The sequence below is a fragment of the Melopsittacus undulatus genome, chromosome 5 (assembly GCF_012275295.1).
Source record: "Melopsittacus undulatus isolate bMelUnd1 chromosome 5, bMelUnd1.mat.Z, whole genome shotgun sequence".
In the NCBI taxonomy this organism is placed as follows: Eukaryota; Metazoa; Chordata; class Aves; order Psittaciformes; family Psittaculidae; genus Melopsittacus; species Melopsittacus undulatus.
The window spans coordinates 81,112,483-81,174,834 of NC_047531.1; the positions used below are offsets into that span (position 1 = coordinate 81,112,483).

General features: G+C 38.6%; 1 protein-coding gene across 2 annotated transcripts; it reads left to right on the plus strand.

Moving 5' to 3' along the window:
• Positions 1-2,318: 2,318 nt before the first annotated feature.
• On the plus strand, positions 2,319-56,558 carry PACSIN2 (protein kinase C and casein kinase substrate in neurons 2). Of its 2 annotated transcripts, none has more exons than XM_034062981.1 (11): positions 2,319-2,461; positions 33,264-33,375; positions 42,271-42,427; positions 43,093-43,328; positions 44,035-44,190; positions 45,278-45,453; positions 47,088-47,208; positions 49,125-49,249; positions 49,969-50,085; positions 50,995-51,191; positions 54,705-56,558. In XM_034062981.1, the coding sequence occupies exons 2-11, from the start codon at positions 33,316-33,318 to the stop codon at positions 54,815-54,817; spliced, it is 1,458 nt and encodes a 485-aa protein (XP_033918872.1). In that variant the 5' UTR covers positions 2,319-2,461; positions 33,264-33,315; the 3' UTR covers positions 54,818-56,558. The 2 variants fall into 2 exon arrangements, with proteins under 2 accessions (XP_033918872.1, XP_033918873.1); XM_034062982.1 differs by having other exon boundaries at positions 49,972-50,085.
• Positions 56,559-62,352: the final 5,794 nt, after the last annotated feature.

Here is a 62,352-nt window from a genome sequence, read left to right on the forward strand (position 1 = left end):
AATGTTGTGTAAATTACTCATTTCTGGTCACCATCCATTCCTCTGGAATGCAGAACCAGATCAAGTTCATATGAAGAGGACTTTCAAAATACCACCACTGTGACATGAGACCTATATTTGTGGTACCTATATGTATATATATATTTAAATATATATAATAGTAAATATATGTATCTAAATACAGTCTGATAGTTTTTGCAACCAGACTCAGGGCCTGAGAGCAGGTCTCTTTCTCTGTTTACAGTCACTGTCCCAGTACTGGCCAAGAATATGAGCCCTGGTTTATACAGGAGGTAACATATTGGCACTGTTTATGTGCATACTAACATGATTTTCAGGGCACGAGGTGGTACCCAGTGAACTCTGTGTGGCATAGTTACGGGTTTTTTTGTGTCAGTCCATCACTGGTTGCAGGTTGAACTTCTGTCCTCTGCAGAAATGGAATTCCCTTTCATCACAGTGTGAACATAGTTCTACTAGGGAATACTATGATTTACACTGAATTCCTGTTCTGTTTCTTCCGTCTTTGAACAAGTTTGAGCATTATTTGACCATACAAAGAGATGAATGACTGTTTTGATGTTGAGGTTGAAGAAAATCTAAGTGTTCTGGCAGGGAGAATTTCCAGCTTTGACAATGCTGTAGGCAAAACGGAACTTTGATTCTTGTCCATACAGAAAGGACTGTATTTACAATTATATATGTGTATCACTTAAAATCTCCTGTAAAGAAAGCTGGGTTATGCTATGCAAAGTTTGATTTTGTATTTAATGAGAGAGCCTGTGTAGAAAACAAAAGCACATCTGTGGTCACACGTGAGAGGAGAAACAATAAATTCCAAGATTCCCTCTCTCAGATGTGAACTTTTAACTTACAACACATGAGAGAGAAGAAAAGATTAGGGAAGGGAGACATCATGTTAAAGCTTAGAAAGCTTCCCAACCTGACCAGATTCTGCAGTAATATTAATTGCAGTTAATTCACAGAATGACAGAATCACAGAATGGTTGGAGTTGGAAGGGCCCTTAAAGATCATTTAGCTCCAAACCTCTGCCCAAATCGTTTTGTTTTCCTTATCTTTTTTGCAGGACTCTCCTTTGGAAGGTGAAATTTACCCCAGTGCTGTTGTTTCATAGTCCTACTGAGCTAATCAAAATCCTCAGCGAACTTGAAACTCTCTGAGTTAATAAGTCACACACTTAGTGAAAGAGTACAGGAAAACCTGGCATCTATCCTGCTTCTATGCAGGCTTGCATAGGAAACGCGGCCAAGAGGGAAATACTCGCGGGACTGTTTAGCAGCCCTGCCCAACGACCCAGAGCTCTGGCTGTCCTCAAACCCGGCTGTCCTCTGGGACAACGCTGGAGGCAGATCGGTGATGAGAAGGGCAGATGGGAGGGCAATGCTGAAATTGGTGGGGGAGAAGTCAAAGGTTGGAGGGACGGAATACCCTGATGGCTGCTGCTTGTAAGTTGGAATAGTCCTCTAAAACAGAGTTTGAAGGACAGGCAAGGGCTGGAATAACAGTTCAGCCCCTGATAGCATTCAGTTATCGCGCACCTCCGCACACGGAGGTTTAACCAGATCAGCAGTGTTACTGTAGAGGTGGCTCTGTCCTTGGGACATCCCTGACAGCTGACGGACAAGTCCCATGTCCCGCACTGCCTCTCCCGCAGCAAGACGCGTCTTCAGCTCACGAACAGGCAGCGAAGTGTAATAACTGCAGCACCCTCTCTGCCGCATTGGGGTGTGAGAGGGCACTGCGTTACTGCCGCGGGACAGCAAGAGAGAATAAAGCCCTCACCGCTCTCGGGGCCTTAAAAACTCCCTGTCACTTTTCCGGATCTATCCACTGGGTCTAATTCCGCTTCGGGAAACAAACTGCCCCTTCACTTGTCCCCGCAGTGTAAACGGGACACAGACGCAATGTTTTAACTCACGTCGTGCCCTGCCTTTTCCTACAGCGTTACCACCAGTGGTTTCCGACCACGTACACACCTATCTACCCGTACGCAGCGGCTGCCCTCTCGGCAGGCCGGTCGGTCGCGGCGGACAAGCGGGCGGGCAGGGGGGGGTGGCGGGTGCAGCGGCCGGAGCCCCTTCGTGAGGTGCCCATTATGAAGTACCCCCCTCGGGCACAGCCGGCGCTAACAGCCGCCTCCAGCCGTTGAGGACCGGGGCCGCCTCCGCCGCCCCTCGCAGCCCTCGCCTAGGAAGCAGCGCTAATTGGCAGCCGGGGAGAGCCAACGGGCGGCGGCGGGGCGGGAGCTTGCGCTCCGCTCTGGGCTGGGCGGCCGCCAATCGGAGGGGCGGCGGAGGCGGGCGGCAGTCGGTGCGGCGGAGAGCGGGCGCTGGGCTCGGCTCGCGTTCCTCGGCACTCTCTGGCCGCCTCATCGGCCCCCTCCTTCCCTATCCCCTGCTGCTGCCGGGCACAGGACACGGGCACATCCCGGCACTTCAGGTGAGGGCGGCGCCGTCGGCCTGGGCCCTACCCTTAAAGGAGAGGCTCGAGGCGGAGGCTGAGGTTAAGGTCCCAGTCAGGCTTTGGCCGGGGAGCGTGGAATGGCGGGCGGGTCCCACCGGCGGGCGCGGAGAAGGGGATCTGCCACAGGGCTCCCCCCTGGCGGCTGGGCCCGCGCTGCCCATGGCCGGGTCAGGCCGCATGGGGCCGGTGCTGTGCGGGGAAGGCCCTGGCGGGGGCTCGGCGATGACAGTGCTGAGGGGCAGCGGGAGCGGACGGACGGACGGACGGGTGGATGTGTGCGGCCCGCGGTGGGGTCGGGGCTTCCTGCCGCCCTGGAGCCGGGAAGGTGAAGGTCTCCTTGCACGGCGGCCGGCGGGGAAGGGCAGGGCTGGGGCTCGGCGGGATGACGACACGGGCTGTGGGGAGGCTTGGTTCCTGTGGGGGGGAAGAGCGCTGCTCGCTATGCAGTGACCCACTCGGGGGTGGCGACGGCTTTGGTTGTGGGGCAGGAGGGGAGGGAGGCCTCAAATTGAGCGGTTGGGTTTTTCCTTCCCGGTTTTGAAATCCCGGCGTCCGGGATGATGGTAGGTAACGACGCTGGTTTGGTGAGAGGAGGTGTTTGTATGGGGGAGAGCGAGATTTTAAGCAGCTAACAGCCTCTCGAGAACCAGTGATGATCTAGCTAAGTCAGGCTTGTTGGTTTTGCCGTTGCCGCCTTCTCTCTTAACTTTCCCTTTTTTGGCTCACGGAAAGAATCTCCTCATCTCCCACAGTAACGTCTGTGTGATAGACAGAAGTTTCTTTATATGCATCGAGGCTACCTGGTTCCAGAAGGACTGGGTGTCTACAGTGTCTGACTGGCTTGCTGCATCCATCTTTCCCAGCTGCCCAGCTGTCTCGGGTTGGAGTGACTCAGAAGCCGATAGGCTCGGTCTTCTGAGCCTTCATCCCTGTGCCCTAGCAGTGAATGAGGCCAGAAAGGTGCGAGTGCCATATGCTGTCCTTTGTAAGTCGAACGTTCGAAAATGAAATATAATCTTGCAGTTTTAAATGCTCGGTTTTCTTGGTAGCTGTTTTTGATCAAACCCCAGATTAGTCAGGATAACAAGTACACCACTGCTCACGTTTCCTTTACCTGTTTTGGTGAGTTTGATCATTTGTATGTGATGCAGACCAGAGTAAAAACTGAGCCTTGGGATGCGCTAGACACTTATGTTGCACTGTGTGACCTTACAGCAGACTGCATAAGAGGTTGCCATAAGACTGTTTTCTCTTGCTATGGGGGAGGGAGGGATTTTTTTCCCTTCTGCTAATTCGGATTTAAGTCCAGAGTTTGTTTATCCTTCTCTAAAGACAAAACCTTTCCTCCTATTTGAAAGGGTGAAAACCATTAACAGTCATAATAGTCATAGCAAAGACTGTGTTATGTAAGTGACTGAGTTTTCATTCTGTTTTCAGTGCAACAAAAGGATCATTCTTATATGTCTGTGATAAGACCAGTAGAGAAATATTGCTTCATTGCTTTATTAGGCAGGGGGGAATACTTACATTTTGGCTTTAAGGTGAGAGGCAACCGAAGCAATTTGCCAACTGTATTTTGGATGAGCAAAACTTCTTAATTGTGTTTTTGACTATTAAGGTTATTAGCACCGAAGGCTAATGTGCTTGCTCTTTCTGAAATCACCTTTTGTCAAACTTGCAATTTGCCTTCAAAGATAACAGGGTTACATTCTGCCAATTATGACTGAATCAGCTTAAGCAGTAGTGGTATTAGTGCATGGGGCATGTCTGATTAACACAATGCAGCCTCATTTTAGAGCTCTCTGATCATACTCTAACACAGCTTAGGCACGGTAAGCAGGAGAGGAGTGCAGGTGCTACCTTGTCCTCTGTGGTGTTAATGTTGGCATGGCTGTTCACTGTTCAAGGGCTCCAGACTCCCCTTGGTGCATAGTTTACAGTTCTAGAGTTGGTTTCTTTGGCTCAGGGTCTAATAAACATTAAAAACTGCCCTGGGGGTTAAACTGCATACCACACATCAAGCAACTATATCAGTGTTAACAGGAAGACACATAGCACAATTGTAGTTAGAGATTAAATAGTTTATTCGTGTTTGATAGGCAAAACTGGTTTGGGATTATTTTTTACTGATTGTTTTTGCTTGTTTACTTTCTCTCCTTTTGAAGAGGGTGCTCTGCAAGTGGTTGCAGTAGGTAATACCAAGCTGACAAATCAGATGGCAGTTATGGTTGCTGGGCTTGATGTTAGCTGTATACATCTTAAGTGGGTGGTTTTAAGTATTCTTTAACTTTTCTTTAACTGCTGTAGGTATATGAGAGATGTTCTGTATTCCACAAGTCATCTCTGTAACAAAAACTTGATTTTACTTTATAGTGTGTATTTACTTGTATTTTTCTAATATTTTTTCTGTTTTATTCCCTTAATATTTGCAATACCATTACAGTAGCATGGCTTTCTGAGTGTGGGGTGGTATTCTGTGCAGCATTTTGATCTGTGCGTGTTTGTAGGTAGTAATTTCAGAGAATACCTAGATGTATTTCTAGTGGGTAAATGTCTGGTTTGTTTTGCTCTATCAGGGTACTTGAATGTTGGTCTCAAAATCAGGATTGTGAACCTGTTGTTTTTACCAGGTGACATGTTTGGATGATTTAGTGGTAGGCACGGGAAATTTTGTTCTCATGCTCTGTTCATCCAGCATATGGGTACCTTTTTCTTCTCTGGAGCTGAGTGAACTACTCAGTTAAAGATGTCCTTATGTCAATTCTGTGCTTCCCTGATTATGGTTAAAATGAGTCTAAAGGTTACTGTGACTTGAATTGGTAGCCTGCAAGGCAAAGATATTTACGTTTGTCACAGGAATGGCAAAGGATAAAATGCTGAGCAGTGCTGCTAGTCAAAAATTGTCTGTGCTTCTGTGAATCTGTGGGATTAAAACAGATTACCTAAAAGGTAGCTTTCTGCTTCTGAGATGATATATGGTTTCTCAATATGGGAGTAGCAGGTCCTGGAAAGAGTTGCATCTTCTCATACAATAAGCAGGAGGATTGTAGGTGCAGATTGAAGGGTTTTTTTTAATAGATCTATTTAAGCATGCATGTAAACTAATACATTGGAGTAGTGTTTTGCTGGTTCTTAGGATTCCTGCTTTATAAAAGAAGTTCTAAAGTCTAATGACTTGAGACTGAGACCTGGAAAGAAGTCTCTAATGCTTGAAGCCTAGTCTGTGAGATGAACAACCTTTTTGTAACATAGGATTTAATTCAAATTCTGTGTTAATCCATAAAACTTCAAGAAGTGTCGTTCCTTTCAACTAAACCTAATTACTGTTTTTTGGCTTGTCTTAATGTAATGATGAATTGTTCTTAGGGCATTAAAAGGAAGAAAGCGGGAAATAACAACGATGTAACTGTACTGAGATAAACTAAGTATTCAGAGTCTGTGGTTGAATAAAATGGTGTGCTTAATATGAATGTTACTTGGCTAGTTGGCTCACAGAGGATGAAACGAATACTCTGAAGTTGACAGTAAAAAGGCTGCTGTATCCTGGGTTGGTTCACAGTCTGTAATCATAGTTGAGTTCGTCACAAAACTTGAATGTCATTCCTTTGTATGCTGTCCTGCAAGGTACCTTGCTTGGGAGAAAGGAACAGCCAAAATTTCTTTTAATGGTGTTGGTCTAGTATCTGCTTTAATGTGTGCTGTGAGTGATTCTGCTGGAGCAGTTATGCATTGGTAGAGCCCTGTGAATCTTGGTGGACAGGATGTGTCAATATTTGAGAAGGTTCCCAGCCCTAATTGGTAAATAGGGATAGAGCAAGTATGGGTATTGTAGTGCAGCACTGTAATAAGCTTTGAAGCAAAACAAACAAAAAAAGTACCTGAAGGCTTTAAGTGATGAGATCTGCTTCAACATTTTAGAATATGCAAATGTTTAAAAACTCTTCTGGCTTATGCAACACATTGTAAATATTTTGATAGTGTTGGAAACCTGTATCTCACATTGTTTGGTTTTGGGCCAATGCATGTTATTAACACTTTTTGCATGTGTAGGTCTCTGCTTTAAGGTAAGAGTTAATTCCAAGGCATCTACAGACCTAAAATTTTAAACAAGCTTCTTTGCCTTTTATCATGTAATCTAGACCCCTGAATAACAAACCAGAGTACAATGTAACAGCAAAAATGGTGAAGATAAGAACAGCACGTCAAATCATGTTGTTAAACATTTGTTTCAAACAGTTTTACTGAAGCCAAAAAAGACTGTATTTTATGTAGTCTTTTCTCATAAATGTATAGATGTGACATAGGAGATGCCCTGAGAATGGGTGCCATGCAAATTTTAAGTGACGCTGTGACTCAGGAGTTCACAAGTATGTATTTTAAATATCTTCTTATGCCTGTTGTGATTTATGTATCACAGAATCGTGATGCACTTGCAAGCTCTTAGCTTTTGATTATAAAGTAGCAGGTTGTTTACTAATATTAAAGCTGGATGATGGTGGCATTCTGTAATCCTCACTGTGAAGTGTCATTTTGCAGAGGTGTGACCCTTCTTTCTGTCTTGTTATTATTGTGGCTTTGTATACGAGTATCACAAATAGGACTCATAAATCTGATGTTTATGTACGATAGTATGTTAATCTCCCCCATGTATCAGCCTGATGTACTGCCAGCTGGTGATTGAAGTAACAAAAGGTGTGTATTGACTGAGCTCTGAGAGGACCAGCAGAGTTCTGGTACATGACATCTCTAACTGCTTTCTGAGTATAGCCAGGGGTTCTGGGTTCCAGCACCGGCTTGCATGGAATCTTAATTAGCACTGTAATGGTAGATGAGCCTTAAAGTAAGAAGTCTGTTTGTTCTCAGTAGCAGATACATCACCATGCAGGCATACTTCACTATTCTTATAAGCTTATGTGTTTGTTTTTTTTTTATTAATTTTGGACTTAATAGGTCAAGTAAAGGGTGCAGGGTGAATATGCTTAATGTACCCTTCTTAAAAGAGGTAATGTGAAGTACAGATTTCAATAAATGGTCTGCCATGAGTCACAGGACTAATGGAGCATCTTTTTTAGCTTAACTTACACCTCTGATCCTCTCCATTAAAGAAGCTTTCTTTGGCAGATTGGCAGTTACCTGGATCACTGCAGAGTGGAATAGTGCTGGTTTCTTGTCAGGAGAAATGATAAATCTATGACAAACAGATGTGTATACATATATATGTATATATATATATATATACATGTATATGTGTGTGTATATATGTCATTTACGTGAAATAATACAGCTGGTCTAACTTACATTTGTGCTTATCTTGAACAGCGTGGTTAATCTCTAGGGCAAACTTAACTGAAGGTGGTTTTCCCAAGTTCTTCCTGTGTTGAGGTGATGGTTCCCTTCCAAAATGTGAGCTCTAAGTGTGAGAACTGAAACTGGGTAACCATTTCCTTTCAACAACTTATCTTTAATTTTTGTGTTAGTGGAGAGCTTCATATAAAGAATGTTGTCAATCCTGTCATTTGTGAAGTGAGATATAAATTGAGTGGCTAGCTGTTCCTCTTTTTGGCAATTACATTTCTTGGAAACTTATGCCCACAGCTGAGAGTATTGCCATGTCGTTGATTAGTTCTACTATTATGGTAGGCCACTACCAACAAATGTGCACGGCACAGCCACTAAGTCTCCTCCCCCTGGGATGGGGAGAGAATTGGAAGAGAAAAGGTGAAAAAACTTGTGGGTTGAGATAAAGACAGTTTAAGTAAAGCAGAGCTGGTTCATTTGAAAGTAGGAACAACCAGCACACATGGATCAGCCAATACATAGTGCCACTTCCCAAAGCAAACTTTCATGCTGTCTTGAGGAACAGAGTCCTAGGTGGAAACAGGTCAATTAGTGAAACAAGTTGGATAGTGTTGCTGTATCATTGATAGCTTGTGGTGGTTGACCCTGGCTGGATGCTAGGTGCCCAGCAAAGCTGCTCTGTCACTCTCCTGTCCTGAACTGGAAAGGGGAGAGAAAATGTAATGAAAGGGTTGAGATAAGGACAGAGAGAGATCACATATCAGTTACTGTCAGAGACAAAACAGGCTTGACTTGGGGAAATTAATTTATTGCCAATCAAATCGCTGTAGGATGATGAGAAAATAACACCAAATCTTGAAACATCTTCCACCCACTCCTCTCATCTTCCCAGGCTCAACCTCGCTTTCAGTTTTTCTTTATCGCCTCTCCCTAGGCAGTGCAAGGGACAGAGAATGGGCCTGCAGTAGTCTCTGCTGCTCCTTCCTCCTCACAGTCTTGCTCTGCTCCAGCATGGGGTCCCTCCCACAGTCCACCATGAACTTCTCCCACGTGAGTCCTTCCCACAGGCTATAGCTCTTCACATACTGCTCCAGCATGGGTCCCTCACAGGGTTGCAAGTCTTGCAAGCAAATGTGCTCCAGTGGAGGCTCCTCAGAAGCATGTCTTGGGGATAGCTTTAGTGAATAGGTGCTTTTTAATCTGTAGATAACGCATTAATGTTCTATAGACATCTAAAGAGGTGATAGTTAATATAAACAGTTTTTAAACTGCTGCTGCTCTTAATGTTGAAGTAGTTTGATTATCCAGTTGCTAATAATACACAGTACAAATGCAAAAGAATGATTAATAGATTTTAATCCAGAAAGTAGCTATTTGTAATGATCTCACCTTGTCAGAAAAGGACAAGCCATGGGACTTTTGTGGATGAATCCCTGTTGGAATTTGATGTAGCCACAAAGAAAACTTCCCATTTATAAAGAATGGGTGTAGGGTCCACAACAGCCCTGATAGCTATCTTTTGTTACATTTGTTACCATGAACTTCCCCTATTTTCCACTTCAGGTATAGCTAGTTCTGTAGCAACAGTGTTTTGGTTGGGTTTCTTTTATTTTTTTCTTCTAATGTGGCTTTGGGGACAGCTGTTAAATCTTGTGTGATTTCCTGTGACTTTTGCATGGCAAAGTAGTATTATTTTATCAGATTCACAAATCTGAGTCTTCTCAGTTCAAGCCAGAAATGGTCAGAGTCAGCTCGGATCTGGTATGTAGGTAGTCACTTCTTTTAGGTCTGAATCCATTTTTTTTGAGTTACAGTGTATGAAGTTCCTTTGTGTTGAATTCAACATGCTCTTTGAGTTAGGCCATTGTCACCTGTAGTGTTAAGTGCCATGCCAATTTTAGTACTGCAAAAGTGAAACATGGAACATATGTTAGTGAGATCAAAGGGCCCCACAGTAATACGGCCTTCTCCTTCACACATCAGCTTGCTGCAGAAGGAGCTGGCTGTGTTGTGTTATTTAGTGTGCTCTGGTGATCTCCAGTAGATATCAGTTAGTTCCCATGGGGTTCATGAGCTACTGAAAGATATTCTAGAATATCTGGAGTGTTAGTATTCATTAAAGTTGTTAATAATTCAAACAACTAACAAATACTATTGCAGGAGTGTCACCACTCCTTTCTTGACAACTTAATCCTCTCTACCTACCTATTATAACCACGTAAATGCTGTTCAGCCATGTGACCTGCACAGTGAGATTTCAGTGATATTAAATGGGCTTGATTTATGTTCCCAAATGCAAACATCTTATCTCTTGTGTGCATACCATCTGCACATAAATAATGAAAATATATTTTTGCTTGACTTTCAGGGTCTCAGATTTTGTCTCGTATGTATACTTGCTTATTCCTTTTGTTGGCATAACATCTTGCGATTTGTTAAAATAGCTCAGAAGCTTGTTGCTATTTCTAGTCACAGTGATGAAGCAAGTAGCTTCAAAACCAGTACGGTCTGTGTTGCTCCTAAAACAGGAAGTCAGGTTGTTTCCCTGATGCCCTGCTATTTGTTCTTGCTACGTGCTGTGTGTTGGCTCTCTTTATGTGGCTGTGCTGTGACGAGAGTTGGTTCCCTGGTCCAGCTAGAAGCTTCTTATTTTTTGGCAGAGTAATTTTCAGCTGGATAAAGCTTAGCACCTGGCTTCCTGAATGTAGTCAAAGGCATAGGTCAGGAGGAGTGACTGGGCATGTGGGAGAAGACCAGATCAACCTTTGGCAGAACAAGTTTGTACCATAATAAAGTGATCAGGCAAGGTATTGAGGTGAGCAGTACAGTGAATAATTTCTATAAAGTTAGGCTGTAAGTTAACGTTGGATATAAGTAAGTCTTTGTAGACGTGCTTTTATAATCCCATGTATGCCAAAAATGGTCAAACGTAATAAAGAAAATGCAGTATATATAAATGGAACAGTGTTGCTCATCCTACCAGCTGAAGCTGTGCTACATGAGCTGCTGAAATACAACTGAGAAAGATTTAATGCTTATTGCCTAGATTTACGATCTTTAAGCTGTTAAGGGTATTGAAGATGTGATTAAACTTATGTTTCTCAATTTTTAGCAATTTTAAATGCATGGCTGAGTGAGTTATATGTATCAAATTATCTTAAATTAATAAATTTAAAGGTAGATGTGCTGCTTTCTTGAATTAAAAGGCAGAATTGATATACTTCTTGAAGTTGAACAGGTTCCAAGTAGAAAGGAGCTAAAAGTCTTTGCTTTTTGGCTTCCAGAATACTCATGTGTAAGTAACTTTAATGTGTACTAACGTGTAGTGCTGATATATATTCTTCTGTAATGAAATAATGTATTCATAAAAAAAAGTGAATACTAAATATTTGTTTTAAATTCCTAGCAGAAGGCTTAATCTGTTAATACTTTATTGTTCAACCAGGTGCTGAAGAACTAGCTTTGAGTTCCAACTCAATATTTAATTTCCAAAATGAACTCAATCTTGTGGAAATAACCAAGTGAAACTGCTTACCTACCTTATTGTAACCTTTTGTTTGGTTGTGATTTTTATTTTGTTGGCTTCCTTATTCCGCAAAAATAATTGAACAGGATTAGTTGGATCTTCCTCTTACTTTTGTTCTGTGGTAGTGCCCAGTCTGCTGCCTTGGCTAATCTCAGCAAAGCACTGTTCCACCTGATGGTTTTTTTTGAAGGAGGTGCATAGATACACAAATTAACCAGCAGAGAACATCTTCCCAAGGAAGCAGACTGAGCAGTACTGCGGAACACTGTGTGCTTTGCTTTGCTTTTGTAAATTGTTGTCTGCACTGGGAAAGGTGAAAGATCATTCAATGGATGTCTTGAATATCTTGTCTGTTCGTTGAGGTAGGACCAGATCTGTTATTTATGTTCCTAAACACAAATTTAGGGAGATGAAAGGTCAATCTGTACAGTTTTAAAGGTGAAACCCTAAAGTAGGGTGAACCCTAAAATTGATTTGAAACTAGATTTGATCTTAAAATTGGTTTGAATTTGGCTAAGTAATCCGTTGTCCATATTAGCAGCTGCTTCTGCTTTGGCTTGTAGTATCCCTGTATCAAAGAACAATATGGGGATCTTGTGTGTATCTAATTATTTTTAGCACTTGGTTTAGATCAGGCTGTTGCATCGTTTCTGGTAGAACATAAATCCTGTGAGTTCTTTGGGTATCATGAGTGAAATCTGTTCTGTGCAATTTTAATCATTGTACGTCAGTAACAAGCAGTTCAGCAACTGATACATGCAAATAGATAAGACAAATATCATGCATTAATTCTGCATTTATTTTAGGTTATGCAAGACAATATAGAGCTTATTTGCTTTAGATTTTTATCAGTCTAATAAAATAGTCTCACTTTCTCAAAACATCCATTGGCTTAGGTTTTTCACTAGAGCTGTAGAGAAACTACAAGTGCGATTGGAGATCTGATATTTCTGCCTGTTTTTCCTCCTCTCCTTTCTTGCATCAGAGGCTAGATAGGAAGCAAATGTGCTTCTACATGTTACTAGGTATAGCAGAAATACTTTGTTTAATTAAGGGCAAACTGTGCTAAATTTAATGCATAATGCTTACCAGTGTATTTCTGAACACAATTACTAGTTTTACAGTAATAATTTTAGCAGGTTTTATGCTGTTTCCAAGAGATCTTACTGCATAGCAAGGAAATACAGAAAGAGTTGAACAGGTTTGATGTCTTCAAGTACATCAAAATATATTTTCATTGTGCACATTTAATGCAATTTTTTTTGCATGTGCAGTGCCTATTTCTCATTTCATACCTATGGATAAAATACTGCTTTTTTTTTAATGAATACTGCTGTCCCAGTATCATATCTTTTGAGGTTGTTGTGAATTATGTTAGTAGCTCAGCTGGACAGTTTATAAAGTTTCTATGAGATTTCTAATTTTCAGGGATGTGTTGGGCTCAGCTTTGGCTAGTGTATTGCATTTGGAATGCAATTTATTAGGTAGGAAAAATAATCTGAGAAGCTGTTGTACGAATTGGCTCTTTAAAGTTGAAGATGTTATAAACATGCTTTTGTAAGTATGTGCGTTGAATTTGTCAATGAAAAAAAGTCCCATGAATCAATTTTTATTGCAGCAAACAGAGAACAAAGTTCTGCAGTCTCATTTCAGAAAAAAAAAGGCTTTTATAAAAATCTTGTAAAACACTTTATAATGCAATAGCAATTGATTTGGGCAGTGTTTAGTCCTGCAAATGGGCAGAAATAAGCAATGTAAAACTTGCGGCTGTTGTTCAATTGCTTTGTCACTGTTGTGAGTACTATTAAGGCTATAGTCATTATTCACTAGTTGTCTAAAATTTCTGAGCAGGGAGCACTAGCTCATACCTGTTGAGGGTTAGTTGCTGCCTGTCCTATTTATTTATATAATAGGTAAGAGGATGTGTGTGCCTGAATTTGTTTCTCCAGGAATCTCTGCAGTGTTCTTTAAAGCATGGGTCTGTTTTCCAGAACGGATTAAATTTGAGCTACTTTCTCTAGTTATGCAGCTGTGTTGGGTCATGAGCATTATTGGGATGTGCAAAGAATAGCATATTGCACCTTGTCATTTACATCAGAGTCACTGTGTAAGTTTTAAATTTGGAATACTGCGAAAAATCTCAATCTGGCTATAGTATCTCCCCTCAAAGAGGAAGGAATGCAAGTCATGTCTTCCATCTAACTTTTCCATCACCCAGTTTCAAGTACTTAACTGCTCTGCATAGCTGTGAATACTGAAAGGGATGTGGGAAATCTTAACTACATAAGCTTAAAAAGACATTTTTAAATCTTGTTTTGGAATTGGCTAACTTTATTTAGCAAAGTTTTTCTCTTTTAAGGCGAGTAGAACGAAAAAATCACCATTTTGGGTGAAAGATGCATACAAGTAGGGATTTGGCATACCTAGTCAAATGCATAAAATGAAAATGAAACAATATAAAGGTTTATCTGAAGCTAGCCTACTGAAACTTAAATATTAAAGCAAGTGAGAAATTATCTACTCGAAAATCTGCTTTATTTGTTATTGGATTTCTTCTGATTTTGTCTAGAATTTAAAACTTGATCTAGAATTACGGTGTTAAGCTAAATGAATTCAGATGGTAAATTACATCCAGATCCTGAAATTGTTGAATAAATTATTGGAATATTACTATTAAATAGAGGACAGTAAAAGATGAGTAGAGTTTTTCAGAATTTGGATAGGGCTTCAGTGCCTTTATAGGCAAAAGTGCTGGATTTCTGGATTTCTACCTTTCTACCTATTTTACTTATGCTAGACTCTGTTGACTTACACCTTTCCAGAGACTAGAAATGGGCGGTGGTGTTGCGTTTTGTGTCTGTCAGTTGGTATCATGTAGAGTTAGTAAAACTAATTTGTGTTAGTTTTGCTAGGATTTAGTCAAAGCTGTGAGTCAGCACTAAATCCATTTGAATGGCCTTCTTTGCACTAGTTTTAGGTTGGAAAGGCTATCCTTAGTAACTTCTTTGATTAGTACAGTAGAGATACATACAAGCAAGCAGAGAGAGCTTAGAAAACCCCCTTTTCTGGTATCGCATAACACTACTTCTGTTGCAATTCAGAATTGTTCCAGTTAGTGCCAGGCATTGTTATTCGGAGCCTGAGAATGAAGAGCAACAGAAGATTCTTGTGTTAACTACTGCAGCTCTTACAAAAGGCCTTCAAAGCTGAACCACCGGTGGGTACTGTATTGTAACAAAATACTGGCAAAGCTCAGATGGTTTGATGTCATTAGAGTTCTTTAATTTGTTTAAAAATGAGAATAAACGTGTAAACATTTCTAAAAGAATAGCTGCCTTCATTTGAAAGGAGTTTTAGATGCCAGTGGTAGAAATCCCAAACTGAAATATTTGCGGTTTAGAGCTTTATCTTTCTTTGGAATGTAGTTGGGAATTGATCATTAAGGACTCTCTTCACATTCCTGTGATTTGCATTGAGAATTGTAATATTGGATTGCCTATGATTAAGCACAAGATCAGATAATTGAATATCTAATAATTGTGTGAGAATAATATGAAATAACAATGCAAATACTGAGGGGGTAATAAAAAGAACAAACCTCATGCCAATGGATGTTACAATGAAAGTATATTCATAGGATAAGAAGCAGTTCTACCAAGACATAACAAGCTCAGGACAAAAACTGTTTTGTTGAGTAGGTGTTTACCAAATGAATGTTCTTTAAAAGTGTTAGTTACTTGTTTATTTGCAATTTACATTATACAAAATGGACTATAAAGAAAAACCTGTATCATTATATGAATTGGGTATAGTTTACATTTTCTATGTTGTGTTACTGTGACATTTTTCTTCAATTATTAAAATTCATAGTTAAGGGATTAGTTAATGGCTTTGGCTGCAAGGTTCAACTGTGTAGCCTTCTACTTTAGCATAAAAAGAAAAGATGGACTACAGTTGTGTGTCTGTATGTAATGAAATGTAACTGGCTGTGGGAACGGTGCTCTTGTGACTGATTTAGTTCTTGTCCTTTGAAAGCTGAATGTTTGAAGATGTCTTGTGATGGGAACTCTACAATCATCTATGAATTCACAAGATTTTCAAGATGCAACTGGAAAGATGCTAGATGCAACTGGAAAGATGCTATGCTCCCTTTGCCAGGAAAGGTTGGATGGTTTTTTGAGGTTCCTTCTAACCTGGGCTGTTACGTAATTTCTGTGATCATTGTAAATTGACAAATACTCAGCTGAAGTATTTCTTGTGGGAATTAATTACTGTAGTGAAGTGTGGCTTTTGAACCCTCTTTGAAGACCTATTTGACATATTGAGTAGTCCAGCCTCATCAATTTGGTCTTGTTTTCGGCATCCATCTGACCCTTACTATAATTCTCATGTTGTGCCAATCTGCTAAATTATTGTAGTGACTTCCCATTAAAATCTAACATTGAAAATGTATCCATACCTTACCTTGATTTTCTGGGAAGCTGAAAGGAAGAGGATTTCTTTCCTGTTTAAAAACAACGTCTGGTAGACTGTCCTCTGTCATGGTTAAGTGACTCACTGATTGAGTCAAATGGAGTAAGGTGTTTCCAATGCTTAACTGAGCAGCCACCAGTCCATGAAGGGATCAATAAACATTAGCCACCTTTCTCTCAAACTGTTTTGTGTTGAAATTATAGGCTTTTTAAGGTAGTGTGACAAATGCAAACTAGGTAATAAAACTTTCTCTTCCTATGAAATGACTGAATATTTCATAGAATCACAGAATGGTTTGGGTTGGAAGTAACCTGAAAAGGCCATCTAGTTCCAACCTCCTGCCATGGGCAGGGACACCTTCCACCAGACCAGGTTGCTCAAAGCCACATCCAGCCTGGCCTTTGAACACTGCCTGGAATGGGACATCTACCATTTCTCAGGGCAACCTGTTCCAGTGCCTCACCATGCTCATAGTGAAGAATTTCTTCCTAATACCTTTTTATTTAATTTCTTTAAATTTAACTTCAGCAGTTGCAAGGGGAAAAGATAGGCATTTGTTTCAAGATGTTAGAATTGGACATAATTTAATTTTCAGTTTCATAAATTGCAAGGTACAAAATAATTGCATATTGTCTAAGGAATCAATTTATTGATCTCAAGCATGCTATATAGCACATTATTAATGCTTAATTATTAATAACAATCTAAAAATGTGTTAAAATACAATTAAGTATAATACCTGTTTTTTTGGGTGGCTCTGATGCATCAGATATACAGATATTTTGCCTCAGTGAAGCGTATCTTTCAGATATGGGCAGTGTACAGGTTCTTTCAATGTGAACTGAATTTCAAGTTAAGCAAATATTAGTATTCAGGCTTCTTCTGGGAGGGCAGCCTTCTCTTTGCAAAAGCAAAGAAAGAAACTTTGCTATGGGAGCTCATGTGTGTGGACCTTTCAGGTTATTGTACCAGAGGTTAATAATGCTCAGTGACAAGAAAAACCTTACAGCTAGACTCACCATCTGCTTTTTAGTGTTCTATTTCTTTAAAGTATACATACATCTGAAACACTTCTTTGCATGTTCTGAAATAACCTTAGCAAATCAAAGTATGCATCCCCCAAAGTATTTTTTGAAAAGACATTTGAAATTACTTTGTTCTTTTGAGTGCTTTGTACCCTTAAGCTCTAGGAGTCAGGACAGTTGATTTCAGACCACTGTTGTCTTAAAGAGCAAATTGGCTTGGCTGTGTCAAGGTTACTTGAGATGGTGGCTCTTAGGTATTGAGCTGCCTCTTATAAAGAAATATTACGGAGCTTATAGCTGTTATTATATTATATGTTATTATATTTGTTTATTATATATATTATTGTTAAATAATATATATTATTATATATATGATATGTTTATTATATATATGCTATTATATATGTAATTATATTATAAAGGAGGGATACCTTTAGCAGGTTTGAGAAACATCTGGCCTTCCCAAGAAAGCTTACAATGAATGACTGAGGAGTTAAACATAAGTACTGTTTATTACTAGAGCTGACATTAGCTTTCTGGGTCTAGTTGGGCTTTTGTCAGTCTAAAGCCCTCCTGGATTTGGTATTTATCAGTTTGCTCTGATTTGTGCTAGGGACTACAGGGAGAATATCTGCCTCTCCAGTGAAGCTATTGTGTTTTGAAGTCATGAAAATAAAAAAATGGTGCTCAGAAATAAGAAATGAAGATGTTTTGAAAGATTTTCTAGATGCAAGCTTACTTTTTCTAATAGTGCTTCTATCAGATGATTACATTAAGGCTTTAAGCCTTCAGACCCAGAAATGGAAAATGCTTGTATTTGTTTCACAGGTGCTCTCAGCTGAAGAGTTCTTGACTTGACCTGTGACACTAAAGAGTATGATTAAGAAAAAAGTCATTATATGTTACTTGTAAATATTACATTTTGTATATATATGCTTGTCACACTTTCTTCATTGTCTTGTCTAATCTTTTTTCTACAGTATCTTTACATTCTTTATACCTCTTTCATTCTTTCCACTACCATATGGTAACGATAGTTACATGTGAAACTTATTATTCATTGAGTAAGCACATAGCTTGCTTTTCTTCGGGAATATTTGGTCAAATAGAAATCTTATTTTTAGTGACACCTTTAAGGCATTTCTGCTTAATTGAAGCTTTCAACTTGCAGCTGTTTCAGCTGTTGAACCATTCACTGTTTTTCGTTTTTGATTCCTTTGCTGCTCAGCCTCTTAAGTGAGGAGCCATATGGAGATACAGCTTTGTAAACGTAGTCATATGTAGACAGGTGACTCATTTCAGTAACCGCAGACTATTCTAGAACTCTAGCTGAGATATTAGTATACCCAGTGACACAGAGCTCTGCCTTTGTTGTGTCATGGTGCAGTTCTGTCTGCATGTCATTATCCCCCTGTCCAGTCCCAAAGCTTTGAAATAAACATGGTGATACCATCCCAGCTGTCGGCTCAACTACAGTGCATTCAAATCTTGGAAGACAAATGTGGTATGTAATCTATTCAGACATTCAAGCTGAATTAAGCATAAGAGCACTAGCTAGTTAGTAAAATCTTGAGTTGAAGATGGACCCTGGTGGCACCTTTTATAAGACTGCTGGAAATTCCCAATGTGTTAAATGTAGCTTTAGGCTAATGGCACAAAAACTCTGTAGTACTGGTTTTCTCCATGTGCATGCATATAAGTGATACAGTTTACGCATGGAGTACATTTTGGAGGTTTCACTTAGCCGTTCTTTCTGTGTATGTGCAAGTTTGATATTTTAATTCCAGAATGGTTTTATTCCATGATACTAACCTTTTCTGTTTTGATTGCTTCATGTTACGATGCATCATGCAAAAATAGAAATTGAATTCTATTTTAATTGAAGATGGGATGTTGCAGTTGAATGTAATGACTCCAGACTTTCTGGAGTCTGATGTTATGCAGTTTTACAGTTTGATTACAATGTGTAGACTGATTTGCAGTAGATTAAATAGCTTAAGAAACTTGATCACTTTATTCTGAAGCTACTGGTGCCTTCTTTTCTCAGCTGTTATGGTTATTAGGATACCACTAGTTTGTGAGTGTAGAGGTTACTGACATGAATTTTGATTAAGTTAATTCATAAAGCAAAAAAGGTGTATAATTCTACATTTAGTAGCAATTGATTCTGGTTTTAAGAATCATTGTGGAACCATTTAAAATGCTGAAGCTACTCAGGAGCATGTATGACAGAAAAAGGGATTTGTGTATTATGTGCTTTTACTGACTGGGTTTCAACACTTTGATCCACTTTGGATCTGGACTGTATATTTTGACATTGGGGTTTTTCAGACTCTAATCTTGAGAGCACTAAAATCTGTTTTGTAATTGTTACTGAGATGCAGGTCAAAGGCTATTGTTTAATGCTCCATAGTCAGTGATAGCACAGCCTTATTACATGAAAAAATACATTGGTAATTGCAAGTGCAAGAGCTGGTAGCTACTGGGGCCTCTTGTCCCAGTTTCCTTGAACTTCAGGCCGATTTAGGTTGTAGAGTAGATGGCTGACCTACTTGTACTTCAGTCAAGCATTACTTGAAAATGGCATAAAAAGCTTTCCTTTTCCTGAAAAGCGGGAGAAGGGTAGAAAAGATCAGTCAGAATTTCTGAGGCTAGTTGGCCAAATTAAGAATTCCCTTCACATTATTGCATGTAAGGATTCTACGTTTGAGTGATTTGTGTGTTTGAGGGCTATATAAGGTCAAATAATGTGTATCCAGATCTCTGACAATCATGAGGAAGACTGGCCACTGTGTGTGTGTGGTTTTTTGGGGTGTGATGGTTTTTTTGTTTAAAACCTTTAATAAGATTAGTGAAATCTTTGGTTCTCACAATAAACTTCCACATTCTTTTTTGCCTAACCTTGATCTTACATGAGCTTTTTAAAGCAGCTCCTTGCTTTGCACACTGAAAACTTCATAGATTTTTCAGTTGTGTTAGGGTTAAAATATATTTAACTGTACTGCATGTGATTTTAAAAACACAAACCCACCACACACACACAGAGAAAGAATTTCTAGCTTAGCTTGTCAAATTATGTGTACGAGGAAGGCCATAAAATGTGATACATACTTAATACTTAAGTGGTACTTCCAGCTAGCTTAGACCAATGAGTTTAATACATGATAAGGAGTCAGTTTATTTATTAAAATAAATTTTAGGGAATATTTAATTCCAATGGGTCAGCAGCCCCTTGTGTGTAGATTACTAAGTGGTAAGTAAAGGTCTTCTGTCCTTGTTGCAGTAATTACCATTTCAGGACCAGAAAGTTTAATTGCCTAGAGGCAGTCGTGAGGATTCCTGGCTAAAGTTTACCTCAGATTCACTGAGCTGAAAATGTTTAAACAGAATTCAAGGGTTTCTTTTTTCAGTGGCCATGTTAATGAAACTAAGTATTAAGCAACCTTCTCTGCCACCTTAAGACAAGCAAACCATTTAAATGCTCCTAACTGTTCTTTAGAAGCTGGATTCAGTTTGCTTTAAAATCCGAATTAATCTTACTTAATCTGAAATATAAAATACTGTCACGTGATCTTTTGTATTGTTACAGTATAGCATTGATTTTGAAACACTTGAACAGATATTCTCTTGTTCCTAAAAGAATAACTGGTTATTTAACTTACAGGAAAGAAGGATAGTTGAAGCTAAGTGTGCCTGCTGTTGTTTTCTGTCTACATTTATGAACTGCATTCTGCAGAGGTGTATAAATCCTGTAGCAGTTGGAGAAATGACACTGCTGATGTGTAAGGCTTGCCTGACAGTGATCACAGACAAAATCCTGCTTTTAAATTGTAAGGGTATCTTCATTAGCAGGTTTTACATTGGTGGCGTTTTCTCCAGATACTCAAACTACCCTTGGATATATTTTGAGCATTGAGCATGATGATTTGCTTTGCTTTTTGTCAGCAGAGGAAGGAGAGTGAGGGGATAATGGCTGCAGAAAGAATTGGTAGTAATTGAAACTACTGTTTAGAGCAGTTTCACAGCTCTGAACCAAGCCAACCATTATTTCATTTCTGCTTTAGTAAGCTCCTAGGGTATAGTTCTGCACTAGCTTAGGTTGGTCCCTTGAATAAAAGCTATACTAGCAAAATGTTTCTAGTGTTAATGCTATTTCTTTTACTGTGCATGTGTTGACTAGCTATCCTAGAAAGCTGGTAGGTTTGAGTAGTAGGGAATCTATTCAGCTGTAGAGATTTCTACATGGAAGTGTGATGCTTCAGCACTGTTTTAAATTAAGTATAATGTGAGAACATTGTGGTCTGAGAAACTTGAGTTATTTTACTAGGTCTTGTAGTCTTTTCCTCTATGGTCTTCAGTAATGTTATCTTCCTGTATAGTAGGAATGTCTAGTTTTGTTTGTGCCTTCTTCTACTTTTTCCATTTTGTTTTTTTTCTTTACATCTCAAAAAAGTGACAGAAAAATTATCTTTACACTTGAAAATGCACAGGTTTGTCTGGGTCCACCTGTGCAATGAGCTTCCCCTGCCCCAATCAGGCTTACTAGTTTCTGCCAAGCATCATCATCTGTATCTTTCTAATAATAATACAAGGTAACACATGCTGACATTGTTAATACATAGATTACAAGTTGTAATAGTCCTTTAGTCTTTGGAAACAAATATCCATTTGAGACAGTCCCAGGGACAGGTTTAGCTGGGATGAGGTCTGTAACCTGGTTCTTCCTTGAAGTAAAGAACAGTAGCTCCCCAGTACAACCTCCAGATTCAGGAAGACACGTCAGTATTTCATTAATTAACATTACAGCCCCGTATTTCCTGAGATGGAAAATTACAGCTTTTGACTAGGAGACACTGGAGCACCACAGCTGTTTCCTAAGTGACGCATCTGCAAAACTGTGCCTACATGTTTCACTGAGGTATTTAAAAACAGTGTTCTTCACTGAACCAGCTGTATGACTAAAAATACCTCCCTTTAATATGGGGTACCTGTGGTCTTTCCTGAAGATTGTAGTAAATCTGAATGTTTGACTTCACAGCTATATGGAACCATTAGAAATGTGTGTGACTGACAACGGGGTGTTGGTTTGAGTGCTGCAGTGGGTGTGGGGGGTAATAAATGACCTTAGCTAGAGCTATAAGGTTTCCATCAGCCCACAGGAAATGAAGAAATATGCTCTGATGAGAGTATTCTGTTTGTGGAAACTAAGGTTAGGCAAAGCTGTGCAGGTACTGCAGCTATCCATGCAGTTAGGTTGCTGAACGCTGTATTTAGACAAAAATGCAGGTGAATTAAGGCATGTCTTTTAGGGTATTTTGCAAGCATTATATTGAATGACTTGCCAGAGAACTCTTGTAGTTGCTTTTTTTTCCTACCAAAAATCTACTATACCATGTCATAGATGATATGAGAGTATTTTTGGCCAGGTGAATGTGGAATTTTGCAATGTTTGAATTTAAGTGTTTGATAGTGTTTGAAATTATGGTTCTGGGCTCATGCAGTCTGCTGTTTAAACACACATCTTTCTTTCTAGAATTGATATTGTATTACTTTTTATGTATGTACTTTTGTGGGATTTTCTATTTTCAACTACACCAGCATTCATGTTGTGTGGTACTTCTGTGGACAGATAAGTGCCATGGCACTTCTTATCTTGAGAAAGTTTTGATGTCTGAGGCAATGCTTCTTCTAATATTCTATTTTGCTTCTTAATTATATGCCATTTTAGAACAGTTGTGTACATGTCAGCTTTCTATGCAGCTGCTCTGTCAGTGCAGCTGTAAATGCTGTTCCATATTTTCTCTGTTGGAGAATACATCAGTCCTACTCCTCTGCACAACACATGCTAACTAAATGCTTACTACTGAGTATAATTTGCAAATTGAAGGCATGTGGTCTTGTGTTGCCTTCCTGCTTCATTGAAACAAACCTAAAGGCATATTTATCTCAATTTTATTTATCTGGGGAGGATGCAAGAATATTGTGATTAGTTTCCTTTTAGGAGGCTTTGACTTGTGAACTAGTGGATGATGTCATGGACACTACAAAACTGAACATTAGTGAATTATATTGAAGTTTTTCTTGCACTTTAACGTATTAATTGCCGAAACAGAAATAATGGAAACCTCTGATTAAAAAAAAAAAGCCTCTTTGATCTTTCAAGTTTTTTTAATTGTTGTTTAATTTGTAATCGTTCAGGTGGGATTTTTTGTTTGCTGTGGCAAAATCTACTTGAAGCCAATTTTGGTGTGCCTTTTTTTGTGCAGTGAACAAAGTGTTAATGTGAATTTTTCCTTGATTAGGAAGACTTAAGGCTCTGAAAGAAACGAGTTTTAAAGATTATTTAGAGAACAACCACTTAATGTTATGCTAAATAGCGTAATGTGTAGGCCTTACAGCTTTACCTTACAGTCCTTTCCTGGATTTCACATTCAAGCAGTATGTCTTCAGAATGGGAAATTTCGTTATAAAAAATGAAAAGCCCCTACCCAACACAAACCAGTGTTGCAGATTTAAAACCTAAAACACAAGTGTGTTGTGACCAGTCTACTGTGAAATTGTTCTCTTACGCTTCTGGTTTTTGTATGGTTAGATTTTGTACCTAATGTCAGTGAAGAATACTATTCAAATCTACTTTGTCTTGCATTTTTCCTTATTACCCAAAGAATCTGCAGGTAGTACTCAGTACTCAACAGGACAGCACACCTCTGAAGGTTGTTTCAAAAACTAAATATTGATTGAAGCCAGGATCAGTCTGTGTGCAAAACAATGTAATAGCCTTATTCATTATAACATGACCTTGTGACATGCTTTTTTGAAAATTGAGTTTCCTTTTGGTTTTGTTGGTTTTGTTTTTGTTTTTTTTTAGCCTAATTACAGTACTTTAATTTTAAAATCTATTATTTTATAATGTTTCCTTTATGTTTCTAAGAACAGTTAATACAGAAACCAGTCTGAAACATTTGGAGAGAGAATTTTGGGGAGCAGTTATCTTCCTTCAGTGGCTACAGATTAATATACAAGAGTTTGCGGTAAAATACGTATTCTGCAATGTAAGAGTTATGGTTTGAGCCTTTTCATGTGGCTTAGTAGCTACTTTCTTTTCTTGTATCAAGGTCACCTTGACTTCAGCTTCAGATGTGTTGCTAATTTTGCCTTTTTCTTGTACAGGAGAATACTGAAAGAAGTGATGCTAATAACAGTTTCAGGAGGGAGAATTAATTTGCCAGGAAGTGCTGTTGATTCAGGAAACACACAATAGAGAGTTGTATTTTATCAAAGCTACTCTAAATTGAAGACAGTAATTTTTAGAGCATAGTATATGAACAGATGAGGAGTTTTTATCCTCCAGTTAGATAAAATGAAATAGCTGATCCTTTGGCTCCAGCTAATTTCTGTAGTGAGTTCATATTTCTCTTAATTTTAAGATCTAAAAAAATTAAGTGAGAGTTTAGAAGCCTATGTGGAATACTTTAACCTAAAACCCAAGTACTAAATAAGGGTTAATTTGAATTCTTTATGAAACAAATTGTATTGTCTAATATATAATAATTTCACAATTCCTTTTATACTGTGTATGCATTACATACACTGCTGAGGGAAATTAGGAAATTAAGCTTTTTGGCTGCTGATGCTCTAGATATATTTGCTCACAACCCCTAATGGCTGTTTTGCAGGTTAATTTAAACACATGTCATAGCTTGGCACTGGTGTTTGTTTTTTTTTAAGCAGAAAATTAAAGTTGGCTTCTAGACTTTTAAAATGGTATTGCTGCTATCCCTTGAGAACATAAGCATGTGTTTTTAAAAAGGTACATTTCAATTACTTTCTAGCAGACATGGTTGAATTCTTAACTATGGTGGTCTTCTGCTCTCTTTGTGGGTGTAAATACCTAAGCATTGTTGTTTCAGAATTCAAATGTTAGGCAAGATCGTCAAAGTTTATCTTAAATGAATATCTGAAGCTTTTGGAAATGCTGGGAATATGATATATTTAATAAAACCTTTGTTTTGGATTACATATTCTTCTTATACTTCTGAGAGAATTTGTGGCAACTGTGTGCACACACATCAGTTAACTGGTTGTTCACATTTCCTTTCTTAAAACAGCATAATGTTCAAAAATATTACAGGCTCCATTTTTGAAAAGTAGCAAATGGATGAAACCCACTTAACCTGTCCATAACTTAAAACTTGTAATGAAAGGTGAAAATGTTCCCATGTTAGAAAAAAGGTTAATACACCTCATTTCTGTCATCTTGAGTTGAAAGTCCTGTTTTGGCTTTCTGCATAGGCCTAACAATGATACAGAAGGAAGTACCTTGCAATGTATTAACTAATTTGAGATCTTATTCACTACTTGAGGATACAGTATCACATTGTGTTCAGACAGTATCTTGTATTTTAAATGAAGATCTCTGTCTCCCAAAATATGAAAGCAAGAGCAGTTTTTAGTAAAGAATGCGTACAAAAGCATGTCCTTGTTAAAACACTCAAAAGTAGTAACATGTTTCCCTTTTAATGACAGTTAAATTCATGGAGATAATCTTTAGCAACAAGCATGACTTCAGTACTACGTTGGAAAGGCAAAAGATGACTCATTGTCTCTGTGTAGCACTCCACGTAATCTCTGCAGGCATTTTTCTGTTATTTGTGTGATGCTTAATAATCCGTAATTTAAAGTTCATTGGTTGTTACAGACAACAGGGGATACAGGAGGGGAAAAAAAAACCCTAAACAGTACTTCAGACATTCTGACATGCTAAAATTTTGGCTTAATGAAATTTACGTTTTTATTATTCTTAAATGCTTGTAGTGTTGAGTCAGTAGTTTGATGTATCTCCTGCAGTACCTAGCCACCTGTGGAACTACATTTGCAAAGCTGAAGTTTTGCTCACTGGTAGTTCAGCTGGAGTTGAAAATAGTGCACACTTCGGTCACAGAAATAATACTTTTAAGGGCTCTGAACTTAATCTTCAAAGTCTGCCTAAATAAAGCTGAAGAGTCATTTGCATTTTTGTTGATATGAATCATAATTCCTCAGACTTCTTTGGAGTTGATTTTTCCTTAGACATTTAAGGCACAGGAAAAATCGTATCAGAACACGTTTGTGGGAATCAACCTCCAAGTTTAACCAGTTAACATTGTGCAGTGATGGCCATTAAAGGAACCAAACCAAACCTCACAAACTATTTAATCAAGAAAGCTGGATTTCACCAGAAGCATGCTGTCCTCATGTCCAAGCCAGGTGACTCCCCCCCTACCCCACTCCCATCATTGTTCCTCTTGCCCTGGTGGCTCATAGGCCACACACCCCACCCCCCTTTCCCTCCCAGTTCCTATCAGCTTCTGGCTGCTTCTTGTTCTTTTTTCCTGTAGCCTCCGGGTCACAGAAGTGCAAGGAATCTCTGGTTATCGTACAGTTATGAATCACTTGTATGACCTAGTAGCTTATTACTATTTAATGTCATTTTATGTTGTTTTGTAACTGAAAAATGCCCAGGTGGCAAAATACTCAAGTATTCCAACTAGCAAATATAAGAATAAATGTTGCTGCAATTCTCAGAGGAGTGTGCCTAATCGGAAATAAGCTTAGACAGTTTGTAACAGCATGTATTTCCTAGATTCCTTCCTTTTAGTGCTCAGGATGCAGGGTTCAACAAATAGATTGCTGTCAGCTTCTTTGGAAAAGTCCTTTGGCATATGTTAACTTTAACATCCAGGCTGAATGTCCCAGAAAGTAGTGATTCAGTTTCCTTTTATGGACTTTTCTCTGGTACTTGTTGTTGTAATTGTTTTCTTGGTGGAGACTAAGGGATTTTCTTAAATCTCTGAAAAAGGGTGCTATTCTCCATATTTTATAGATCGAAGAATAAGAATTAGGCCAAAGTAATTGGTTTGAGGCTCTGCCTTTGAAAGTCTAAGGTCTGACTTCTATTAATAACATGCACTAATGTCTACTGATTGCAATTAGAAGAGTTCACAGCACTGAGTAGTGGTGAATAATCATGGTTTGATGCATTTGTTCCGTGCACGTAAGGGCTAGAATTCCGTGGTGGCATGTGAATGTGTAAACCAAAGTGACCTTTTTTCCTATAGTTATTTGTTCTATTAATTTATGGACTTCTCAGTGTCAATAGCTGTGATTCTTAACAGGTTTTGGCGCATGATTTCATAATATTGCTAAAGAAGTTGTGTCACTTAATTTGTTCTATGTAAAGGGTAAACAAATTGCAACCATGAAGAAACTGGGAACTCTTATAGAGCAAGTTCTTTGGATAGAATAGATAAGGAAGCCGTGTCAAATTGCTTTATATAAACATGGAATACAAGGTACAGCATATTCATGGTAGCTACACTTTGTAACAAACCACAATAGTTTGCACTTAAAGCATAGGATATGTTTGTTTCTGTACAATGAAGTCCTGTTTCCTTCCTATTCTGTGGGGAATGAAACCTGAGACCTCATTGAGTAATAAGGGAAAATAGTGTAGCTGAAAGTTTTTATGAGCAGCTAATCCAAGTTGAGTGGTGTCCTTATGCATAAGTATTTCACTCCCTGGTTGTGAAACTTGGAATCCTGCTGAGTCAGATCCATACTGACAAGTCCTGGTGTTACAAAAATAAGTTTAAAAGGTAATGTGACCAGGTGCTTTTCTCTCCTAGAGGCTGGTAGACTGACTGAGCTTGCTTCTGTCAAGTCCTTAGAAACAACACAAGGATAATATTAATAGTTTAAGACATCGTTTGTTTTTCTAAGTGTGGATTAATTCATTTTCTTCTGTTTCTCACCTTGAAGACAGTTAAAGACAGAAATAGGTTGTACAGAGGGATTGTGCAGCCTCCATCCCTGGAGGTTTTCAAGGCCTGACTGGATAAAACTCTGAGCAACCTGGACTGACCCTGCTTGAATGATTCTGTTATTCTGTGATTAGACCAGTTTGTCACCTAGACCCACAGTACTAGTGATTGCTTTGCTTTAAAGAAGCGCATTGTACAGCAGAGAATCATTGGAAGAGGTAAGTATTATGTCACATTGGCACTGAGAACTTCTGTCAGTTCTTTCTGTCCTAGAAAGTGTGACATTCTGGAAGTAAGGAGCAAGAAATCATGTCTTCTGTTTGTCATCTGGGTTCTATGTCTTGGGAAATCTTGATCAGGCCCCCAGGTCAAAGTTGTGTGGTATTGTCTTCTGGTTTCAAGTACTGAAGTCGTGTTTCATCTGCAGGCATTCTTTGTGTTAGAATACTGGACTCTTAATCTGTTTTTTCTTATCATAAGATTCAGTAAGCAGAACTGAGACCTAATAAGTTTTAATACTGTCTTTCTGAATTATAGTGAAGTATCTAACCAAAACAAGCATCTTCCAAGGGAGGTTCAGAATCTTAAAATGTCTTTCAACAAACAACCCTCCCTGTTTCACAGTAAGTGTTCATCAAACAAGTTAAGCTGTTATTGGGGGCTGGGAAACGTGAACAGTTTTCTTTAAGTGTTTTTTCCTCCTCTTCCTGTTGGAAAATACTTTAAGAGAAGCTTTGGGATTCACTGGATTATTTTAGCATCATAAAGTCTGCATTTGTTGTGCAGATTTTTGCAAGGTGTGTGTTGTGCTAGCCTTTACCACCTGACACATGAAGAAAAAGGGAGTGAAAACAAAATCAAGCATTTCAACATGAATGAAGTAAGGATTTTTGTATGCTGCTTTCAAGGTGACAGCAGCCAAACCAACTTCTTGAGCAGAGGCAGCATATTCCATTCAGATGTATTTGTGTTGGTACCTGAAGGGCTGCTTGCTCATTATTAGTTAATATTGTTTTTAAAATCCTTATGTGTTAAGCTATCAGGATATTTATAGCATATAGCACTGCTAGTATTTTCCTCAAGAAGAAGCTTTTTTAAGAAAAACAACCCTCTTATTTATTTATTGATCAATTTTCCTGCATCCAGGATCAATGTATCCTAATTTACAAAAATTGCTTAAAAATCACTAAGTAAAGAAACTTGAGCCTTGCTTCTTTGCACTGTTTCTGTAGCTATTACAATATGTTCCACTTAGTATACACTTATTTCTTCCAGTTGGACTTCATGGTTATTTTTAGCCTATATAAGTTCTTTTAGCTGATGTGTGCTGGGACTTTCTGTGACAATAGGCAACAAGGGCTCTGAACTGGTAAAGCTTTCTCTGCTGCTTCACCTATGGTGGTCTATGTGCCTGTGGTGCCACAGGTAAAAACTTGTTTTAACACCTTTGGACTTGACGATTAATAAAATATCGAGATTTTGGGCTTCAGTGGAAATTCCGAAGTTCTTTGACACAGGGGAAAAAAAATACCCTGAGAAGTATGAGTTATGAGATTTCATTCGTGTTGGCCAAGAGCAAGCTGAAGAAAAGGCAGACCATGATCCAGAGTCGACTTCAGTGCATTGAAGATCTTTAATCTGCCTTCTAAGGAGAACAAGGCTTACACTTCTGCCTTCCCAAATTCCCAGCTTCCACAATTTGTGAATCGGTTGGTCAGTTTCAGACACATGTTAAAGAGGTGCAGAAATAAAGATACACATTTCTTACCAGTTCTGTGAAAATGGGCAGCTGTGTGGAAGAAACCTAAACTGATGCACCTGCTGAAATAAACCTTAACGCAAGCTGGGTAATAATTTGTCCTGCTTGATGAGCTGGTTTACCTGTCACTGTGTGAAGGTGGGTGGTAACTGATGGAGCACACTGCTCCTGCTTGCTCAGCCAGGTGGTTGGGGATAAGAAAAAGGCAGTGTAGGTACTCTTGAAGAGTTGGGCCTGCAGTCGTGGAGTGAGTAGATAAAGGCCAGAGCGGATGAAGCTAAACTGCTCTGGAACTATAGGAGCTAAGTGTTGGCAGTGTGCTTTCCAATGGAGTTCTTGATTCTGCTGAAACGTAGCTGACTGAAGAGCCCCCAGCTTTGTGAGATGCAGGTGATCATTTGCAGAGAGAATCAGTGCAGAACTCCTCTTTTGTAATCTTGGTCTGAATTTCCCAGATTTTATACTGACAGCCTAGTTGTTTATAGGTTTACTTTTTATAGTGAAATGGAAGACCCTGCAAATCAAAGTACAGTGTGTGTTCATAGTGAAACCTCTGCAAATTCACTTGAAGGATGGGAGAACCAAGCCCTAACAAAAAATGTGCTAAAGGACTGGCTGCTGTAATAGTTCTATTTCATGAGGGTAGCATGACTCATACCGCTTAATGTTCCTATCTCAGTATTCAGTTTATTTTTAAGCAGTGCTGTACAAATAGTGGGTTTTTTTTTGTGCCAGTTGTTGCTATGACTTCATAATATTTCCCTAAATACGCTTGCTCATACTTTCTCACAGCATAGTATTTGGCATTTAAAAACCTTAAACCCATCAGAATTTCCTGAGTGCTGATCATTTTCATGCTTTTATGGAAAAAAAGGATAGCTCTGTGTATTATGCAGTTTTAGTTGAGGCGGAATAAAGTTTAAAGAAGAAGTCCCCACAACCTGTACTCTCACTTACGAAAATGTTCCTCTGTTTCAGCTTTTCCAGTTTTTCCCATGTAGCTTCTCAGATTAAATTTCCAGCAGTAGTGCAGTGTGTGGACACTGTATTGTTGCTCCAGTTTGTTTTTGGAATTGGAGGGGCAAAAATACTTCATGTGTGGTTTGGGAAGGAGGATGGGTGACTTGTTAATGTTTTCCTCTAAGTTTACACTTCTGTATAAGGGTTTCTTCTTCCAAGGCACTGAACTCCACAGTTTGTCTGCCTGATCTCTTCCAAAGGGTAGTAAACACTTTGGTGTGCTAAAGAAAAGCAGCTATAATGGTTCCTGAGAACCTCTGCCATCTTGTTCCTCCCCTTATTCTGCACGGCATGCCTTGGTCAAACATTTGCTTCCACGGCTTGCTTGGCTTGAGAGTAATATGTGTTAGTGCTGCCTTAATGGGAAAAAGGCAAGAAAGTGCAAACAGTTTACAGAATCTAGCAAGCAATGTTTATTGATCTAACAAATTGTCTTTAAACTTGAGGTCTCCCTTTGATCAGGTAAATCACCAGAAATTATGGGTAAAGATACCATTTCATAACTTTATATTTTTGTGAAAACTTAAACCCTTAGAAAAAGCTGTTTAATGTCAAACTGTCCTTTTGAGTTCATCCAACTAGTTGGAAGTTTATTGCGCTTTTGTTTCCTCCTTGTGCTGCTTAAGGCTGTCAAAGAAAGGCTGTTGGAAAATATAAATGCTTACAAATGTGATCTCTGCTTACTTTGGTGTGGTGTTAGAATTGCAAGGGCCAAAATTTATCTGGAAAACGCATTCCATGCCAAGGTGTAATGCTGAGAAACTGACAATTGAGTGGTGTTTTAACATGCTCTTGGTTCAATAAAAGCACAGGTGGAAAAGGGTTTTTGTTGGGGTTTTTTTTTGGCAGTTACTAACAACCTAAGAGGCAGATGACTGTTACACTGACATTTTAAAACTCTCTCTCAATAGATGATAGTCTTTTCTAGTTGTTGCCAATTTGCAGAACCATTCCTGTATTTTTGACTATCGTTTCAAAATAAAAATATAACAACAGGTATTCCTGTTGTAGTTTTCAGTTCTGTGTTCCATGTTCATGCTATTTAAGCTTGCTGTGAATTGCATTATGGAAAGGAATTGGATGAAAAACGGTTCAGGAGAAACAGCTTGTCTTCTCAGCCCGAGCAGTTTTGTTCTGTTTGTGCTGTAACTGTCCAAACAACTGGTTTCAGCAGCTAGTTTTTGTTACAAACAAGCAGTGTATGCCTACGCCTACCGCACAGTTATTTTCATAGTGTCCAAGAAATGAGAATTTAGTGTTAAATTCTCTTTGGCTGTGGAAACTTTCACTGCTGTTTCTGTCAGCAGTGTGTTATAACCGCTAGGTTGGAAGGTAGGCCAGGTTTGTAGATGCTTTCTGTTCTTCTTTTTGCCATAAGGGAAGCCACATGGGGCATTAAGGAAATTCATAGGGCAAAAAAGAGGGAGCTTCGCTTTACATCCTACTGATAAAGGTATTCATCCTAGAAGGGGTGTTAAAATGTACTTAACCCTGGCAGTAGTTGTAGCAAAGTTGATAAGAGAAATCTAAACAGGAGAACTCTACAGATGAAGTATCACTAGAGATGAGGCAGAGATTTGCATGTGTGTGTTGTGGGAAGGAGCTGCTTCCTTCCTCTCTTTTTGTCTCCGCTCCACAAACCACATTTGTGGATGCTAGTGCCTGAATTTTTACCTTGGTACTGGATTTGATATTTACCTTAAATGTTAGCTTAGGGGAGCCCTATTTTTTTTCCCTGTAAACAGTATTTTACAGTCTCCTCTTTTGATGAGGATAGTTCATGTTTTTCTTCCATGCAGCTGTGTCTGTGTGAGAATGCCTGAATTGTTGAAGTAATGACTTTTAATAAAGATCAGAATTTGGACTTGATATCCCCCCTTGTTTGTCTGTTTTACTGAAAGATAAATGCTAAAATAAATATTAAATACTATGGTAACATGTCACATAATTCAGTAAAACTGCATGTGGAAGTTTGAACTTCTAGGCAAAGCAGTTGTCAACTTCAAGGAGACCTTCTGTCATGCAGCCTATAACTTTTCACTTGCACATGTGGGAGCTATATAAGCATATCATACCATCATTTACAATCCATTATCTGCTTTAAAATGCACAAGACTTGTGGCGAGAAAATGGCAAGTAGGTCGTTTACTAGCCCAGTAAGAGATCTAGTCACAGCTGGCTGGGTGAGATAACAGGCTGTCTGAGTATCATAAACTGTACTAGGACTTTGGGGAAGGAGGCTACTTACATAGCTGCAGTGCTCTTCATGTTGGTTTTGCTTTACAGTGCGGAGGAAGCTCTGTTTTGTATTTGTGGGTGCCCTTGGCTTTCAAGTGGATGTTTTGAATCTAAAATTCTTACAGAAATAAAACATCTTCCTTCTGAAAGAGGACTTTTATTTAAATCAGCAAGTTCTTTTGTCCTTGAGTATTTGCATTTGGTTAAATGATAGTACAGGATTGAAAAAGGAACAGGAATCAGTGCAGGTTATGGTATCAGTGGTGAAGGTCAGTTGATTGCCTCTTCTGGAATGCTTTGAAGTGGAATACTTACCGAGTAAGCATCATGCTGCAAATCTTATTTTTTTCTTTTGTTGTAATAAGTAATTTTATGATAAAATAAAATCAGTAGCTTGAAATGTGCCATAGGCAGATGGACCAAACATGTTCTGGACAACAACTGCGGTGGTAAGAGCCAAGAACTTGTGTTGTAGAACAGCGTTCTGCTGTGAAATGCACTTATCTGCATGTTCCATGTTGTTTTTATTTGGCATATCTAGATATCAAGAAATGGAAGGATGTCACCTAACTTCATTTCTCTTTTGATAACTGTTTATGATTACTAATGCTCATAAATATGTTTTTTTGTCTGTTTACAGATTCTGAAAGTGTTTTAAGATCTGAATACTTACAAGCTCTCCATACATAGAAATGTCTGGCTCATACGATGATTCCGTTGGAGTAGAAGTTTCTAGTGATAGCTTCTGGGAGGTAACCCAAATATTTTATCACAATATATTTATTTTACTTCTTACTATTATTATAGAAAATATGTTTTTTTGTACATTGTAAACTGTGGAAAGAGCTGCAATAGAAGACTCTTGGTTATTGTGATTTGCAGAAATAGCCCTCAGGGTAGAAACGACCTTTTAGATTTTGGCCTAGTTCTGTCAAGGGTTTTTAACTGGCCCAAACTAGAGAATCATCCATTTGGGTAGGGTATGCCATTCAGAATTGAACCTTTGTCAGTGTTTATTGTTGAAGAGGGCTGTGGGTGAGTAGTTTTTCAAATGACCAGGAGGGTTGACTAATCAATGTTAGATCTAAATTAACTGTTAAAGGCTACTATAAGCATACATAAATTACAAATACAGTGTGTGACTGTACTGCATGTCTGCATGTCTCCTATTTGTCTAGATATAACTATAAACTTTGAGAGACATTATCTTATGCTTATTCCAATGTAAGAGCATGCATGCAGAATGATAATACAAAGCACATTGTAATAGCAGTACCTTGCGGTGCTCCAATCAGAAGAAGGCTTTCAGATGTTCTGATAATTTGATTAAGCTTTAAAGAGAGCAAACTTCATAATGCAGGAAGCATTTCACAAAAAAGAAGCTTTTTGCAAGAAAAAGGAAGGTGTGACAGTGTCAGTGCTGTCAGAATTACAGGTAAGTACCAGCTCTGTCCAGATGAGCTGTATTCAGTAGGGCAGACTTCTGCCATGTGACTTTTGAGCTCTTATAGCAAACATGAAAATGGCTAGGGGGAAAGTGTCTGAATATTTCTGTTATCAGAGACCGATACAAGACATCTGGGTTTGGTGACCTAACATTGTGCTTCCTTTGAAATGAAGGCTTGCCTAGATCACTAACCTGTGTTGGTGGCGTTGAGGGCATATTGTGTTTTGATGCAGATCTCCCGTTATTTTTCGATATGTTATTTAAAAGATCTAATGCCAACAAGGTTCTTGTTTAGTAGACAACTAACATTTTTTGAGGAGACATATTTACTGTTGTATTAAATGTGTCTATCCTGTTTATAAAGTGATATGTTACTGAATTACTGAGAAATTACTGAATTCTGAGTCGTAACCCATTTTGTTGTAGGGGTATTCTAGTGTGACTGCAGAGAGGATGTAGGACCTCTGCTCTCGGGGGTGTCTGAGACTCAGCTGAATATAGTCCTGAGCAATCTGACCTATCAGACCTGCTTTGAGCAGGGGGCTGAACTAGATCATATTCAGAAGTTCTTTCTAACTTCAGCTGTTCTGCGTGATTTGTTTTATGCTGTGGCAGCTTTCTGGGTGGGCTGAATTTTAGTGTAAAACATGTCCTTTTCCATATATTCTGAATAAGTTGTTTCTGAAGACTGTAACTTTGAATTCCAGTCTTAATCTTTCATAACCGATAACTAGACTGCTTTGACCAACATGTTCTGTCTGACTTGATTAGAAAAGATGCGGTGTCTCTGGGATGCTAGTCTCAGTACTTGCTGCCTCAGGTAACAAAGTGAAGAACTCTTAATCGATTTGGAAGTTGCATTGTTACCGGAGATTTTGTCATTTTCACCATTTCACCAGATGCTTTTTAAGATGCCTGATGCAATAGGGTTTTCATTTGTTTTTAAAGACAGCGTGCAGTTTTTTGAGAGCCACTTTGCTGTGTTTTACTGCAAAGCAGTGAACGTATTTAAACCTGGCCATGGCACCGAAGAGACAATCTGGCAGAGTGAGCTTTTGAGCTTGTTCCCTAAGGCTCCAAAATAGCTCAAATTTATTTACTTTTGGAGTGTGCTGCAAACCCCATCTTTTTATTGAAAGACATTTAGGAAAGAGTGAGGTGGCTGGTGGTGGAACCATCTGAAGAACTTACTGTGGAAACTGTTTCTTGTGCACTGCGTATCTTTGAAACTAAACCGCTCATATTTCTTGAATGTTGATGTTCTGTTGAGCTGATTAGGACTGTTCTTAATAAAATGTTGAGGAACCAACTTTAAAGTTTTTGCCATTGCGGTTGACAGAAATTTCATAAAATGTTGTCTCTAGGAAATAAACCACTTGGTTTTTAATCAGGTTTCCAGTTCTAGAAGCATTTGTTTTCTTTTGGAGTTACAACTGCCTTTGCTAGGGTTCCTTGTAAGACAGTTATTAGCAGTTTGCTCACACAAATGTGAATCTATATTATATGGTTGCATAGTATTAAACTTGCTGCTCTAACCTTGTCTGGTTGCATATATTCACACTGTGCATGGAGCAGTTCAATACGGGTTACTTCATCTATGAAGTGGTTTTGGTTTTTTTGTTTTTTTTTTTAAATGAGGTTACTGTTTCAATACTGTTCATGGAAACTTCCAGCTCTGGCACTGATGTGAAGCTCGACGCTTGAAATCCAATTCAAATAGTAATTTGTTCCTTTTAAATCCCAGTATTTTATTACTGCACAGATACTGTTATCAGGTTCAGATTTGCGGTTGGGAAATAGTTGTCTTGTTGAAAAGGAATGGGAGAAGTTACTGTTTGGACTTGTGTCCTTGGTGTTGACGTACTGTAGATCCATGTCAAAAAATTTGGGTAGGATAAGGCATGAAGAGTATCTTGATCACAACAGCTGATTCAGCTGAAAAAATAGGCTTTCAGAATTACATGTAGTCCTTTAGCATGAAACAGAAATAGAAGCAGCTTTCACAATTAAACTGAGGGTTTTTTTCTGTATTTAGTTAACCCAAGCAACTACTAAAAGCTTTTTGTCTTCTAGCAGGATGATAAATCTTTTTTAGAAGGACGAGTATTTTATTTTCCTTTAACTTGTCCAAGTGTTTACTAAATAAAAGTGCTGTCACAGACAGAGAACATATTCTCATGTAGGGTTGCTTAGAGAGCAAGGAATTACAAAATAAGGTAAGACATTCTGAAAGATAATTGCCACTGTAACAGTGGAGGAGTTGTTTGGGTTGTAGTAATGACTTAAAAAATGGAAGTTTCTTTGTTCATTTTGAGTTTATTGCACTGTGTTTAACTGCCTGGTGAAAACACCTACTTAAATGAAAATAGCCATTTTGAATAGCTGCTAAACTGACAGCTGGCATTAGCTGTATGAACTTAAGCCCTTGGAGGACAGGACCTGGTGTGCATTTTGAGGTGCTGAGCACATGGATTTCATTGCATTCTGGAGTATTTGCTGAGATACCCACTAGCAAGATAAGATTTTAATCTCGTTCAGAAAGGTGAAATCAGTCCCATATGTAGTTTGGATGAGTTATGTAGATGCCATCATATGCATTCCCATTCTTCTTCCTCCCACCCCCACAAACCCAAAAGCAAGGCCCAAGCCCAAAACTCAGGATAGCAGAAGCAGCTGATCTGGGACATGCCTCCTATGGCTGCCTTATAAGCTGTCTGCTTAGATGGTCTTGGTCCTGCTCATTTGGTACTCCCAGTACCAGTACTTAATGCCTACTACTGTCAGCCAATATCTACATGAGGTGTCTGTTTGGTGGGCGGAGTGGGATTAGATGTGGGGAATTTAAGGGAGAAGCTCCCAAAACTCACTCTTGAATACCGTAAAGTTATTCCTGTATTGGGAAATTTCAGTTACATGTCAGTGAATGCTTTTTGCTAATGAAATAATGATTTATTTTGCTTTTTCATTTTAAAAATATTTGGACTCTGCAATAGTAGATACCTGTCATCTCCTATATGCTTTTTTTTTCTCCCTCCTAATACTGAGCAACAGTATTCTCCATTTACATTGCCAGGTGTTTGCTTACTGGTATGTTTGGCTTTAGATTTTGTGGATTTAAGAGCTTCCTCAGGATTTTTCTTTCAACCAGTGGTGAACGTATAGAGGGAAACATACATAGAGATAGTGCTCATAGGGACTTGGACTGTGTATGTGCTAATTATGCACCAAGATAATTCTACTTAATTAAAACCCCCACAGTATTACAAATATTAATGCTGGTTGGAGTGTTTGGAAACCTTGTTTGACATAGCTGGAAAGAAACTGGGCTCATTGTTAAATGGAATGCTGGAAGTAGTGTGGCCCCATATTGGCCATCAGTATTCATGGGTTTGTCTATGAGCCTTCAAAGCTCATTATTGTGTTTCCTGCCTATGCATACTTGCCTCCCTAAAAAAACCCCAACCCTGTTGTATGCTGTGGTTACTTTCTTTCACATGATTCCAGTTCATAAAGACTGACTAGTTATGGATAAACTAGACAAACTTGGAGAAAGAGGTGCTATCAAATATTCCTTCAGGCATTTGAAACTCCTGAAATACTTGCAGTTATAAGGATTATCATGATATGTTAGAATTAACTGACTGAAGCTTAGCAGTAGCTGAATGTTTGCCACCTTCTGGGCTGCTGATAAATTGAAATATTCTAATTTTTCCTTGGGTGTTGCAGAAAACCAGGTAAGTGTGTTTAACTCTTTATAGGCTTTTACTCTGCTCTATGCATATGCTAAAAAAAGTCTATTAGTTGAGGTAAAAGAGCCTACATAATTTAGAGACTACCCTCCTGTTGTGTTTAGGGCTGTGAAATTGTAAAATAACAAGGTTGAAAGCTCTTAAATATTCCCACTAAAGGTGATATCAGCAACAGTGCTTGGTTATGTTATTGCACTGGTGGTCACAAAGGATGCTAAATGTCTCATCACAGTGTGCTTGTGTGCTTTTATTCTGGTTATTGGATTCTCTAAATCTGAGATTTGACAAAGGATTTGAGGTGACATCACTGTCTTTGTACATGAGAGGAAATATCAAAATGAGAAGCAATGTTTTCTTGACTAAGCAAAATGGAGATCTGAAGGCATCTCTAATGTCTGTAAGAAATAAATGGGGCAAAATAGGATCAACTGACGCTTATTAATAGCAAAGCTCAGTTTTTGTTTTTTTCTCCGGTGGAAAAGAGGAAGCTGGTGATTAACTGGGGGGAGAGGGGAGGGGGTTGACACAAAACTGAATCACAATTTTCACAGAATTCCCCAATTGCATCAAAGTGACCATTACAGTGGTATTTTGAAGAAATAAACTCTTGGGGCGATTTCCTTTTGACGTGTTTCTGTCAACTAAGGATAAACAGCAACTGAATGTGGTACTGTGTAATAAAATGTCTTTCAGATGGGTCAGGTGTTGATGCTAAATGAAGGCTGGATAGTTGTCTGCTGCCTGTTTAACAGGAAATAGCCCAATGCTCAGAATGATCAGAAAGTTATTCTAACTGGCAAAACTCTTACGTTCATGTACAGTGCTAGCTGAGAAATGTGGAAATTGGAAGGCTCTATGTGAATGTGGCTCTGACTGAAACAGGGTATTCTTATTTTCATCTTTCCTGGTCAGATGCTACAAATAAAAGACTGTCATTTTTTGCTTCAGCTCACATACTTCTTGTGAAAGGGGAAGTCTTCCAAAATGATTGCAGTCTACCTCAAGAATTGGAGGAAATAGTCTTGAATAGAATAAACCAACGTATTAAGTCATGTTCTTCTTCAGAGTCCAGTGTGTCTTTAGCGTGTTTATAGGCTTTGAATTTAATTCTTTTAACTTAACTATAGTTAATCTAGTAGTTCCTTAGCTGCATAAAGACTAGAGTTCTCTTCCCTTGGCTGTGTGATCTAAATACCTTCAAGTCTGCCTCCTGCAGTGGCAGGCTGCACATTCCACCTCTCAAAAAAGTGGTTTTGTTGTTTGTTTTTTCTCCGTGCATCACCCATAACTTTAAAATGTATTATTTAAATAAATCACTACATTTATTTAACAATTTAAAATATTAAATGCAAAGTAAATAATCTATATTCTGTGTCATGAAACACAGGAAAATGCTGCATTTCCAGAGTTCTAACAAAGTTCCTCCTAGGGCATGAAAGTTGAATGTGATGCCCAACATGCTTTAAACTTCTGTTTCATAAAGCAAGTTAACATTGTTGTTTGCTTGAAAGTGTTAGTATAAAGGCATTGTTTAGAATACAGGATTGTCATTTTGTAGTACTGTAGGCCTGGTTCTTCTCTATACTGGTTCTGTAATGCCAATTCCTTCAGTCCTCTTGAGAAGGAGGTAGCATGGGTGAATTATCTGTGGTTTGCATGCAGTTCTTTTTGATCTGGTCTTATGCGTGGCCTTACGTGACAATAGTGAGTGGGCCATGATAGGCAGGCTAAATTCAGTTCTCAAAATACCTACCTGAGATTTGGCAACCTCTAGGTATTACCATGAGGTCAGAATTTGCTCAGACATCACAAAATTAAAGCTTTAAAAATACCATGAGGCAGCCAGTTCCCATTCAATATTAGCATTTTAAATGCTAATTTAATAGTGGAGATTTATGAAAGGAAATGTTCGTGCTACAGACATAAATCTCTGGGCACACAACTGGAGACACAAATTCATGCTTCAGTAGTTGTGCCAAGCTAGCATAACCTGTTTTAACAGTCTGCGTGGCTGTGAACCTACAGCTGGAGTGATTTTGAGCAGATGAATGATTGGGTTTAGAAAGTATTCTTTGAGGTACCTGATTTTCTTAATGCTTTGATTACATATGTATGTTTCTTAGTGTATGGTGCTAGTTTAAAGCTGCCTCCTTAATTACTATTTACCCTGAAAATCAGGGGTAATTTTTCATACTGTTTTGACATGGATGCATTGACTGTCTTGATTTTTTGGTGACAGCTTCTTGTGATGCTGGTAGCTTCCTACCTTCAATTATACTGTGAATTATGTTTAAAAGCAGGGGTTGTGTGTGTATGTTTATTTTTTCTTAACATGATTTCGACAAATCAGTGACTGTCAACTAACATTTTTCTTAGATGCTACCTAAATTTCTTTGATTTGTTGAAATGGGTCTAGCCCCAAACCAGAAACATGCTTCAATTTCTCTCTTCCCCCCCAGCTTTGATGAGGAGTCCCAACATATGCCTATATTTATCAGCAGTCACTTATTTTCCCAGCACTTAATACAGGCTTCTTCCCCTCTTAGGGGTATTTCCCTATATAGTTTGAGTTTTTCCTCAAGCAGATGGTTTGCCTGTACATCTGCTGACAAAATTGTGAATAAATGCAGACCTGAAGTTGGGTCTTTCCTGTGTTTAAGATGTGAACTGGATATGATTCAAATGTAAATTACAAACATGCTTGAAGTATTTGAACATTTAAGCTGCAGCCTTATTGCTAATCTTTATTTTTCAGTCAGGTGGTTGGGGCAGATAAGAATGTGATATTTAATAGGCTGTGCAAATTCTGTTAACCAAGTTCTTAGTCTTGTTTAATGTTTACAAAGTCAACCCCAGTGACCTTGAAATGAACAGAAATATTATTCTGGGAGCAGTATCAGGTTTTTCCCCTTCAGTTCCCTAGGTTGGTGATTCCATGTTGGTGTGTGTGCATACATGAAAGGGGCATTGTTAATAATGATATTTCATTATGTAGTGTACATTTTTTCTCCATATCCTTGTGCTTTGTTGCTTGTACTTTGAGCAACTTTCTCTCTCTCTCTCTCTCTTTCTCTCTTTCTCTCTTTCTCTCTTTCTCTCTGTCTCTCTCTTTCTCTCTCTTTCTCTCTTTCTCTCTCTTTCTCTCTTTCTCTCTCTTTCTCTCTTTCTCTCTTTCTCTCTTTCTCTCTTTCTCTCTCTTTCTTTCTCTCTTTCTCTCTTTCTCTCTCTTTCTCTCTTTCTCTCTTTCTCTCTTTCTCTCTCTTTCTTTCTCTCTTTCTCTCTTTCTCTCTTTCTCTCTTTCTCTCTTTCTCTCTTTCTCTCTTTCTCTCTTTCTCTCTTTCTCTCTTTCTCTCTTTCTCTCTTTCTCTCTTTCTCTCTTTCTCTCTTTCTCTCTTTCTCTCTTTCTCTCTTTCTCTCTTTCTCTCTTTCTCTCTTTCTCTCTTTCTCTCTTTCTCTCTTTCTCTCTTTCTCTCTTTCTCTCTTTCTCTCTTTCTCTCTTTCTCTCTTTCTCTCTTTCTCTCTTTCTCTCTTTCTCTCTTTCTCTCTTTCTCTCTTTCTCTCTTTCTCTCTTTCTCTCTTTCTCTCTTTCTCTTTCTCTCTTTCTCTCTTTCTCTCTTTCTCTCTTTCTCTCTTTCTCTCTTTCTCTCTTTCTCTCTTTCTCTCTTCTCTCTTTCTCTCTTTCTCTCTTTCTCTCTTTCTCTCTCTTTCTCTCTTTCTCTCTTTCTCTCTTTCTCTCTTTCTCTCTTTCTCTCTTTCTCTCTTTCTCTCTTTCTCTCTTTCTCTCTTTCTCTCTTTCTCTCTTTCTCTCTTTCTCTCTTTCTCTCTTTCTCTCTTTCTCTCTTTCTCTCTTTCTCTCTTTCTCTCTCTTTCTCTCTTTCTCTCTTTCTCTCTCTTTCTCTCTTTCTCTCTTTCTCTCTTTCTCTCTCTTTCTCTCTCTTTCTCTCTTTCTGATATCTGCTGTATATACAGTGGTTATGCTTCTTTCACACTGCATTCTTAAACAGAAACTATTATTATGCTTGACAGATGTTGCAGTACTCCTTTGCATGTCTTTGCAACTTTATTGTTCCTGAAAGATTAAACACATAAACATAAGGCATTAGGTACTTAGTAAGAAGCATGGAAGAGGGAAATGCCTTTGTGTTGAATAACTTGATTATCTAAAGCATTATCAAGCAATAATAATGCAGGACAATTGTGTTGGCAGCCCATAATTACATTGCAGGACTAATAAAACAAGTTTTCGCTTTTAAAATAAACAACTTCTTTACAGAACTTGTGGTACTGTTTCAGTTAGGTTTTAAGTTTAATTAAAGAATACCTTATGCTCTAATTGACTAATTCCTGCCAGTAGATTATCTTCTTATCTTCTCCTTGGTAACAGTGTTTGTGTTGGAGATTTATTTTCAGAGCTTTTAAGCAGGAATTGTTCAGTATTTCTCTCTTTATAGGTTGGAAATTACAAGCGGACAGTGAAACGGATTGATGATGGTCACAGACTTTGCAATGATCTTATGAATTGTATTCATGAGCGGGCGCGAATAGAGAAGGTCTATGCACAGCAGCTTACAGAATGGGCAAAAAGGTGGAAACAACTTGTGGAAAAAGGTAATGTATTCTGATTTTGAACTCTGAAACCTTTCTTAAGTAGTTTCTGTGTATCTTTATTTTGGTAAGTACAATGTGCTTTTTTAGCCTGTAACTGAGCCTTTTATTGATTTAAAACAAACAAAGCCCTGCTCCTTTGCTGGTTTGCTTGATTCTTACTGAAGCAGATTAATCTTGCCTCCAGTGTTGAGGTATCCAGATAGCTTCAGTTGTGGAATCCAGCTAGAGAACCAGCTCTTTCTACTAGGTAACTGCTGGTATAGAACACAGTTTGAAAGTATATCTGAATAATGAGGGGGCAGTGGCTGTGAGGAAAGACTAGTAATAAAAGACCTACTCACTGTTCTAATGGAGCCTAATCTGATAGCATTTTAATATATTCTGTCCTTTCCTGGTTATCCATGTTGAGAAACTGAAGGCAGCTAATAAGTGGAATATTGAGAATCATGGTACAGGGAGAAGGAGGCCAGGCTAAATGAATATTGTTCTGGTGTAAAAATTTGTAAGACTGAATTTATCTGAAAAGCAACTCTTCCATTTCCTAGGTTTGCATTGATATAGCTGTTTACAAGTGTATATAAATCAATAGCTTCAGGTAGTTTCGTGGGAATATAAGTTCCATGTAGGTGATGGTTACTGAGAATGACACTTTCTGTTGTGTTTAGGCCCACAGTATGGAACAGTAGAAAGGGCTTGGTGTGCTTTTATGTCAGAAGCTGAAAAAGTGAGTGAACTACATCTAGAAGTAAAAGGTTCACTGATGAATGAAGACTTTGAAAAAATCAAGAACTGGCAGAAGGAAGCCTTTCATAAGCAAATGATGGGAGGATTTAAGGAAACCAAAGAAGCAGAAGATGGATTTAGGAAAGCTCAGAAACCTTGGGCAAAAAAGCTGAAAGAGGTACAGCAGTAGATTATGTATTAGATATCCTGTGTTACAATATATTCATGTCTCAGATCTCTACAAGGGAGTAAACTCCCTATTCTCTCTGCTGGACCCTCCTTTCTTAAAAAGATCTCTTGCTTTCTGTCCTCTTCTGAAAATAAGTATTTTTCTGTTGGTCTTTCCTAATTTTGGTGACTTCAGTGAAAATCTGGGGAAAATGGAATATAACTTATCATTTTAACAGTATCTGATTTCATGCATTTCAAAGTTAAAAATTGCTCGTAGAAATGAGCAGGAGGAAAGTGTTTGTGTTTGGTTTTTCTTTTTTCTTTTTTTCAGTGTCATATTATTCTTAAATAACAGGTTTATAGAAGAAGGGAAGCAGGAGAACATGGGTATCAGGAAAAATGTTCTGGTGGGGGCTCTCTGTAAACCTTTTCTTGAGAATGTTCCACACTTCTCTAAGCTGTATGAATGACATTTTTTCTATGGTGAGAGAATGCTAATTCATAAGTACTGCAGTGCTTTCCTTATGTTGATTCTTGTGTACTGTTTGTTCCTTGGCCTAAATTAAAAACAAAAATACCCCAAAAAAGAGAGAGAACATCCTTATACAACACCTAACACTTAGGCATTGCAACATGATTATAAGGCTAAAAGATTCAGTTGATGATTGTTGTATAAACTGTCCCAGATGCAAATAATCAAATCAACTTTGTAGGTGGAAGCAGCAAAGAAAGCATACCATGCAGCCTGCAAAGAGGAGAAACTGGCTATTTCCAGGGAAACAAACAGCAAAGCTGATCCAGCACTAAATCCTGAACAACTTAAGAAATTACAAGACAAAGTAGAGAGAAGCAAACAAGATGTACTAAAGGTATACTACATGCTAACATACCATTTGTATGCAGTCATTTTAACCTATAGTTTGTGCATATTAAGCCTCTTTTTTTCCTTCCTGAATTTGCCGTGGACTACAGTGTAGCTCCCTTTCAGTTACAGTTCTTTACTAAAGTACAGTGTTCTCTCCAAAGCGTATGTTATTGCCAAGTTCTTCTGTGAAGAATTAATAATGTATTGCCTCTATTTCATGTTAATACTTTCAGCAAGGAACAAAGCAAAGCAAGACAGCTAATTTCTGGGACAGCATTCTACTCATTTAGTAGTGAGAGTTATTTCACTCAAGATGCTGTGAGATAGGTGTGCTTAAAACTTGTTGACAGCATCTCAGCTTGTAACCATTCTTGACAGCAGAATGCATTATTTGTTAGGAAAGCTGATAGCCATTTAAATAAATAACTACACTTTATGACATGCTGTTCTATTGCATTCATTCTCCTCAGCAGGCTGGTACAGACAGGCTTTTCTTGTGTGACTTTCTTCAAAGACATCTTTTCCCTCTGAGAATGCTATTCTGTGATCCAAAGGACTGATGTTATATCATGTGGAATCTTTTAATGCCTGTCTGACTTATTTCTGTAAAATAGGTATGCTCTGAAGTTCTGTCCATCAGCTGAGCTCGCAGAGATGCACTTTGTGTTCACAGGGATGTATACAATGTTTGGGTTTTTTGTCACCACTCACAGCAGACTATGTAAATATACTGAAGGAGAAAAGATAACACTTGGGAGTTAATATGGAAAACTTTAAGTAAGCAACCTGTAACTTGAAAGACTGCCTGCTGACTTGCTCTGTGGATTCTTGGGTTTTATCTTTAATATTACATTAACATTTGTCATGGTTTCTCTTAAAAAGCCAATAAGAGGTTTAGAGCTTTATTGTAACTATTCTGCAGTTTTGGTAAATAACTCTTTATTGTGACCTAGCATAGGGACAGTGGTCATGAAAAGAGAATGCATTTTGGGAACTTCTGGTCTAAATCTTGTCCATTACTACATTGATAAGTCTGTTATGTAGGATAGTAATAAAATATATTGCTAACAGTTTGTTTTTTCCATCCCTAGACAAAAGAGAAGTATGAAAAATCGCTGAAAGAATTAGATAACGCTACTCCTCAGTATATGGAAAACATGGAGCAGGTATTTGAGCAGTGCCAGCAGTTTGAGGAAAAACGTTTACGTTTCTTTCGAGAAGTGTTACTGGAAGTGCAAAAACACCTTGACTTGTCTAATGTTGCAAGGTAAAACTGCAGAACTTCAGAATTAATGCTGAATAGTTTTCAATGAAAAGTAAGCCATGCTTCAAGTAGAGTTTGGAACCTGTTTGTTTCTGTTTCTAATCAATTTGCTTGAAGTGTAAGTGAAAGAGCTTAATTCTTTGTTTTGTCTAAGATCAGATTAGCATCTATCCCTAACATTTGCTAGCTTTATTTAACATAGTGTGAAATGAACCAAGACCTCATTCTTGTTGCATTTTTACAACCAAATGTGTGCCAAAATCAAAAGGATTCAGACCTTAGGATCAGAAAATGCTGGATCAAAGATTGGGAAAGGAGGAGTTTGGAGTATTATGTATCTGGCATGTTTATTGGAAAACAATCTAGAATTTGTTTGTGCAAGACAGCATGACCTTTGTAGTATAAGCACATTTATTGTTAACATATTAGACCTCAGTCCGAAGGAATTAACTTGAAGATAAACTTTAAAGATCTGTTGGCCGGTCATTGCTGAACTCTTGTCCATCTTAAGTTCAAAGTCTGCTCCTAATGCTGTCATATGTATAAAGCATGTGTTGTATTTTGTTCTTCCAAAGAACAAAAGTGTAGAACAAATCTCCAAAACGAAACAAAGTGTAGAACAAAACTCCAGAAAATAGCCTTGCCCTGTTTTCTACAGGTGTAGACCTCCAGTTTATTGTTGATTTAATCGATGGCGAGTGAGTCATTCCAAATTATTTATTCTCTCTCTAGAAATGCAAGCCTTTCTGTTGTTTACATTCAAAGAGCTGCTAACAGAGGGGCAAAGAAAAACTCCAACCATACTGTACATGTATTAAAGCAGCCAAGCAGTATATAGAATCTGAGAAATTTGGAAGTATATTTTAAGAGAGTTTGACTCCTTGACATGTAGCACTAACGAATTCTAAATTTGGTGTGACTTGGTTCTATCCATCTAGAAGGATTTTCTCTGATTTCTCTAGCTTGAATACAGACTAGCAGTTCTGTGTCTCTTATTTTAAGCCTTGTGGCTGTTGTGTTAAAACCTCTTAGACTAAAACAATTAGATTAAGAGATAAGTAGTTCTTTAGTACAGTTTGTAAAATCAGAGTAGCTAAAATAATAGAAGCAGTTAGCAGATATTATTCCTGCAGAGGAAAATTGTTTAACCCATTTAATTTCAAGTTCGAGATTTTTATTTTTATGGATTCATTGGATTAAAAAGGAGTTTTCACAGAGTGCTATGGGCTTATCACAAAAACAGTTTGTAGACAATCTTTTGAATTCACAAAACTTCAAGATTGGCATTCAGTAATTTAAATACATTCTTATGTGTATCCTACATTTAATGACAGCCAATAAAGTTACTTTATACAACAATTATAATTCTAAAGAATTGTTTGCAGAATTCTAAAAGCTGGCAAATAAGGATTTTATGGTTTTGTGAACTTTCAGCAAGCTTCTTACTGGTTGGGCTACTCCTTTTTTGCAGGTCATTGATAGGTCTGTTAGAGTTTTAAAGTCTGTCTTGCTATAAGCTTTTTCAATGCTATTGTGAACTCTGAAATATGAACTTACTTTGTTTTTTAAACCTGACTTAGGGGATTTGCCATGTTTCTAAATCTCATTCTAAATTTGAAGACAAATTTGTTTTGCAGTTACAAAAACATCTACCGTGAACTGGAACAGAATATCAAAGCAGCAGATGCTGTTGAAGACTTACGGTGGTTTAGAACTAATCAAGGTCCAGGGATGTCAATGAACTGGCCTCAGTTTGAGGTAAGGTCACAGTACTTAAAACCCAGACTTGTTTTGTCTATTTTTTTTCTTTGCTCTCTGTCATATTCTTTCCGGTGTAACAATTAGGGTTAGGGTTAGGTTAGGTTAGGTTAGGTTAGGCTTCTGGCAGTGAATTTTGGTGCTTTTACAAGTCATAGCAGTTTTTATTTCTTGATTTCCATTGGGCTCTCTGTATCTCCCAGGTTTTTGAGGTTAATTATATCAGACACCTACTTAAAGGTAAAGGGGTAAACCAGAAAATTCCTATAGTGAGGTTTGTTTTTTTGTTTTGAACAGCTTTAGCCAGTTGGTAATTTTATTGCTGAATGCCCTCTTCAAAAGAAAGGAGTTTTTTTTAAGTAGTATTTTGCTAACTACTACAGGAAAGAAGTACCAAAATGTATCAGTGCAGAACTTGCTACCAGAGTATCACATAGCTGTAACTGAGATGAGTTTGTCTGACCAGAATAATGGGTTTAATTGCAATAATTTCTAGGTTTAAATTAATGGAGCGGAAGCATCAATTCTGGAGTGTTCACTGTTCCCTTATTAACCGTAATGGAAAAGAGCAGTTGGTTTTTAAAATGCTGACCAACTTCAGTTTAGAAGGTTTGAGAAGTAAAACTTGTAATATTACTGCAGAATTGCTTTGCCCGAAATGCTGAACTACAGTTACTTCTGTGTGGGGAAATTATCATTCTTTTTCATAAGCATTATAATTAAGAGATTAAATACTGTTACTGTGTTTCTAATCAAGTTGGTTTTTCTCATTTACATGCTACAAGGATGATGTAAGTAAAAAAACAAAACAACATGATCAAATGAATATGAAATTGCATTATAAACTGCAAATATGCTTAGGTCAGTGGTCTTTAAACTATGCTAACACAGAAATCCAATATCTATTTGCACAAAGTTAAAATAATGAGGTATGTCTGAAAAGTTAGCCAGGAATCACTGAAGACTGACTGACTGTGCTGGATGTATAAACCCATAGTAACAGCAACTTGAAAACCTTAGTGTCCCATTAAGTATTAAAAATACGTATCTTAAATGGTATCTTTTGTATAGCAAACTGTCTCCTGACTCTGTGGGTTTTATTTTTAAGGCTTCCGAGATCAATCATGTCTAAGTATAGGATATTTCCTTGAACCTGGTTTGTTCTCTCTTGGTTCCTGCTTTGTATAAGTAGGCAGCTTAATTTGATTTGATAGGTAGAAGTTGTGTTTAAGCTTCATCATGCCTGTCTGTCTGCCTTCTGAAACATCTGAATGGCTCAGAACATCAAGGAGGAGATACTTTACAAATGCATCATGAATCTTGTCAACAGTTGTGTCGATTTGAGCTTTAATTCTTATGAATGGCTTTTAAGGACAGTAAGTTTCACTAAATGTAGAGTGAAGTACCTTAAGGGCTCAAATCTTAGGGACAGGAGAAGTGATATACAAGTTTAAAATTAGCTTCTTCATAGGTCACTCTTGGAGCACTTCTTGAGAAGTAAGCCCCGTTTTAAATTAGGTTATAATACCTTCTTAGATTAAATGTAAGGTTTACCTTTTAAAGCCAGATGTCTTGGCTTTATTTAAAATAGTGATCCTTCTCAGTACAACTTTTTAAGAGCTGCACTGGCCAGCTTCTTTTATTTCTCCAGTTGTCTGCCAGATGTCTGGTATTCTAAGTCTTTTCAAGGTGTTCAGAATACTAAGCAGGGTAGTACAGGTAACCTTGGGATTTTGTGAGTAGCACAGATACCGCTTTGCATTTCTAGGGTAGGATTGTAACTGAAACACTTAAAGTAACTTATCTTTTTCATATTGTGCTATTGTATGTGTAAATCTATGTTCTATAACTCAGTCTGAAAACTAAATGTGATTGTTCAATTAAATTTCTCAGTCATGCTTTACATTTATTGACAGGAGTGGTCTGCAGATCTGAATCGCACTCTTAGTAGGAGAGAAAAAAAGAAGGCTTCTGATGGGGTGACTCTAACTGGTATTAATCAGACAGGAGATCAAGTTTCACAGCCTAACAAACATAGCAGGTATTTAACTTTTTCATGCCTAAAAAGACTAATTGGAAAGGACTATTATTTTCAAGTACATACACTAAGCTCTATAGGATCAAAAGTCACTGTCCAACCAAATATTAGTTATTTGTGATGTGATTCTGCAGCTTATAAAATATTTTGTAATTATTCTCTATTTTATAGTTCTCCTTAATTAAGAGACCAAAGAGTAATTAAAAGAGAGCAAACTTAATGAGAAACTGAACTTTCTGTAGCTAATCTGGTAAAGTCTGTTGCTCTCTTCCCATCTCTAGAAATTACAATTAAACTTTGAAATCTTAGAATGATAGAATCCACAGCGTTAGAAAAGACCTTTAAGAACTTGGATTACAAAACATTTAGTCACTTCAGTATTTGGGATGTAATTAATATAAAGTTGTTAATATCAATTGCTGTAGAAAGGAATGAAACTGGCTAGAAAAATCACACTGCCTTTTATTTCAGGCAGTAGGAAAAAGAAATTATGGCCCACGAAGGATATTGTAATTCTGGAGGAATGTATCATGTGTGACATTTTGTGAACCTTCTTAAGTCTTAAGCTGTCCTTGATAGATATTTGTGTTTCTGTTTGGTTATGGTTTTGGTTTTTGCCTGGAGAAAGGTTCTGCTAAGAAACTGCATAGTGGGACACCAGTGTCAGTGTTCTACTCTAAAACAGATAGGGTCACCATAATGCTCTTTCTTTTCCAAATTAGCAGTCTTAGTGTCCAGAGTAACACAGTGCAGTCAGTACAATCAAGTTACAATCCCTTTGAAGATGAAGAAGATACTGGGAGTACTGTCAGTGAAAAGGAGGACAATAAGATCAAAAAGTTGGTGAAATGTTGTTTTTTTAATTGTTTTCACACTTGCACTTTCTCTATCCAGGGTTTTCTGGTTTTGGTTTCTGTAACACTATGCCGGTCAGTGCATGAAGTCCTTTTAAGCGGTTATGTAAGCAACACTGTAACCTAACTTGTCTTTCCTAACAGATGCCATATCTGTTGCCTTGATCTATGGTTTGAAACTACTGGGGTTATTGGCAGTTGCTAACAGAACTGCTGCTGCTTTTTTTCCTTCCTTTACCAATCCTGTAAACTGTCAAAACCAACAGGTTTTTGTACTGCAGCTGCTTCTGGAGCTTTACTGCTCTGTGTGTTCTTGCTGAATAAATCTGCTTTTATGATTGCTTTCTTTTTGTTTAGGACCTTCTCAAACAGCTGCCTGTTACTTCAGTGTACACACTGGGGGTGTCATACCGCTCTCCTAAATGGCATGTGCATGCTCAAAACTGAACTTTTGGTTAAACGATCAAGTTGTTGCAGTGTAATGAGGTTTCTCTATTGGTGGATTGCAACATGCAAAAAGTGTTGAAGGCTACTGTAGAGGTGCATAGAGATGTGGGAGGAAGATTCTGCAAAGCAATTTAAATGTCTTATCCTAAACCAGATAATAGATTATTCCTGTCATCTAGTACCTGCATACCTTTAACCTTCTAGAGTAAATAATCCTGTCAATTATATAGACTTCTTGGTAGAGAAGTTTTTGGAGTTCATAGGGAGGTTGTCTTTGATACCTTTTTAATTTTGCCTTTTGTTAACTTTGTAAATGTATTGCAAGAATGCTGTTGCTTTTCTGCCTTAGAGTGGAGGTTAAGCTTAACTAGGGGAGCTCTTATCTTAGTGGTATTTCTGGTCTCCTATTTTAAGAGCAAAAAAGAATAATTGAAAATCTGTTTTCAGCGTTAGCAGCTATGAGAAAAACCAAGGCTACCCTACAGATTGGTCTGATGAAGAGTCCAACAATCCCTTCTCTTCCACTGATGCAAATGGAGACACCAATCCATTTGATGAAGATACCTCTCCTGCAATGGAAGTGAGAGTACGTGCACTCTATGACTATGAGGGCCAAGAGCAAGATGAGCTCAGCTTCAAAGCTGGTGAGTTTACAGCATTCACTTAAATTACCCCCATGTCCCCTTTCTCCTTTTGGTAAATACTTTTTCTCTTCAGCTGAAGTTGTACCTGTCCTCTGAATGTACAACTCGCAATATCCTACCTAAGCCTTCCCCCTCCCAATAGTGCTGCTTAGTATCCCCCATTCAGAAGCACTGATTTCTGATCTGTTTGGAATGTGTTTGGATGCATCTGTTTGAGATTTTATTATCGTTTTACATTAAGCAAAGTGAGTTGCAGAACTAACTTTTCTTTCTTGGTGACTGTAACAGCTGCTGCTTTTATCTGTCTAGAAATGTTAACCCAACTTTATAAAGTTGTTGTTTTCAAAGGAAAAGACACAGCCGTTAATTTTAAAACAATATCTGATCAACTGGGTTTTTTTTTTGTTTAAACTGGAAGCATCCCTTGTTTGGCCTCCAGGTTCCTACAGTGCTAACTTTTTAAGGTTCAATACTTAACCATGGACAGATAACTTTTTCCTTTCTTTTCATCCCCCCTCAGTAAATGTTAAGCTCAGTAACTCCCTTTAGCTGTTTTCAGCTTATATTAGGCTACACTTCTTAGGATGTTGTATTTCTCTTGAGCCATATACCCTATTCCTTTTTTACCTTACTGCTATAGGGGAACAGAATAGAGGCAACTGACAGGAGACACACATGCCACAGTATTTGACACATACGAAGCTGGCGCAAGGGCATGATGGCTGCATGCTTTAGATGCTTGGATGCCATCCAGTTTGCCTGGGCTAGCGCTGCCAGCCGCTGTGCCTGGGCAGCTTACTCAGCCCCCGAAGTGGGAAACTTCGCTTTTCATGATCCGGCCAGCCTGTAGGCAGCACCCTCTAGTGATGAAAGGTGAAATCTATGCCCTGATCATGCCTTCAAGCTCTAATTTCAGTCAGTTGTTTTTCTGTCTTGCTCGGAACTGCACATTAAGACTTTATCGAGCAGGGATTCCAGAACAGGATTGCGTGTAAGTAGTTTAGCAAAAGCAAACAGAACTTCAGGTTTTGCAGATGAGACAGTTAATCATAGAATCATAATCTCATTGATCTTGTCCCTTTTTCTGTTTGCTTGTCATTTACTGTCTTCTGTAATGACTGATTCAGTCATAGAGGAAAAAAAGGATTCAAGTGTTGAAAGAGTTTGGGATAAATTCTGGTTCTACTTCCCTTTCAGACAGGGTTTGCAAAAAGCATGCTACTTTTGTACCATCTACTATGAGTCTTAGATGGATGTTACAGCTGAAAGTTAATAGCCAATGATGTACCTGATCAGTGAACTGCCAGGCTTCCATTCTGCTTATGGAGAAAGCTGGTGCTCAGAACAGTGTTTTTCCAGGGCATATTATAAATGCAGTTTGTGTGGTTTAAACTACAAAGCCCCACAGCTCAGATGTTGGTGCTCCTGCCTTCCACTTCCTCCCTCCTTTTTCAGTAGTGAAATCTCTAGACATTTGACTTCTTCTTTGTAGATAATTGCAGGCTCCAGAGAGAAGCAGTGGGTTGGTTTGTCCATTAACTGTGCTGAATTGTGCCCTGACAGAAGGACAATAGTAAGCAAACATCTGGAGCTTTCTTTGGAATGCAGCAGCTAAGATTATTCTTCATTCTGTAGACTTTACTGCTTCTTTTTCTTAGCAGGGGATGGAAGTATGCTAATCCTTTTGAAATATGTGTATTGTGCCTGCAAAGCAAGAGGGTGGCATTCCAAGGGTTTACAGTAACAAGCCTTTCAGTAGCAAAACTATGCAATGTTTATACACAGAGATGGAATGGTTAAATACAGAGTTAGGTGTCTGGTGCTTTAGTACCAGCTGTGTGACTTTGCATCAAACTATTTGAACCAAGTGGTTCTCTGAGTGAGGTCTGCAAAAACGAAGTACAGGGAGTATGAACTGTGATATGTATCTATGCTTAATTTAAAATAGCTTAATTCCTTTGAAGGAAGAGCATTAAAGTACATTGTAAAACCAAATTACATGATTGTATCAATCATAGGGAAGGGATGACATGCTAGGCTAAGAATCCACTTACAGAAGCTGAACTATAGAATGGCTGCAGTCAAACTTAGTTTTGAGGCAGAAGTATTAGTGTGACTAGATTTACACTGAACTTAAAAAGCCTGAGGGAAAAAACCTCACCAGGTCATGCAGGAGCCAATTTAAAATGTATTCACGCCTGTGCTCCTATGTAGACTATGTGCAGACTCCTAAGCAGCTGTCAACAGGGGATTAATGCATTTTAGGGATTGGTTTAACTGTACATGGATATTCTCAGGTAGGATTTCCTTGGGTATTCAAAGAATCTGCCTGCAAAGCTTTTGTGATCACTTCTGGGTGCATGCTGTAGAAATATATTCTGCATTGTGTCTATTGAATGTACTTTAACCCATGAAACTCCTTGTTATTAGTGGAATACTTCATACATCTTTTGGTGGTTTCTTCTGCCTCTTTTTTCCTTTTCTTGGCAAATGACTGTGGGAGGCTTACAAAGAGGAAGAACAACTTTGTTTATTCCTGTCTTATGAGAGCTTTTATAATCATGCAAGAGGATGGGATGCACCCATCTGCTTAGATGTATATCTCACCCTACTGTGTCTCTGCCTTTGAGAATAAATAGCTACAGTAAATGTAGTCCATGCAGTGTTGTCAAAATGTGGTTTTGTATGTTTATTTATACAATAAATAAATGTCTTTATTGCAGTTGCTAGACTGTTTCTGTAACTGTTGTACAGACGATGCTTAAAAGTGGTAATAGTTTCACAGACATCCAAGACCAGTGGGTGAGCTTCCAAGCCCGAGCTGCTCCTACATGTGCAACTGCACTGGGGCTTACTGTTAATGCAGTGTGGCTTTTTGATAGTCACTGGTTTTGCTCTCCATTAACATACACTTCATAGAAGTAGCAGGAATGCTTGAAACTGTACACTCTCTCATTCTGCTGCACTAGAAATAGTGGTAAAATGTCTCCACAAGCTAAGTACAGTCTGCAGTGCCAAATATGTTCATAATGTTCTTCTGTTAGCTCTCTGGTGAACTTAGAAAAGTTAAAGGCTCATCTCCTCCAGTTTCTAACAGAGGAGCTATGGGAGACTGATATCTTGCAAGGATTTAATGTGAAGCTTGTCCATTTCTACCAAAGAATTTATAGTCCATAGGCTAATTCATGTTCTCCTAAATGATACCAAGACCGTATGTTTATAGCCGTTTGGGATTGCATTGTGGTTAGTAATATCTTCAACATGTATTTCCTGTGGCTAACTAAGATGAAACACGAATCGGTTTATCTAGGGAAATAATTTGACACAAATAAGTTGTACATAAAGACATAATTATTACTAAGTGTGGCCTCTTTTGCCTGGCTGAAGTGGACTTTCATTTGCTCACATACATCACTTTGGTGTCTGCAGTGGACATGCAGATAACTGTGATATTACCTACCTGTTATTACTGAAAAGGTTACAGTTTATTAACAATGTTCCTTCTTTTTTCAGGGGATGAGTTAACTAAAATGGAGAATGAAGATGAGCAGGGTTGGTGCAAAGGACGCCTGGACAATGGACAAGTTGGCTTATACCCAGCAAACTATGTAGAACCAATCCAGTGACAAAGGACAACGCTAATACAGAAGTGTTACAAAAGCTCATAGGCTTGTACAGTATATATTTAAAGTAAGAGGAAGCTGAATGATGTATAGAGTGTATATATTTTACTGAAAAGGAGAGAGCTTGATACCGAAATCGTGGTGATTTAAAGACGAACGTTTGAACTAAGAATTTGATACTGTTTTCCCAGCTTGTGCGCAATGCAAAGGAGAGGGGTTAGGTTGAAAAAATACTATGATAAGACAAATATTTTTAAGCTTTTTCTTCCCATGTGGCCTGTTATTGTGAATCCTAAACATTTTTGCATTTCTATGCTTGTGCCTCATCCTACCCTAGGTATGTGGCTTACGCTCACTTTTGTTTAATCAGTTATTTTAAGTGACCTTCAGTAACTTGCAACTTGAATTTTAAAGATTATTATAGTTAATTTTCTATTTGTTCTTAGCAATGTCTGAAAGATGCAGTATTTTTTTATTTAAATGCTATGTAGTTAAGCACCTTTTTGTATGCTTGGATTTATCAATCAATACTTAAATTATGACATAGGTTTAGTCACCAGTTGACTGAATGAAAACTCCTTCCATGTTGTAGTAATCTTTCTATGTTGTCAGCATGTCTTGAAGTTGTAAAACAAATACTGTATTTAATAAATATCTGTTACAGAAGGTTATTTGTAGCAGAGCTATCTGCAGGTGTCATGGGTTGGGATTCTATTATGAATGTTGTTTACGTGGTTTGACACTTAAACTGAGAGTTTTCCATCTAAATCTTAAATGGCACTCAAAAGAAAGATAAACTATATGTAAGCCCCAGAACAGTAGCTATTTCCTGCACATGTTTGCAGGGCAAAAAGATGATCTCCTTTAAACTGCTAATGATTTTTGGGTGATCTGAAATGTTAAATCTGTGAAGGCTAATTTTTTTGAACAGAGAAGACTGTAAAATAGACTAAATGCTTTTTATTAAGAGCCTATCTATGTTGTGTATATGTACATATAATTTGATATTCCAAAATATAAAGAGCATGGCTATTAGTTATCAAGCCTTTTGTTGTCAATAAGATTTAGACTGTTTTAAGAGTTTAAATTATAGGTATATTTAAATCTGCTTTTCTGCCATATTCATTACTGTACCATAGACAAAGTATTCTGTGATTAGATTTTCAGAAGTACAGTAAATACACTAACATAATCAAAATCAGTATTTGTGGATAAATCTATGGGTCAAAATATAAACTAGCTTTAGTCCTTACATGGATTATTGTAGCAGAACACTGTAAAATCTACCTTTGTTTGCAGTTACAGCTCAGCCATCTGTAATTGTGTCAAATAGTATGCATTTGTTACAGTTAAACTGGGTTGTAAAATTACAGCAGATTTGTGTTTAAAAGAAAACAACCAACAAAACAAAAACCCAAGTATCAGGTAAGTAGATATGCTATGTTAGGAAGCTACACTGTTATGAAGCTAACAAATCTGTTTTGAGGTAACTATAAAACACTGTTGGTAGTCTTGGATTTTATTGTTTGCTTTTGAGCTTATAGATATATTTAGTCATCATTTTCAATGAACCAAAATGTGCAAGCTTAGAAAGTGGATGTATGTATATGTCTGTCAAGGAAAACTTACCAACATAATTGTTCATCCACAAGACGGTTACTAAAATTGTCAGGAATTACTGGTTTGGGTCTCTGTGTTGTAAAATATTTTAGAAAACAATAAAATCTGTTATCTCTTAAATACACAGAATGCACCTTTTGCTATTTCAGTGTACGTGAAATGGTGTTATAAATCAAATGATCTGTGTGGTTTACTGCAGTTCAAGGTGACAAAATCTGCATTGTCTAAGCAGACCATAAAGAGGAGTATTACATCAGTGGCATTGTGCTACTGTTAACAGAAAAGGGGAGGTGCAGTCAGTGCACCAGCTAAGGGGCTCTTGGCAAGACATTCCAGCAAAACTCCTTATGGAAAAAGAGACCACATCTTTTATGGGTGCGTGGAATCTATCATGGTGCTGCTTTCGGTGGGTAATCAAATCTGGTAGAGCTTGGGTGAGCAGCTAAGCTATTTATAGCATCTGAATATTTTCTTCCTTTTGTGAGTTGTCTTGTTGACTGGCAGTGATTGAGGTAGTAGTGTTTGTGATGGCTAGATGAAAGGTGCATCTCGTCTTTCCCATCAATTCTGCACCTTTTAATCTAAACAAAGTACCAGTTCCTTATGCTGGATGTCCAGTTTGGTCAACGCACCATAGAATTCAAGTGGGAGAGACCAAGGGAGGTCTCTAGTCTGATGTCCTATTTAAAGCACAGTCAGCTCTGCATTCAGACCAGCTTTCTCAGGCCTTTGAGCTAGTCTGGAAAACTTCCAGAGTCTGATTTCATAACCTCTCTGTTCAAACGCTTAAAATGCTTAATGATAATATTTTTCCCCTTTTAATTTGTGGTTAGGACCTGCCGTTTTGCAGTTGATGACTATTGTGTGTCATTCTGCTATGCTTGGGTGGAGCCTGGCTCTGTGTTTTGGTAGCCTTCTTGTAGATGCTGGAAGGCTGCTGTTGGGACCTCCAAACCAATCTCTTCTCCAGGCTGAACAAGCCCTGTTCCCTCAGCCTCTCCTCACAGAGCAAGTGCGCCATCCCCCTGATGTCCCTCCACTGCCCTTGCTCAAGTTTATCAGGCTCTTGTATTGAGCACAGGGGAATTGAAAATTTTGCTTCAAGAACATGAATGTTATCTCATATGTAGTATATGGAGTTTGAATATACTCATCATGGCCAAAATGAGAATGAGAATGCAGGGGATATCCAGAGGCTACCTAGTGCAGCCAGATGCACTCAAAGCAGGTCCAATTATAGCAGGTTGTTCAGGGCCTGTCCACCTGAGTCTTGAACACCTCTGAAGAAGAATCCACCATCTGTGTAAGAAACCCTGTTTTAATGGTTCCTCACTTTCACTCTGAGGAATTATTTTACTTACATGCTTTGGAATTTCTCACATTTCCTCTTGCACTTTGCTTGTACATCTCAGAGTCTGGTACCGTCTTCACACTTTTCTGCTTAGGTAGCTTTAACCTGGTGGCTATACTCTTGCTTATACAACCTAGTGTGCTGTGGGCCACCTCTGCTATAAGTACATGCTCCTGATTCATGTTGTTCACTCAGATACTCTGGTCTTTTTCTGCAGAACTTCTTTTTATCCTATCAGCATCTGGCCTTTCCTGCTGAGTTGAAGTAGCTCTGTAGGTATAGGTATAGGACACTGCATTTGCCTTTGAGGCTCATTTTTGCATTCTGCATTTGTTTGTGAGGTTCTTGTCATCCCGTTTCTCAAGAGCTGATCTCTCACTGAGCAGTGGCCCTCTATAATTTGGTATCATCTGCAGGCTTGTCAAGAGTGTGTTTTGTTAGAAAGGCATTAAGTACATCCACCTTGCCATGACCTCCTTGCAGGTAGTTGTAGAGAGCGATAAGGTCTCCCCCGAGTCCCCTTTTCTCCCAGGACCCAGCGCTAAGCATTGCTGAACATCACACAAGCTTCAGCCCATTCATCCAGCCTGTCCAGATCCCTCTGCAGAGCCTTCCCCAGATCAACACTCCTGCCCAGCTTGGTGTCATTTGCACCCTTGCTGAGGGTGCACTCAATCCCCTCATCCAGATCATTGATAAAAGGTATTAAACAGAACTGGTATTTCTGAGGCTGAAAGCTTGACACAAAGATAACTGAACACACTCCCCAGACTGCCCTCTTACATTGCTTGTAAGCTACACATACCTACATACATCTGAAAGGCCACATTTCCAAAGGTGTAACCTCTCCTCTGACTATAGTAGGCCAGACTAGTGGGTGCCTTGGGAAGAGTGTAGGAACACACAGTGATACTTTAAACATTACTTGCAGCTTTCAAAAAATCTGTGTCTTTGGTCGTATGAAATGGGAAAAAAAATGTAGTTCTTTCCTCATAGTTTTGAAAGTTCAGTTCACTGAACACCACACAATTGTTCATACAGGTCTACATGAGTACTGCAGAAAAGAGAACCTGTCATCAGTTCCAGAAAAGGAACCAATAATGCTCATTCTTAATAGCAGCTACATTGGACCCCATTAGACAAGTTCAGATTATATTTTTATTTGGCATTTGATGTTTGAAATCCCCTTGTTGCTTTATCTAGAATATCAGTACTGTACCAGATCCCTTTGCAGCCATTTTCCACTTCTGTGATCATAAGTTATTTAATATCAACAAACTGCCAGCTTACTACTCACTGGTTTTGTAGATAAATATTCCAATCTGCAAGTCCATGCATGAACCCCTCTGGGGGACACACTGGTAATCTCTCACTTTGTATTACTGTAGTCAGTAAGTGATTTATGAAATGACCATTTCAGTTACTTCACAGCAGTTTACTTCAGCTTTTATGAGGGACATCAGCAAGAACCTTTTGAAAATCCAACTCTCCAGTCACCTCAGCTAGATCACCTTTCTGCATGACCTGTGAAATCTCCAACCCTGGGAGGTAAACAACCATATCAGTTGCAAAGTGCTATGATGATAGATATTTCTAGAACCCCTGTGCAGAAAACACTGATTGCCCTGCTGTCAATCAAATTCTGTCATGCAGCAAATACAGGTGGGTTTTGCAATGGGATGCTACTTCTAGCTGTAGCTTGGCAAGTTCCTTGCATTGCTAATACAAGTGGCTTACCTAAGCACAGTAAGGATTGAGTGTGCAGCAGGACTGTCTGTAAATTCCAGCATAGTAACTTTTTGGCTTTGTATTGAGCAATGTTGTTGAGATGTAGGTTGCTTTCAAGAATGGAAAGCTCCAAGAAACCTCACCTGTTAGAAGTGGTTATGCTTCTTGATGTTATCAGTACAAACAATATGTTAGTACTAAGTAAAAATGTATTACTGATGTGTTGAACTGGTTTCAACTAGGTTTTGATGTAACTATTAAACTTCATTTTCATATGGTAGGAGTAGACATTTGGGTTTGATCTTTCTGTTCTAGAGATTTTCAGTGTGCATTATTTGTACTGGAAAGATACATGTTTGGGACTGTGTTGGGTCTTTGAGGATATCATTTGCAGAGGGAGGCTGGCCTGAAACTTTGAGCTACAACTGTCAGGAGATGACATATTTTCATTATGCATAATAGAGTTGTGACCAGTGACAGATCACTCAGTGTGACCAAGTTTTCCAAAGGGCATCAAGTACAATTTATACTTAAATACCTCTGGCTCAAAGGTTTTTGGCACTGGGAGTGTAATGAAGTTGTAACTTTCATGAATCACTGAATGGTTTGGATTGGAAGGAACCTTAAGATCACCCAGTTTCAAGCCCCTACCATGGGCAAGGACACCTTCCACTAGACTAGCTTGCTTGAAGCCTCATCCAGCCTGGCCTTGAACACTGCCAGGGATGGGGCATCCACAACTTCTCTGGGCAACCCATTCCAGTGCCTCACCACCCTAACAGGGAAGAACTTCTTCCCAATGCGTAATCTAAATCTACCCTCTGCCAGTTTAAAGCCTTTTTCCCTTGTTCTGTTACTACATGCTGTTGTAAAAAGTCCTCTCCACATGTCTTGTAGCCTATTTAGGTACTGGAAGCTGCTCTAAGGTCTCCTTGGATCCTTCTCTGCTCCAGGCTGAACAAGCCCAACTTCCTCTGCTTGTCTCCATAAGAGAGGTGCTCCAGGCCTTGGAGCATCTTCATGGCCTTCTGTGGACTTCCTTGAACAGGTCCATGTCTTTATGTTGGGGGCCCCAGAGCTGAATGCAGAACTGCAGGGGTGTCTCATCAGAGCAGAGGGGGAGAATCATGTCCCTTGATCTGCTGGTCACTCTCCTTTTGATGTTGGCTTTCCAGGCTGGAAGCAGGTCATGTTGAGCTTCTTATCTACCAGCACCCCTAAGTCCTCAGGGCTGCTCTCAGTCCACTCTCTGCCTAGCCTGTAGTTGTGCTCACTAGAATCTTCCCTCCATATCAAATTGGAACTCCCTTCTGGGTTGTTAGTAAGATCCCTTGGTTTTTGATTTGCAAAATGGCAACACCCAATGTCATATTCTGGCATGCTGACAGTGAATCACTCTGCATTTGCACCTCATTAGAGGACTTGTAAATCACACAGCAGTTCCAGGGAATGTTGTACTTGCCAGGCACTTGTTTCTGAGGGTACACCTATAACAGTCTACTTCTATGTATATCTTTGTCAGACCAGCTGTCATGGAAGTAATTTTTAACTGATTCTGTGTGCACTGGGAATACAGATATGTGTATTTTGGACATTCTTAGAAACCATTAGTAAGGTGTGATACTACTACACTGGGGCATAACTGGCAAAGCAAAGTTGTGGTCCACTTTGTCTCCACTGCTGCTGTTCTCTTTCTATGCCTTCCCTCTTTCTGCAAACCACTCAAACCATAAATGTGGTGAAGAACAAGAGGCCCACTTCTATTTCCTGGAAAAATTCCATCACCTTTCAGGGCTAATTATGATGATTTCCATTATTTAGACTCAAGATTGCTTCTCCTCTGGGGATGCACAAGATCACCATTAGTGGGGTAGAGTAGGATATGGAGGCTACTTTCAAAATTTCTTGAAATCAGCATTTTTTCTCAGTGACAAAGAAAATGTCAGCACACCATGGTGTGGATAATGGAACCAGGGAAGGAAAGTATGTTCCTTGGACAGTTCTTTTGTCAAGATGAAAATCTGTTGAGGACTGAGAACATAAGCCATGTTTGACCAGGTTGACTCAGTCTTGCTCTGTGAGCTGGTCTTTGAGTAAGGACTTGTACAGCATGTAACAGCTGCTCACCAAAGCAGAGTATACTCCAGTGCTCAGTCTACAAATACCCTTGCAACTAAGTTTTGTTGTTTGTTTGCAGGGGTTTTTTTTAATTATTATTATTTTACTCAATGTACAGAATAGCCAGTAAATTACAAGTACTGCTTTTTCCCTGATGGAGATGGATCAGCTCATCCTGTGCTTCTACTGTTACCTCCATTCACTATAATACCTTTCTCCCACAACCTACATGCTCCTTTGCCTCTAACAGCACCTGCTTACCTCCCTCAGGTTCATAAGCATGTGCTAAATGCTTTTCTCCCATCTTGTCTAGAACTCACGTCTGAGCAATCAGCTGAACTTGCAGTCTGCATTACCCATCTGTCTAGCATGCACAGTCACATAGTTGAATTGCAAAATATGGCCTTAGGATAGAGGTGCTGCTTGAGACCAGGTAGGAACAGTGCAGTCAGGTTGCTGCAGTGACAGGCGCTAGCTGCCTTTGCATGTCATTGACTGGGGAGGCAGCAGCACAGCTCGGGGAAGTATGGGACAATAAATAGCATACTTTTTTAGGATCATGCAGACAGGAATCTTCAGGATGACCTTGTTTTTCTGATGTTAATTGTTCCAATTAACCGGCAAGATTGCATGTATCCTTCTTGGCAACTTTCTCCTTGTGAGGCCAGTGGCTGCAGGCTGGGATGGCAATCCTCATGCAGTCAGATGGGATCTGGCAAGT

Coding starts and splice junctions, on each gene's coding strand:
- PACSIN2 (XM_034062981.1), top strand. CDS start 33,316: ATGTCTGGCTCATACGATGATTCCGTTGGAGTAGAAGTTTCTAGTGAT. Junction 43,329..44,034: donor GGGCAAAAAAGCTGAAAGAG/GTACAGCAGTAG, acceptor TCAACTTTGTAG/GTGGAAGCAGCAAAGAAAGC. Junction 45,454..47,087: donor GACTTGTCTAATGTTGCAAG/GTAAAACTGCAG, acceptor TTTGTTTTGCAG/TTACAAAAACATCTACCGTG.